This window comes from Bidens hawaiensis, unplaced genomic scaffold, assembly GCF_021521415.1.
Source record: "Bidens hawaiensis isolate Kalapana, Puna unplaced genomic scaffold, B.hawaiensis_p1.1 tig00001087_1, whole genome shotgun sequence".
Lineage (NCBI taxonomy): Eukaryota > Viridiplantae > Streptophyta > Magnoliopsida > Asterales > Asteraceae > Bidens > Bidens hawaiensis.
The window spans coordinates 387,357-459,445 of NW_027491062.1; the positions used below are offsets into that span (position 1 = coordinate 387,357).

The 72,089-nt window shown below is 37.1% G+C and overlaps 2 protein-coding genes, 2 long non-coding RNA genes and 1 pseudogene across 6 annotated transcripts; 2 read left to right on the plus strand and 3 right to left on the minus strand.

Annotated features, from left to right (window-relative positions):
- The first annotated feature begins 2,907 nt into the window (after nucleotides 1-2,907).
- On the plus strand, nucleotides 2,908-5,567 carry LOC143556948 (U-box domain-containing protein 33-like). The gene is made up of 4 exons (XM_077046154.1): nucleotides 2,908-3,276; nucleotides 4,852-4,970; nucleotides 5,047-5,165; nucleotides 5,252-5,567. Exons 1-4 carry the CDS (start codon nucleotides 2,988-2,990, stop codon nucleotides 5,478-5,480), a joined length of 756 nt encoding a protein of 251 aa, XP_076902269.1. The 5' UTR covers nucleotides 2,908-2,987; the 3' UTR covers nucleotides 5,481-5,567.
- A 6,476-nt stretch (nucleotides 5,568-12,043) lies between these two features.
- Nucleotides 12,044-13,204, plus strand: LOC143556959 (large ribosomal subunit protein uL15x pseudogene; annotated as a pseudogene). Of its 2 annotated transcripts, none has more exons than XR_013139476.1 (2): nucleotides 12,044-12,135; nucleotides 12,636-13,204. The product of XR_013139476.1 is annotated as a large ribosomal subunit protein uL15x pseudogene, transcript variant X1 (transcript). The 2 variants fall into 2 exon arrangements; XR_013139477.1 differs by having other exon boundaries at nucleotides 12,105-12,135; nucleotides 12,640-13,204.
- Nucleotides 13,205-27,288: 14,084 nt separating this feature from the next.
- Nucleotides 27,289-28,092, minus strand: LOC143556974 (uncharacterized). The gene is made up of 3 exons (XR_013139484.1): nucleotides 27,800-28,092; nucleotides 27,589-27,706; nucleotides 27,289-27,402 (listed from the first exon to the last, which is right to left on the minus strand). It is a non-coding gene; the product is annotated as an uncharacterized LOC143556974 (long non-coding RNA).
- Nucleotides 28,093-37,663: 9,571 nt separating this feature from the next.
- LOC143556982 (uncharacterized) lies at nucleotides 37,664-39,375 on the minus strand. The gene is made up of 3 exons (XM_077046166.1): nucleotides 39,194-39,375; nucleotides 38,677-38,806; nucleotides 37,664-38,595 (listed from the first exon to the last, which is right to left on the minus strand). The coding sequence occupies exons 1-3, from the start codon at nucleotides 39,324-39,326 to the stop codon at nucleotides 37,866-37,868; spliced, it is 993 nt and encodes a 330-aa protein (XP_076902281.1). The 5' UTR covers nucleotides 39,327-39,375; the 3' UTR covers nucleotides 37,664-37,865.
- A 12,819-nt stretch (nucleotides 39,376-52,194) lies between these two features.
- LOC143556993 (uncharacterized) lies at nucleotides 52,195-52,831 on the minus strand. The gene is made up of 2 exons (XR_013139491.1): nucleotides 52,573-52,831; nucleotides 52,195-52,533 (listed from the first exon to the last, which is right to left on the minus strand). It is a non-coding gene; the product is annotated as an uncharacterized LOC143556993 (long non-coding RNA).
- Between the last annotated feature and the right edge of the window lie 19,258 nt (nucleotides 52,832-72,089).

Sequence of the window (72,089 nt, forward strand, 5' to 3'; positions counted from 1 at the left end):
TAAAGTCCTAACTTGTTTTCACTGGCCTACGGGCTGGCCCTGCGTAAGAACAACCTTCCATAACATCATGGATCATTGAAGGCAAGACTTCAATGTGGATTATGTTTGTGACTTTCTGACTCATTGGCTATCACCGATAGACATTGCTTGTCAGAGATACACATGTGTACAATGATGGATTAAGGTTTATACTATACACTAGTTGAAAAATCAAACCAAACCAAACCAAACTGTAGGATTTTAGGCTATATGTAACTTTTCTATCTTACTTTGACCATTAGTTATTTAAAGTTAAACTATATGCATGATTGAGCTTTACTTAATAATATAATACATGTGGTTGATCTATAAATGATATATTGTTATTTTTACTTTGAACGTATTTATGGTTTCTTATTATGTGGACCCAATAAGCCCAATCCTCAAAACTAAATCGTTAGTAAATGCTTAGTTTGTTGGAAATTAGTCTCAAGAATACGAATACGGAGTTTGATCTTAACATAGATTGACTCTATCTGTTTATTATAATCCTTGACACTATAATTATATGCCATAACCTTCTATATATATTAAATAACTTCCTAAACATACTATGACTTAAACTCGTAAAATTAAAAATTCAATGGTATGGATCATGGTTTGACTCAGTAAGCGTCTTAATTATAAAAATCCGGTACTAATGGTATGGATCGTGGTTTGACTCAATAAGCGACTAGATCAAACTGTAACTTGTGAAAAACGCACTTCGCCTTTTGAAATCAATAAACTGATGAAAAACGCACTTCGCCTTTTGAAATCAATAAACTGAGCATGTGGAAGTGGAACGTGATATACAAGTTCAGTTATCACAGTAAAATGTTTTCAAAAAGTATATGTTGCTTAAATCGAAACAGTTATAGATGTTGAGTGACTTCAAGAAGATAATATGATTCATGTGTAAAAGTAAGTTATTATAACATATATAATCCCTTATAATTAATCAGAAAGTGATGAACATGTGATTCATTGTTGATATGTTGTTAGTTATCTTATAGCACAATGTTGTATTTGGGCCTCTAATATATATAGCAGACTTTTAGTGCTCATTTACAAGGATAGCACAATACTTGTGTTAATGCTCCTATGGTGGGTTTTATCAAACTGAAGACCAAAATAATTGTGAGGTGCACTATCATAATTTGCTACTTCCTAATTAAGGGGAATCAAATCTATGGCAATATTCATGCATATCAATACTTGTTGGAGCTTCCATCATTTCAAAAACCCTAATTTATAATTGCAAATCACTTTGATTTGAAAATTTTTTTAAACAATCATGCCATTTTAGAAAATTAGGGACACGTAATCTGATCCGACCAACACGCTTTAACCTCATGTGAACTTTATCACACACTCAACTATGCAAGACTATGGTGTCAAATACGCCACTCTGTCGATATGATAGATATGAGACGGAGATGATTTATATGTGTTTTTGTTGATATTTTAGGATGACTATTTTCTCACACGTCTAGTTGAATTTTAAAAAATTCGTAAAAAGCTAAAGATATTAATTAAATATTGAATATTTGAATAATGTAAAACAAGTTAACTCAAATCACAAATCATGTACAAAATCAATTGAGAGATATCATCACTTTAGACATCTTACATGTGCACAAACCTAACATAAAATGGTCTATAATTGACTACCCTTTTAATACAAACAAGAGGTACGATTAAATCACAAGATGCTCACTTTTCAAACCCATAAGTCACATTACTCCAAGAGTTCAAGCAATCGCTACAACATATCTTGCCAGGTTTGGTGAGAAGAAGATCGTATCACGAGTAGAGACCACTAGTATACCAAATTTTCAACACACGTCAATAATAATCCAATGAAGATCTAGGTAGAATCTTATCTATTTCATAATATTATCAACCAAATTATATTTATATATATAAAAGAGAAGTTTGGTGCCGCTAACTAGATTACGGCACCAAAATTGTCCATACAATTTTGATTTTCTTTTTTAGCATTGGTAGCATTTTGATTTTCTTTTTTAGTATTGGTAGCATAACGAACGAACGAGACCGAGCTAACGTCAAATTTTGTTTACGTAACGAAAACAGACTGAATTCGTGTAATTCATGCATCAACGTCCGGGACTGGCAATGCTAGGGTCTTGATGCCATTTGTTTTAGTTCCGGTACCATAACGAACGTAACAAAAACCGACCGGATGCCAATTTTCTTTTTTTATTTTTGTTTTAGTTCCGGGTTCATAATGAAAGAGAAAGAAACCGACCAAACTCACGTAAAGTCACTGCCTTTTGTTTTAGTTCCCGTACCACTGTAACGAAAACCGACCAATTGTCATTTTTGTTTTAGTTTTGGCATTGTAAAAAACCAACTGAATTCACGTCGACTTGTCATCTCAACACTCGAGACCGACAACGTTTGACTTTTACCACCACCCAAATTTTACCGACCTGCACGTCGCAACGCGCTGAGTAAATTCCTAGTTTAAACTCAATGCTAATAAAAGAGTCGTGTGCAATACTAACCCAATAATATTTAAAAAAAACTATAAAAACTATAATACACTTGTACATACTGTTTTAATGAAATAATAATAATAATAATATTAAAATTATTCCGTATTCAACTCAAGATGAAGCTAGATTGTAGAAATAATAATACTTTTATAATGTCCAAATAGAATAAAGAAAATAAAAAATGTTGTATGTATGTATGTATACGTGTGACAAAGTGTATAAAATATGAAGAAAGAAAAAATGAAGATAGAAAGAAAGATTATTAAAGCCATTTAATTATTTATATGAAAAAAAGGCTTTGAAAGCAACGAGACAGATTCATATTTCACAAGAAGCCACCGCCACCGCCACCGCCACCACCGCCACCACCACCACCACCACACTCACACACACACACCTTTGTTTTCATCTCCAAACACAACACAACCTTAATCTAATAATCTTGTTATGTCAGAACACACAAACGGTGATCATAATGATCATGAACAAACTCCAGAAATCATTGAAGAAGGGTCACGACACACGTGGCGGCGAGTCATGTCACCGGAGATTGTGGAGGTTGAAGAACAAGACAACAAGAGTGATCATGTTACTAGAGAAGTTGTTGATGTTTTTGTTGCTGTCGGGAAGAATGATCTAGATGTTGTCAAATGGGCTGTTGATCATGTTGTGGTTCCCGGAGCTCGTGTTTATTTGGTTCATGTCTACCCTACGGTTACACATATTCAGACTCCAGGTACGCTATTATTTGTTCAAATAACCTATATGTGGGAATAACATATACCTTTCTTCTTTCTTATGACTTTGTCTAAAGTTTATGAATTAGGCTTTAGTTAAGAGTTTACAATTGTGTTAATAACTTTAAGTTTTGAAGTGACTATTGATGGTGGTTAAATAATGTTTTTAACTTTTAATTAGTACTTTAAAGAGGCACTTTTGCCCTTTTCTTATATTTTGTTACCAAACACTACAAACACAACAAATCATACTATTCATGACAAGATTAGTTTTTTAAATTTATTAATGAAAAATATATAAATTTGAATATTCGGCTGATGTGCGCTTATTTTATCTATGTTATGTTATAAGATTTAAAGATAAGTTAAGTTTAATATATAATGAGTTATAGTTAAAATATTTAGGGACAAATACGAAGCTTTAAAAATTAAAATTTAACTTAATTAATTTAGAAAATAATTGAGTTCATTAAACAATTATTATTCATTTAAATAGCTAATGTGCTTGACAACTTCAAAATTAGCTAACATTACCATAACTTTTTTATATTTAAAAACCGACATTTAATATTATATTAAGGACTTTCCTATATGAGTCAAATTACATATTTCGGTTTGTTTTTAATGTATTTAAATAATCAAAAGTTAACATTAAAATAATAATGAATTACAATAACTTTGTCATAATATTCTCTCTGAAATTATGAATCAGTTATAGTTCATACTTTTTTTTTCATAGCAAATTTGAGTCCCTAGTGTGTATTTCGTTAGAATCTAATTGTTTAATACCGTCACATATGCCTCCCTCACGGTGGATATTTTCATGTCTTTTTCATCGTTTCATCAAAACCAAAGATGATACGTTTCTATACACGAATTTAATTATGTACAACAATTAAAAGTTAAAACAGAAACGTATAAAACTGAAATTCAAATATTCTTTTCTTTCTACTAAAAACCATATAATACGTATTCCACCGACCAAATTAAATACATTCATCCATGTTTAGATAGGTATTTTCTTCCTTTACCTAAAGCATCTAAAAAGAGAAAAATAATATTAGAAAAGCTTTTCATAACCCTTCTTGTTTCGACTTTGACCACTTTCTCTAAGAGCATGGGCAATGTATAGTATGTAGCTCCACGAACTTCGCGAGAACCCGCAAAACATCGGTTCGTGAAGTCTTGAGGAATTGGGATGTTACATATAGGGTATGATGATCATAGTTGTGGCTTTGTCCATATTCACGATCCTTTGTAAGCCAATGGCCATTGTGGAGAGGCCATAGGGCACGATGATCGATCTTTGTGGACGTAGTGGTTCACAAATGGTTGCCTCGACCTCGATAACATTGAAGACATGTTTTTGAGAGTTAAATGTTCAAAAGATCGTCATCTGCAAGGCATATGTAAACATTTATTGACTATTTTCTAACGTCGTCCTTGTGGTAGACATATTATTAAAAATGACTCAACAATAGAGACTAAATGCACTTAATAAAAGGATCTAGTTATATTACTTCATCTTGTATATGGTAACACTATCTGACATATATGTTTTGATGTCATAAAAGTTGGGAAGCTATCTAGGAGCCAATTAAGCAAAGAGCAAGTCCAGATATACATTAATGAAGAGAATAACAAAAGAAGGAGCCTCTTACAAAAGTATATACGTCTATGCAAAGATGCCAAGGTACGTTTCATTAGTATTTCACACAAAGAGAACATTATTTTGTATATGTAATAATATTTTGGGGTCGGGTGAACAGATAGGCGTTGAGACAATGCTTCTCGAGAGCAATACCACAACCAAGGCTATTTTGGATCTTATTCAAGTCGTCAACATTACCAACCTTGTCATCGGAACTAAAAGAACACCTTCGCTAAGGTAACTTTTTGATAAAACGTTTGGAACTTTTTTCTATAAATGAAAATGAAAAATGGTAAAGGTAAGGCATTCGACTTGTTATGTAGGCGGTTGAGAAAGGGGCCGGGCAAAGGAGAGTTCATTAAGAAGAACGCACCTAACTTTTGTAAAGTTACCATAGTTTGTAACGGAAAACAAGTTATGGATGATCAACAACTACAAGTTACGGAAGTTACTCCTAAAATTCCCACAAGTCAAAATGGGTTGAGAGTCGCTCATTTACAAGTGGAACGAAAATTTTTTGAGTGTGCTTGTTTCTCAAGTAAAATTGATTGATTTTTTTTCTACATGTACGGTATATACATGACTAATAAAATTACTCGTATCCCTAGTATAATACGATTCATTTGAAGTATTTTTATTTCACATTTGTATTCACTCAAGAGTTGTGAAATCATACCACTTTACAAATGGATATGACAATGATATAGGTTATAGGACACCATCACTCCTTGTCGCTTTTACTTGTCTACAATATTAAAACTTGTTCAGTATATTATTGAATACTTGATTCCACTAATGATCAACTTCAAATTCAACCACAAATATGTTAAATCCATGAAAGTATTGATATGCACTATTATAGTGCCCCAAAAATAGTGAATAAAAATTTGTTGGTCTAGGGATGTCGATTGGATATGAGTTAGTAATTCCAGTTCCATACTCGATTATAAACCATGTCTTATATCTGCTGGATGTATTTTGGGAGGGTAATTACATGTCATATCAGGTATACGTACCCATAGTTTTTTAGAAGTTACTCATTAGAATTCACTCACGCATTCTTGCTATTTTTAAATTTATATAACATGATTACCAAAAAGAATTGAACCATAACTACTAAAAGTTAGTGAATTTGTAAATGGCTAGATGGATATGTATGATTAGGTAATCGAGCTGAGTATCAACATATACTTTATTCATTCTATAGCACAAAAATTTAAAAACCAATCTCATACGCGATCAGCGATCCCTCCACGTATCCATCACATACCTATACTCCCATATGTAGGTGCACAAAAACATGAACCCGAAACCAAACTCGAAAAAATCCCGAAATACCCGGCTTTTACTAACAAACCATAGGGTGCGGATAAGACATGCATTTTAGTACCAAAACCAGATCCCGGAACTGCACCCGATATGTACCCGAAAACCAAAACCGGTTCCATACCTAGAGCTGGGTTTTTCCAATATCTGAAACTGGGCTTTTCGAATACTCGATCTATACTCGAAAATACATGAAAAATACCCGAAAAATAGTCTAAAAACGTTCAGCCCTTTAAAAAACCCAATCTATATCTGGAAAATGTCTGAAAAAAGGGATTTTTTTACACTCGGAAATAAGAAATAAGGTATTTAAATACCCAATTTTAGAATACCCGGTTAGATACCCAATCCGAACCCGGTGCATACGGTATGGTTTTTAGAGAATATATCTGGATCCGAGCCCGACTCAGGTATTTCCAATACTCTATCATACCCAAACCCGATTCCATACCCGAAATCGGGTATTGAAAAAAACCCGATTTATGCACCTCTACGGCTCTACTACCATCAGTGTAAAAACTAGAGATGATCATTCAAACCGGTTCCTGGAACCGAACCGGTAGACCCGAACCGGAACCGAACCGGTTCATACCCTTTTTTGTAGGAACCGGACCCTATCTGATTCAACCCGATGATCCGTGACCGGTTCTTGCGTTTCTGAGTCGGGGCGGGTAGGAACCGGAACCGAACCGGAACCGGTTCCTAACCGGTTCCATCCGGAACCGGTTCTAGCCGTTGGATCGAGTATAGCCGTTGGAAATCGTTTTTTTGGCCGTTTTTTGACCGTTGGGGTCAAAAATAGCCGTTTTTTGGCTCCCCCAAGCACCCCACTACTAGTATAAATAGGTATTTGGTGTCATGGGTTCATCACATGTAACATCCTAAAATTTATAATGTTAAATGAAGAAAGTTACGTTTAGTGATTTCGCGTTATTAATTATTTAATATCTAGTAAGGAGCGGATCATGGACTTAGATTAATTGAGATGGGTTAAATGAGAATGGGCCTTAGGTCCATGGGCTTTAAGAGATATAAATATCTCCTAAACCCTAAACTATCATTCATTCCATCTTATCCTCTAACACTCCAAAACACACACACCACACGCCACACGCATCGCCGGCGGCCGAGGGAGAGGAACGAACAAGATCCGAGAGAGAGTGAGCGATTAGTTGTGACTAACAAGTTAAACGAGATCCAGGCGAGCACAAAAATGTATGATTCTTGATCTTTAAAGTTTAAAGATCCAAGCTTTATAGTATATATATACGACCGAAAACGGTTGGGGAACGTAGTGGGTGATGTCGAACCATAACAAGGGTGTTAAAATCGCCAAAATGGTTGATAGAAACCAAACAGTGGCTGAACTGGGCAACTTCGCCGCGAACTGGGTAACTTCGCCTTCAAAGCGATAACCTCGCCTGAGGCCAAGTTCGCCTAATTGATAACTTCGCTTACGGCCAAGTTCGCCTAACTGGTAACTTCGCCTGAGGCCAAGTTCGCCTAATTGATAACTTCGCTTACGGCTAAGTTCGCCTGATGACAACTTCGCCTGCAAAGCTAAGTTCGCCTAAGGTTTAACTTCGCCTAAAGCTAAGTTCGCCTGATGACTGCCCCCGGACCCCCGTTCGTTGTGGGTAGTAATTAAGATTAGAAAGATGATATAAGTAGTGATAGTTAATTGATATGTATACTTGTTATACAGTCAGCCGTGCACAACTGAGGAAATGGATTACGATTAACGGTGAACGTAACCGTGTTCAGGTGAGTTTCTAGCCCCATTTATGTGTTGTGTTTTCGGGGCTGTGTGCATACTCGATGTGTTGTTAATACATTTATCCTAAGTGATAAGTGTATGCCATATGTGATATATGTGATGGATATGAATGATTGTTTGTCGGTACGCGAACGATCTTCGGATATTGCGCGTACTGTCACGTTAAAAATAAAGGTACGAATATTATGTATCGAAGATGTATGAATATTACAAATGAATACTTGTCGGGGCGTGAACGATCTTCGGATATTGCACGTAACGACAAGGGGTATGGTTGTTAAATGAAGGATGTAAAGAACGCCTAGAGTGTTCTTATGTTATAATGTAATTATTGTATATGAAGTATGTGTATACAGGTACACGAATGGTATGTGAGTTCTACGTTCGACATAATAAGTTAGGATGGCAAATCCCTCTAGCTTCTGTCGGGCATAGACTCGGCTGGTGATGGCGTAGTTAAGGACTGCGGGCCTTATACGTAATGTAGATGATAGATGTAAACGTAGATAGGGACGGTGGGCCTTATACGTGTTACAGATAATAGACGACAACGTAGTTAAGGACTGCGGACCTTATACGTATTATAGATAGGCATCAGCATAGGGAAGGATTGTGGACCTTATACGTGCTGTGGTAGCATAGGGGAGGACTGCGGACCTCGTACGTGCTATGAATTAGGTTGCAACATAGGGAAGGACTGTGGACCTTGTACGTGTTGTGGAAGTGGGATGGTGTAGGGAAGGACCGCGGACCTTGCACGTACCATGAATGGTGAACAGAGGTAAGGACTGCGGACCTTTTACGTGTTCACGACCTTGAGTACAGGTATAGACGGCGGACTATGAACGTACTCTCGGTGGACTGAGGTTAGGGATTGTAGATATGTATGTATGGTAGTAAGCATGTATGTAGAACAGAAGGGTAACTAGTTAAGTATGGATATGTATCTTCGGATATGTACGTGTGTGTATGTATTGTATGGCGTTCGATTAACTAGAACTCACTCAGCGTAGCTGACTTTTAGTATGCACGCAGGTGATCAGACCAAAGGACTAGCATGAGGATGGCACATGGCATGGATTGAACGGCTGGCATCTTAAGATGGAAGAAAAGATGTTTTAAATATAATGATTTGTTTTATAATATCAAAGAAGAGATTGAATGTTTTGTAACGAATGCTTCAAGTAAACGTTTCCGCGAAAGTTTTAATGAACTCTGATTTGTAAGAACTGTGTTTATGAGTAAATCCGACGCTAAAGTAAGGCTACCGGGGTCGGGGCCTTACATCACAACACTCAAAACGCAAACCCGAACGCAAAAAAATACAAAAAAAACGCTATTACAACGTTTTGAGTTCTCTAATCTCTTGTTTTCTCTTCTTCTATATTCATATTTGTTGTTATGGCTGCCTCACAATCATCGGTTGGTCAAGGTTCCAACGCCGAACCAAGTTTCGTTCGTATTGTACCTCATAATCGTAATCAAGAGATTTGGTGCAATTGGGATTTGGTTGAATTGAGTGACCATTCATTGAAGGCTCGGTGCAAGTTTTGTGGGGTTTATTTAAACCCACTTTCGAATTCAAATTTGAATAAACACATCAAAAAACCGTATTGCAAGGCGTTGAAAAAGAACGTCGATTCGCAACAAACGCAAATGGATAGTGAAGGCGGAATATTTACATACCAAATTGATCGAGTTCAAGATCGTATGGCGAAGTTTGTGATTCAAGAAGCTTTGCCGTTTAGCCACTTCGACAACCCTCGCTTAACCGCCATGATTCGAGATACGCTTCAACCACAATACACTCACGTAAGTCGTCATACTCTTAAACGTTATTGTTTAAAATTGTGGAAGAAGGCCAAAGAGGTACTAATTGCATATTTTGAAAATATAAATACGGGAATAAACTTAACTAGTGATGTTTGGTCGGCTCCACATGGTCTACCCGAATCTTATCTTTGTGTCATCGCTCATTGGGTAGACCCATCATCGTGGGAAATGATGAAACGCACCATTGCTTTCGAACTCTTTGAGTATCCACATACGGGAGATAATTTGTTTGAAATTTTAGAATATGTTATAAAAACTTATAAACTAGAAAATAAAATATTTTCAATGGCATTTGATAACGCGTCGAATAATACATCGGCGGTTGATAAATTAAAATTAAAATATACGCCGATTTGCAATGGTGTATTTTTTCACTCAAGGTGTGTTGCACATATCATTAATTTAATCGTGCAAGACGGACTTGCTTCGGATGAGGTTACATCGGTTATAAACGATTTTAGACTAATGATACATGAAGTTTTTAAGAAAAGTAAAAAAAGACAAATGGATTATAGAAAATTTTGTAAATATACGGGAAGAAAAGCTTTGGGAGCTAATTGGGATGTACCTCATCGATGGAATTCCACTTGCATAATGTTTCAAAGTGCTTTGGAACAAAGAGAAACTTTACAAATGTTTCATTCTAGTCTTGCCGAGAATGATTTGGCAATCCCCTTTTCAAATGAGAAATGGGAAATTATCAATGACTTATCGACTTTTCTTGAAGTTTTTAAAACATCAACTACGAAACTATCGGGAACGTATTATCCGACAAGTCCCTTGGTTCTTTCGGAGTTATTTTTAATGGTTAACAATCTTAAAGAATTTGAATATAAAGGTCCAATGTTTTCAAACATCATATTACCAATGAAGTTTAAATTAAAAAAATACTTTCTTGAATTGCCACCGGTTTTTACTTGCGCCGCCGCTTTAAACCCAATGTTAAATGTTACGGGGGTTGAATGTGTGATAGACGAAATTTTTTCAGCCTTAGATATGCATGAAGTTGACCCAAACTTTTCAACAGAGGCAAAAAATTATTTTAACTTGAAATTTAAATTTATGTATGACTTTTATTTAAATAAATATGCGTCAAACATACACATGCCTATGCCGGGGGGGTCTTCATCAAGTTCAAGTGCTACTAGAGTACGAGATCCCATGATTAGCCTTATGAACACCGTTCGCAACGTAACGGCTAAAAAACAAAGGGGTAACACCCCTTCAAGCGAACTAGGAAGGTATAGTGAAATGATTACTCTACCGGTTTATCCGAAGAGGAATATGGCACTTTTGATGTTTTGGCTTGGTGGAAGGTAAAGGAAACCGAGTTTCCGATTCTTGCCACCATGGCCCGTGATTTACTAACCGTCCAAGCTTCTACGGTAGCTTCGGAATCCGCTTTTTCTCTTAGTGGCAGGGTAATATCGGTGAGAAGAACAAGACTAAATTCGGAGTCGGTTGAGATGTGCATTTGCTTAAAGGATCACTTGGACTCAATCGATCGTATTCAACACGTAACCACTCTCGAAGATGAAACACCACTTGATGTTCGAGTGCACGACGAACAAGAAGTCATTTCTACAAGTAATTCCGAGGAAAAAGTCGCCGCTCAATAATTACGACGAACAAGAAGGCTTTTCTAGAAATAATATGTCACAACTTTATATTTATAAGTTTAATGTTTTGTTAGTTTGTTTTTGAAGATTTTAAAACATGTAACCTTTTTTTTTGAACTTCTTAAAGTAAATAAAATGAATTTTATGTTAATTGTTTTTTTATTTTTCATGTTATACAAATACGAATCGTAGTTTAGAATCCAAATCGCAAACGAAAAACGAAAAAAAAAAAAATTTTGGAACCGGTTACAGTACAGGAACCGGTTTAGGAACCGGTAAGAACCGGTTAGATAGGTTAGGGGTCCGAGGGTGGGAGAACCGGTTCGGTTCCCTAACCGGTTCGAGCCTGGAACCGGTTTATAATGGGGTTTTGAATATAGGAACCGGTTCCGGTTCCTAGTCCCAAACCGTTTTGAACATCTCTAGTAAAAACTTGATAAAAAGTAGTTTAAACTGGGCTTATATATAATATAAAGTAACCAAAAAAACGTTTATTGGGCTGCTCAGTAGTATCATCAAAATCAAAGCCCACATATTCCATCCAGCCCATAGGTTTCCACACACAATTTCCATCATACTTTACTATAAAAACCACCTAGGGTTTCATTTTCTGCCGTCGACTCAACACCAGGGTTTCTGCCGCTATTTTCAGGTATGTATCAATTCCATTCTATCGATTAATATCAAATCTCTTAATCTGCATATCACATTGTATATCAACAACTTATTACATTCACAAATAATTAAACCGCATATATATATATGCTTTGTTTGATTAATTCCTTGAATTTGATATTGAAACCTTAGGTTATTGATGCGTATATATGTATGATTCAATTGATTTAGAGATTCGTATTCAATTGATATATATATATATATATATATATGTGTGTGTGTGTGTGTATGTATGTGTATGTATGTATGATTTGAACGATTTAGAGATTCGTATTCAATTGATATATATATATATATATATTGATGTGTATGCATGTATGATTTGAATGAGTTAGGATTCGTATTCAATTGCTATATATATATATAATCAAATTATACATACATACATACATACATACACATTAATTTATATACATATATATACAAACACACACACACACATATATTGATTTAAAGATTGTTATTCAATTGATATAGGTAGGAAAAAATGACAACCAGTTTGAGAAAGAACCGAAAGAAGCGTGGCCACGTAAGCGCTGGCCACGGTCGTATCGGTAAGCACCGAAAGCATCCGGGAGGTAGAGGTAACGCTGGAGGTATGCACCACCACCGTATCCTCTTCGACAAGTACCATCCCGGGTACTTTGGTAAGGTCGGTATGCGGTACTTCCACAAGCTCCGTAATAAGTTTTACTGCCCGATTGTGAATGTCGACAAGCTTTGGTCGTTAGTTCCGGAGGATGTGAAGGAGAAGGCGACGGGCGATAAGGTGCCGGTGATTGATGTGACTCAGCATGGGTACTTTAAGGTGTTGGGTAAGGGGAATGTGCCGGCGGCGCACCCGTTTGTTGTGAAGGCGAAGCTGGTTTCGAAGGTTGCGGAGAAGAAGATTAAGGAGGCTGGTGGTGCTGTTTTGCTTACTGCTTAGGTTTGTGTTTTGGATTTGAATTATGAGTACTGTTATGACTGTTACTGTTAGTTTTGTTTTAAGGATACTCTGGTTTGTTGAATTTGAACTTATATTTAATCAAAGTTTTGTTTCGAATCGTGTTCTGGTTTTCTTGATTTTATGTTTAATATTTTTGAAAATTGATGTTGCAGTTGTCATGGCTTCAGTTATAGTTTAACTGGGAAATCAAAGTTTTTACTTTTATATAAAGTGTGATCATTTAAAAAGTGACCTTGAATTATGATTTTGTGTTTTAGGTACATTGGTTTAAACTTTAAAGCTCTAAAATACTTGACCAAATAAGTTTTTGGAAAAAGCTGTTTTGTTACAATCTTAAGCCATTTCATGGTTTTGCTTAGGGGGTGTTTGTTTTTTCTTCAAACATCTTCAAGGGAGCTAATGTCTGCAGGCGCGCAGAAATTACCCTTGAAGACTGTTTGTTTTTTTTCTTAAAACAGATCTGAAGTTATCTTCTTTCATCTTAAAAGAAAAGCAAGGAAATCTTGCTTAAAACATCTTCACAAAAAAACCCTACTCTTCTCCCTTTGCAGCCACCCTCTCATCCACTGCTCCTACCACCGTCCGCCAACACCACCACCCACCGTACGCCGCCACCACCACCCCCGTACCCCGCCGCCACCGTCCACCACCATCCACCGCCACCACCACCGTCCACCACCCACCATCCATCACCACCACCGTCCACCACCCACCATCCATCACCACCACCGTCCGCCACCACCACCACCATCCATCACCGCCACCACCACCATCCATCACCCACCACCACCACCATCCATCACCGCCACCACCACCACCACCACCATCCATCACCGCCACCACCACCGTCCACCACCCACCATCCATCACCACCACCGTCCGCCACCACCACCACCATCCATCACCACCACCGTCCACCACCCACCATCCATCACCACCACCATCCATCACCACCACCACCACCACCATCCATCACCGCCACCACCACCATCCATCACCCACCACCACCACCATCCATCACCACCACCGTCCACCACCAACCAAAACCATCCATCACCACCACCCATTGTCCACCACCACCATCCACCGCCACTACCCACCGTCCGCCGCCACTACCACCATCCACCACCACCACCTTCCACCACCCACCAAAACCAAATCGGCATGGCAAGCAAAGACTAAAAACTAGATGTAACTTGAATAAATGACTTCTATCTTGTGAGATAAGTTTGACAGTTATGCAGACAGTATCAGCTTATAAAAACAAACAGTCTTATATTTTCAGCTTGCAGATCTTCAGACCACATCTTCAGTTGCAGACATGAAAACAGATGAAATCAGCTTGCAGACAGTTTATGTCTGCAAAAACAAACAGCACCTTAGTGTCACTTGTTCTGGTGTATTATTTGTTTTAAAATACTTGGAATGTTTGTAATTTACAAACCAGTTGTAACTTGTAGGTTGGTCTAGTTAACACGTACAGACCCTTTAAAAGGGGTGAAGACACACTCTTTTGTTCTCACTCGGGTAGAGGTGCACAAAAACCCGAACCGGAACCGGACCTGAAATAAAAACCCGGAACTGGTTGTTTTAATACCCGAACCCGTATATACACGACCCTACCCGTAGGGTACTGAGAGAGTATGCATTTTGGCACTAAAACCAAAACCCAAACTAGATCGATTTGTACCTGGTAATACCCGAAAACCCGAACCGGTTCCATACTTGGAATCGAGTTTTTCCAATATCCAAAACCGGGTATTTCGAATATCCGATGTTTTCCCAAAAAATATGTTAAACATACCTGAAAAATACCCCTAAAAAGTGCAAACTTTTAAAAAAAATTCAATCTATACCTGAAAAATACCAAAAAAAACCCCGAAAAAACCCGTAAATAGGGTTTTTATAATACCTGATTATAGGGTATTCAAATACCCGGTTTTAGAAAACCTGGTTCTATACCCGACCCGAACCCAATGCATAGAGTATGGTTTTTAGAGACAATACCCGAACCACACCTGACTCGATTATTACCAATACCCGGTCATATCTGAACACGGTTCCATACCCGAACCCGAATATTTAAAAAACCCGATTTGTGCACCTCTACACTCGGGTTGTGTTTTAATTTGCGGCTATACTGCCGTCACCCATTTGGATAGGTTGGGCATGTAGTGCACCTAAGTTATTTAAGTTAATGAATTGCGTGTGCGTGAACTGTGGTACAACGGATCTAATGTCGATATTAAACTATTTTTATAAGTATTTCACTCTTTTAACCATTAAATTCATCAAATACGTATATAATGTGTATCATACACATGCAAGTCTTAAAACTTCTCCAAATTTTCAAAAAAATAAATGTTGGATGTAATTGATGGAAAAAGTGAGATCACATTTTCTTTACTTAAGATCAAGCCAGCAGTAAACATGATCATGGTTTGCCTCTACTATCTCTACTTTTTGCCGGTCGCAGGTGTCACAAATATCGTGTCCACCGTCATTATCATCACACCAATAACGCACCTTGAACGAAACTAACCACTCTACCAATACCAAGACTTTCTATTTCTTATTGTTTCTATTCCGCCTCAAATTGTACGCTTTTGATACCATTATAGTCAAATTGTATTATACCATTCATACTAAATAGTATACCCGTATAACACTTGATTTTGTTTTTAGAACGACTTTCTTTTTTGTGTTTAGGCCACCACATTCTTCTTCTGAAGTTCTCCGTTGACCTACTCTGGTTCGTCATTGCTTTTAAAGGTTCAACCTATAGGTGTTTCTTGGGCTTGTTTGTCCAAGCCCAAAAGGCAGTTGACTGTTTTGTATCAAATTATTCAAATGGGTTGTTTTTAACTGAAAAAATCGGTTTTAAGTGTGGTTTTACATCACAAATAATCCAAAATTAACCATGTTCGGAAAACATTATATTTGAAACATGAAATAAAAAAAACCTCTATTAATGGTTCAGTTCACCTCTCAGCTCCAAAATCTTGCTGAATGATTCAGCATACAGATATACCCTTTACCTTAATAAATACGCTCATCAAAAACATTCCCCCTCCCCTTGTTCACCTCCGTTCACCGCCGCACAACCAACCTTCACATCCTGTACATATACATATACAGAGAGAAGAAGATGGTACATTCTATATCCATCAGTTCCTCCTTGATCACCGGTGAAGAATTTCATCTTGTCACAAGTAAGCCTCTTCCGATCAGTTTTCAGTTCGTCGTCGGTCTCCTCCTCTAGCTGACGGGCCCTCGCCTCCATCCATTGTGTCTATCTTTATCCGGTTCTCATCGCTATAATGCTATAATCTAACTCGCGAATCCAATGCCTTTCTTAATCACCAACTACTACAAACAATTCTAACACAACGAATCTGATGTTTGTACTTAGCACTATCTTCACAATGGGTGATTTGCAAGTAAACAATTATTTTCGATAACTTACGGTTCTGGGCCTAAACTGAATCAAATTTATCATTTCTAAAATGTTTTTAATAAACACACATCAATTGCTCATGAAATGCGTTTGCGAAACTTGCTTATGAAATTGGTTCAATGAAGATAATGTTTGCTCAACTTCTTGTATTAAATTAGGCTGCTAATACTAATAGTGATTCGTTACTAACTAGATTAATGCATTAAACAAATTCGGTCCTGTTTTTAATTATTTGGTCACATTCGGTCCAAACCGAGGATCGAACGAACCCCGATTGGTGGCTAAAATAAGAACTAATGACCAACTTGTCTGCATAATATCGGTTCGGCTTTGGGAAATTATCGGGGTAATATAGTCATTCTACACAACCATTAAGAGGTCCAACCATGCAACAATTACCGATTCAACACTTACTAGCTCAGAGTCTCTTACTCAATCAGACGTCTTACTTATTCAGCAGCACCTATTGATACAGAGGTTGTCAAACAGCCCCTAGGCCATTAATGTAGAAAATCACTTGGTTGTATTACATTATTGTTGACTTGACACTAAGAGCATCCACAATGCTAAAACAAAGCGGATGACTCTCCATCAGTTTCTCTCTCCTCTCTCTACTTTTCTCTTTTCTCTCTCTATCTTGTCATCAACTCCTCATTTACAAACTTATATAGTTTTATAAACATCATAAACTCTCTCTCATATATTCTCTCCTCTCTTATCTATGTCATTTGCCTACTAGACTGCATGAGAAACTAAATACATGGCTGGGATGCTCTAAGTTATTTTGCTTGGTTATAATTTCCGGTCTGAACTTTAGGTTAAGATCACAAGGAAAGTGAATAGAGAAAAAAAAAACTGACAGGCTACAAGCTTGCATGAGGTTGAAATTGCTTCCCTCTGGCTTTTTCAAATGTCGAGTTTCTAGGAAGGATTAATTTCTAAAGATATATAGACTTCGGGTTACATGTATCTTATGCACCTCTTAAAAGTTTTCAAGAGGAGAATTCACCAACCAAATTACATGTGTCGACGACGGTGAAGTAGGTGATATGGTGCTTGAAGCTAATGGACTAATACTTGAGACACCAGGCAAAGAAAAACATGAGGCTCCAAATTATAAAGGGCATAAGTTCGCCTACATCTGGGTTCAGAAGTTACGGGGTCATAAGTAATGGAAAGAAATGCCCCTAAGTGAGACCCAAAATCCATTATTCGTAGCTCCTGTTAGAAAATAAAATAACTAATAACACATTCAAGGATCAGCAAATATCATCATTTCCTTTATTGAAAGATAGCACAGCTCATTCACAGCAATACAAGACCGTTAACACCAACAGTCATGGGATTTATCTTTTATTTTATTATTTTTCCATGTTTAAAATGATAAAGAGTCTTTCTATTTATTCGTTTTTCCTTATGTCTCTGTAACAATACAAACAATAAACAATCTTTGAATCCCTTGAATTCCATTGCGACAACATGGTATCAGAGCAGCGTTTATGGTCTTAGGATCAACCTGCTCAAACTGCTTATCATCTACCATTGTTAATCTATATTCAACCTTGTCAAACCATACTTCAGATTCCTTCATTCTCAAACCTTTAGTTGCAGAACAACATCATGTCCGGGAACAACAATAACGAGGATCTCGCATTACAAATCACCAACCTACTCGAGAATGGTCTCAATGGCCAAAACCAACCTCAAAAAAAAAAAATCTTTCCGATAGCTTGAAAATTAGTCTCAAGCTAAACAGTCAAAACTATGCCCTACGGGCTCGAATGATTCAAGTCGCCATAGGGGGAGGGGGGAAACAAAATCACTTTTGAGCCACTTATCAGGAAACCCGGCACCACCGGAACCAACCGATGAAGCGTACGAACAATGGGAACAAAATGACTTAGTCGTGTTCTCATGGTTAATACAGAATATCAAACCCGCTCTAGCAAGTAACCTAACCGAATTTCCCACATCCAAAACTTTGTGGGATGCATTGGCAGTTACTTACAGTAGTGGGAAAGACAAGTTGCAAACGTTTGATTTACACGTAAAAGCAAACGGGTTTAAACAGAATGGAACACCACTAGAAGACTTCTGGATTATGGCAAATTGGGTTACAAGAGTTCAAATGCTTCATCATCCCGGACTGATAAGACAAAACTGAAATGCACTCATTGCGGGATGTCAAAACATACTAGAGAGCAGTTGTTGGCTTCCCCGAATGGTAGAACGACGGGCACAAAATATCGAATAAAGAAGGTGCAAAGACGGCTGCCGCCGTCGGCAACACATAAACTAGTAACACTGGAATTAATAACAGCCATAGTGGCTATGGTGGTGTAGCTTCTTCCATTGAAGGAGGTGCCTTGGAGAAATCAGATTTAGACATCGGTGAAAGAGGTAATGGGTTTGAGAGAATACTCTCAAACCCTTGTATTTGCAATTTTGTTTTTATTTACCCCACAGTTCAAAAACTGCTCAATTTAGCCCCCCTACAGAAAATACATATTCCTTAAAAAATCCTCAAGAACCTGATTTTTTTTAAGAAACAAATCTCAAGAATATGATTTTTTAAATAAACCCCCTAGAGATTCCAAATTTTTTGACGAATATAACTTAAATAGGGGAGAAGTTAATATGGCTGGAATCAATAAAAATTTAAATAAATCATGGATTTTTGACTGCGGTGCTAACGACACAATGACCTTCGAATTATCCGATATAATTTCAAATTCTAAACCAAAAATTAATCACATAAAAACCGTGAATGGGGGAGTGGTTCCCGTAAAAGGGGGATGAAACATTGAAATTTCACCTACTTTAAAACTTTCAAACTGTCTTTATGTTCCTTCTTTATCACATAAGCTTTTGTCTATTAGTCATGTGACAAAAGAATTAAATTGCTCCGTCTTAATGCACCCGACCTTCTGTATATTACAGGATATCCGGACGGGAGCGATTATTGGGCGTGGCACTGAAAACCATGGATTATACTATGTGGAAGGAGTGAATCAACACGGCACTGTGATGCTTGCGCATGGAACTATCAATAGAGAAGCGTGGTTAAGGCATAGGAGATTAGGTCACCCATCTATTGGTTATTTACATATTTTATTCCCAAAGTTATTTCCTTCAAATGAACCATTAAGTTGTAAAACTTGTGCCATGGCCAAAAGCCATAGACATACTTTTAAATTCAATAATACGAGGCTTGATTTACCTTTTTCCCTTGTCCATTCGGATGTATGGGGACCACAAAAGTTCTTGGAGGTTAAAATTTTCGTTTTTTTGTTCTGTTTGTTGATGATTGCACTCGTATGACATGGATTTATTTTTTAAAACATAAATCTGAAGTTTTTGATAAATTTACTATGTTTTATACAATGATACAAACACAATTTAAAACAAATATCCAAATTCTTTGATTTGATAATGGTGGAGAGTTCGTAAACGATTCAATGAAACAGTTTTGTAAACAAAGGAATAATTCACCTATCAACGTGCTCTCACACTCCTGAACAAAATGGCACTTTCGAACGAAAAAATCGTATTCTCCTAGAAATAACTCGTGCCTTAGTAATTGAATCTCAAGTGCCTATGTCGTTTTGGCCCGAAGCCCTTGCTACTGCTACATATCTTCTTAATCAACTGCCTACAAAGGCCCTTTACCTAAAAATCCCTCTTCAGGCTCTTTCAGAATTTACCAAGCTACCACCCACCCTTATACTACAACCGCGTATATTTGGATGCTTTGTCTTTGTCCACATACCCAAAAGCAATCGAACAAAACTCGATCCATGTGCCGAGAAGTGTGTATTTGTAGGCTATGGCGTCAATCAAAAAGGGTACCACTGCTACAACCCAAAAACCCGCCATATGCATACTACCATGAACTGTGACTTCCTTGAAACTGAGTTCTTTTATCCCGCCAAACTCAGTGGTGAGGGGGAGAAGGAACATAACATACTAAGTTGTCTAAAATGGGTTCCAAAATGGACCCCATCTCCAAAGAAGTCAATCATAATACCGAGGATGAGTCACTAACTCCACATCAATCTGGTGGATCAAACATCAGTGCTACAATCCCAGTACCTCCCGACTTAACGTCCGAGGTAAGTAAATCTTATATATCTGAATATTCAATGAATAAAGGATCTCATGAAAATATTGATATAACTAACAACCATGAGGTAGAAGCAGAACAATCAGTGCAGGTGGAACAAGAAGAACATATACAAGAAGAAAAAAGACAAGAAGAAATAGCTAAGATATACGTTCTCCCACCAAGAATCAATAAAGGAATTCCTACAAAGAGATACTCACCAGAAAAACAATCCAAATCCTCCAGCTATCCCATAGCCAACATAGCAGAAGCAAACCTATATGAAGAAGCTAAGGCTTTTAACACTTCTCCATACGTTGAACAAATTCCAAACTTTGTGGAACAAGCTTTAGGATTAAAGAATTGGAAGGATGCTATGGAAACAGAGATGACAACAATAATTAAAAATGATACATGGGAAATATGTGACCGTCCAACATGAAAGAAACCCGTAGGATGTCGATGGGTCTTCACAATTAAACATAAACTAGACGGAACCATTGAAAGATACAAAGCAAGGTTGGTGGCTAAAGGCTACACTCAAACGTATGGAATTGACTACTAAGAAACGTTCTCTCCGGTAGCAAAGATTGACACAATCATGGTTCTTTTCTCGATCGCTGCAAATGAAGGATGGTCTCTTCATCAATTTGATGTTAAGAATGCCTTTCTTCATAGAGAATTAAAAGAAGAAGTGTATATGGAAGCTCCACCCGGGTTCACGGAAAATTTCAAAGCAAAGGAAGTCTGTCGCTTAAAAAAACTATCTACGAGTTGAAACAATCTCCTAGAGCTTGGTTCGACAGATTCACCCTAGCATTGAAGGAATATGGATTCCGTCAAAGTAATTTTGATCATACGATCTTCCTTAAAAACAGAGGTAACCTTGTAACTTGTTTAATCATGTTGATGACATGATCATTACAGGGAATGATGATGAAGAAATGAAGAAGTTGAAAGAAAACTTGTTTAAAGAATTCGAAATGAAGGACCTAGGAAGGCTTAAGTACTTTCTTAGAATTGAAGTACTAAGATCTAAAAAGGGTATTTTCATATGTCAAAAAAAATATTCTTGACCTTTTAGCAGAGACAGGAATGATCGACTGCAAACCGGCTGATACGCCAATTATGGTTAATCACAAACTCCATATGGAAGAAGGAGGCGAACCAACAGACAAAGAAAGATACCAACGTTTGGTATGAAAATTAATATATCTCTCGCATACTCGTCCAGATATTGCATATGCAGTGGGAGTAGTCAGCAAATTTATGCATCAACCTCAAGACACTCACATGGAAACATTGTGAAGAATTATCAGATATCTCAAAGGGACAACTGGCCACGAGGTTCTCTTCCAACCAAATAAACACCTAAAAGTTCAAGTGTATACTGACGCAGACTGGCAGGTGACAAAGATGATGGAAGATCAACATCAGGTTATTTCACTCTACTTGGTGGAAATCTAGTTACATGGAGAAGCAAAAAGCAGAAGGTCGTTGCATTATCTAGTGCTGAAGCGGAATTCCGAGGAATCTCACGAGGCGTGACAGAGGTTCTATGGATACGTAAACTTATGACAGAAATTGGTTTTCTCCAAACCGAAGCTAGTAGAATCATGTGTGACAACAAAGCCGCAATACAAATTTCAAATATTCCTATCCAACACGATCGTACAAAGCATGTGGAAGTCAATAGAAACATCATCAAAGAAAAACTTGAAGCCGGAATTATAGAGTTGCCGTTTGTCTGATCAGAAGACCAATTAACAGATATATTAACAAAGGCCGTCAATGGGAGAATATTCAGCAATTGTCTTAGCAAGTTGAGCATCGGAAACCCTACTACTCAACTTGAGGGGGAATGTTAGAAAATAAAATAACTAATAACACATTCAAGGATCAGCAAATATCATCATTTTCTTTATTGGAAGATAGCACAGCTCATTCACAGCAATACAAGACCGTTAACACCAACAATCATGGGATTCATCATTTATTTTATTATTTTTTCCATGTTTAAGATGAGAGTCTTTCTATTTATTTATTTTTCCTTCTGTCTCTGTAACATAACAATACAAACAATAAACAATCTTTGAATCCCTTGAATTCCATTGTGACAGCATCAAATTAATATGAATGGGTTTTCAAAATTTTATTTGTAAATTTGATTTTTTTTTTCAATCTCTATTTTTTATTTGTTAAAACGTGTGAATGTTTGATTGAACTAATTCACACATTTATTATGTACTTGTTTTTTTGGTTGACAGCTTCTTGCTGGTGAACCTTTCACTTATACATTTATAATCCAATATTTTCCTTAAAAACGTAATTCACACAATTTTTATAAAGTGAATTTAAATATCTAGTAATCAGTTAAATTTTCTAAAATTTAGCTCAAACTTTTTATACTACCTCCGTCCCTAAAAAATGTTAATATATCCTTTTTTATTTGTTCTATTACAAATGCTCACTTTCAAAATTTATTAATCAATTTCCAAGTTTATCCTTAAATACACACAACTAGCAATTATAAACAATACTGATTGACTCAATTTTTAAGGGTATTATTGTAATTTGATAAGCAAAAAAAGTAATCATTCAATCTATACTTTGTGTTTTTCAAACATGACACTTAAAAAGGGACGAATGAAGTATATTTAGATTTACCATATAAAATATTTGATGTATTAATCAATCAATCATACCCAGTAAAGTCTCACCGACAGCAAAGCTATAAGTAGGGTCTGGGGAGGGTGGGATGTAGGCACACCGTACCTCTATCCAAAGGGATAAAAAGGTGGCTTCCAGAGAGACCCTTGGCTCTAAGCACATATGTATGAAGCAAAACAAAGAAAATCAAAGTTTAACAGTTATATAAAAACTACTACTACTGATAATAATAATAAGATCAAAGTTCAATATTTATATAAAAACTAATAATAATAATAATATATGTAAGGGAAATACCATTATGGTATGTGACCTAAATAAATTAAGTATAAGCCCTAAGGTATTCAATTCTCCCTAAAAATCCTTAACTTTAATTCTACTTCTCCAAGAATTCCTATCCTCAACCATGTCCTCGGAGAGGTTTAGGTCTATCAAAATATGCCTAAAAATCCTTAACTTTAATTCTACTTCTTCAAAAATATTTGATGTAGTATTGTTATTTCTCTTCTACTTATGCAATTGATCAATTTTCTTTCTTTCTTCATTTTTTTTTCCTTTTTATGAACGACGAATTTCCTTTAATCCATATTGTCCGTGAAACTTAGAACAAATACACCCCCTTCCATACCCAGATATTTAAAAGCTTTGGCTTTACCAACAAACCACATCATTGGTTTGCAACTGATCTACTAAAACTGAAAAAGGCTCATATTTGAATTCACACGCATGCAAATAACTCATGTTCCCAGGTTAGAAAATATTGGCTTTATGTAACAGGTAACTTACAATTTCCACTTGTCGATATCCACATAATTTAGAAAGTACATTAAAACTGGCATGATCTATCCTTCGATACGCACATGAGTATACACATGTGAGTATACCCAACTATCAAATTGACTTGACCTACCTCAAATAAATAGTTTCATGTGTACCAATCAAATTTATCATAAACCAAACCGAATCAATTCCAACATATTGTTCACTTTGCGCGTGCATGAAATGTTTGGCATACAAAGGAAGCAAGAAATAAAGAGCACATAATTCTTAAATATGGAAAATTTATCAATTTGTAAATGAAATAAATAATTACAACTAGGCCCTTATAGTTAATTTGGCAGGTTTGTCAAATTTTTGAACCTACAAATCGACATTTAGATAATGAAATTAGGTTGTCCTCTATGGTGAGGGGCTTCGAATCCCCTCCCCAGTGCCACGTCAGCGTCACGTAATCACCGGGGGCTTCGAAGCCCCCAACCAATAATACCCCGCTGTAGTTTAATGCCCATTGGCGCCCATATATATATATATATATATATATATATATACACACACACACTAGTTTTTAGCCCGCGTGTTACGCAGGTTTATTTAGGTTTTTGTTTTTAATCATTTTGTACTTAGTCAAGTCTACATTTCTCATGAATCCTAATCTCTTATTTCATTCATTCTAACTATCCATAGGTCATGGATCAAAACCATTTTGTTAATTGGGATATAACATGCATACTGTGGATTTTATTCGTTATTGAGTTAAGTATTACTCCCTCCGTCGCATTACAGGTGTCAACTTTCAAAATTTATGAGCCAATTTTCAAGTTTACCCTTAAACACACACAACTATTATTAATAAACAATATTGATGGACCCACTTTTCAAAGGAATTATTGTCATTTGGTAAGAAAAAAAAGTAATCATTGAATCCACCTTAAACTTTGTGTTTTTTTCAAACTGGACACTTATAATGGGATGGAGGGAGTATTTTCATACCTAAAGTTTGACCAACTACTCAACTTTAATACATTTTTTAAATTTCTTGCAAATCAACACCTAACGTTTTCAAAATCATGCTATTTAGTACTTGTCATTAAGTTAGAGATAAAATGGTGATTTTTTGTTTCTCATTTACTTAGCACTGTGGTAAAAAATAAATGAGGCGAACTACTTTTTTTAACAAAACTAAACGAACTAAGCTACTTTTTTAACAAAAATAAACGAATCAAACTGTTTTTTTAACAAAAGCAAACGATTCAAACAACCTTTTTAACAAAAAAAAAACCAACTGAACCACATTTTTTAACAAAAATAAACGAACCAAACTACTTTTAAAAAAACAAACCACTTTTTTTAATAAAATAAACAAACCGAGCCACTTTTTTTAGCAAATAGAAACGAACCGAATCATTTTTTTTAACAAAAAACAAACGAATCGAACCGAACCAACCGACATATAATTCATAAGCTTTACTTTGTACATTAAATTATAAGTATTTTTAGAATCACAATTGAAATGATAGACCTTATTTATTTTTATTGTTTGACATATCTATACTATATATAAAGCATGAGTTAGAGACCTTTTAAATTTTATGAGGTATCAAACCCATTGCTTTATATACAACATATAATGCATCAAAAATTTAGAAATTAGGGGTAGCAAGGTCTTTACTCACAAATATGTTATGTAACTTTCATTCTTTCAAAATATATTTAAAACTTTAGTCCCTCAACTTTACTACATTTTTGTAAAGTTTAATAATAGTTACACATATGGCTCCTAATTCAAACTAACTACCCCACAACTTTTTTAACGGTCATAATTTTTTCACACGTTAATATTTTTTAAAATAAAATACATCATAAAAACAAGCATTTTATTCTCTTTAATTTGATTATGATATTGCTATAGTTTTTTTAGTTTTAAAAAGTTAGCATGTTACGCGTTTACCATTTAGAACCGGGTAATAGGTCGAGTTAGGCAAGCTTGGGTCATTTGTAAAAGTACATTAGGGTCGGAATGAGTCGATACAAAAATGGTTAATTTGGTTCGGATTCGAGTAGAAAGGGGCCATGTCAGAACGTTGTCGAATTAGAATAGGTTTGGGGCAAAACAGTCGGGTTGGTTTAAAAAAATGATTTATTCCAAATTACTGTATATTTGAGGTTTTCCTTGTTATTTTCGTTACAAGTTACGCAGATACCGTTGTTTACATGTACTGGGGCCAATGAAGTCCAGCACCACGTAACACACATAACCCAATCTTGGTAAACGATCAACCCAACACCCTACACCGTTGATCGCCATGAGTTACACGCGTGGTGTTGGTTAAGCATGTTTTAATGTCGATAACGTGCATTCCCGTCTGGTTACGCGTGTTCAATCTTCGATTACACACAGCTGGCTTTGCATGAGTTACACACCAATTTCAGGCTACGTGCGCACTGTCATCAGGTGACGTATGTACCGACATGGATTATTCGTTCAATGTAAAGTTGCGTATGCGCCCGCTGCATTGCGCGGGCACCCAGCTAGTCTCGTATAATATACGGGTTCAAAAATTAATTATACATAAAACAAAGAGAGAGTGAAACCTTAATTAGTAATATTGTAAAATAACTATAGCCATCAAGTGAATATATTTAAAATCATAACCAACACATATCTATTACTACCTCAAGTCTCCGAGCGAATTCCTTGGCATGCGAAACGTTATCAAGTCATCACATACCCCACAAAAATATGCGGAAGTACATTATTAGTTGATTATAATACTTAATCTTCGTTTTGCTTTTACCTTTTTTATTAATAGTTCAGAACTGACGATGCAAATGTCAACTCAACCACACCTTTGATACAAAATGGATCAAAATGAACCATTTTTTATTACTTAAAACATAAAAGAAAACGTTATAAATGTAAATTTAGTGTTTCTCTTGTTTCGCGAACTCGGAAACAAATAACGATGAAAGATTTTGTTAGTTTTGCATCAAATTTGTAATTCCTTTTGTCACATTCGGCTTATACTGAGCTGCAGATGTATAGTAGCTCTCCTCTATGGGTGAACATTTCATCCAATATCTCCGTGGAAGTCACATCAAAGAAGTCACAAATCAAGGAACATTAACAAAAACAACCATTTAAACCGCCATATCTTGTTCGGTCTCACCAGATAAAAAAGGGCACTAAATTGAGCCCTAAATTTAGAAATTGGTCACCATATGGAGAGATCAGAGACTGGAAACACAGTGGGATTGCTGATGTTTCTAGCACTTCTCCTTGCATAATCTAGACCTTTAACAAAACTTACCAATTAGATATAAAATACAACATAAGCTGTTCTGATTATGCCTTACTACAGCATATATTAGTCAAAAACTAAAAAAATTATATGATGAACACCATGGTCCCTTTCAGAAAAACACCAACCAATTAATTACATCCAATTGAAAGAACAAAAACATCCCTAATTACCTGATGAGCAGCTCGCTTCTACACTTTCGTTGATCGCCCCCTTGACCAACTCTTGCTTCATGACATTTAGTTCCTCTTGTAAATTAGTATGGATACGTTCTCGACGGTAATTTGCGACCTACACCAAGAAACTATTAAAATGCATATCTAAATATGCTTGAATAAATGAAATCTAATAACTAAAGACAGTTAAAAGGGTATCAAGAAACACCTGTGATCCTCCATGCCCGCCAGTTAAAAGGGTAGCAGTTAAATGACTCAAATTATGGTTGACCCATGATCTGCAACACACATCATAATTGGTATTTTTATAAACTGAGGAACAACAATAACATACTCCATTTCAGCCCTTTTAAATGCATACTCGTTTCTTCCAAACTAATTACTTTTGCAACTATTTGGCCATCATGTATATCCTCAATAGCCATAGCAGATGCTTGTAAATTACCTAAATTTGCATTCATGGGTAACAGTTCACTGTTTATTTTAATTGGTCATCACCAACTGACATATTTTCATCAACATCAGTTTTTTGAATAGTAATTTATCACCAACTCCATTTCTTTGTTAATTTGTCACAATTTCCAATAAGATTCGCTTAGTGAAATTAACATAATCATTTTGAAGCATAGAGCTTTCAGAAATTTGGATTGGCTAAACTAATTGTAACGGAAACTTAAGGTGAGTTTGATTTCATTTGGTCAACATTTAGTTTACACATTTATAATCGAAATAACTGAAACCAAACCGAAACTTAATATTTATTTTTGTTAAAATTTAAACAGTTATGGAAGTCTATTAACACTTACATTCATCATGCATGAACTGTAAATGGAAATCCAGAAAGCAAACTTTTCTTAATCGACCAATGCAAGTTTCCCAAGTAGGAGGCTAACACAAAATTCACTACCCTCAATGCTTCAATTGCATCTTCAAATAACAATTAGCTTAAAATAACACTTCTCGAATTACTCATAATATTTGTTGTAAGTATTAAAATTTAGAAAGCTAAGACTAACCTTCGTGCTATCAAGAGCTGACCAATTAAGAGACCACATTTTGTTATGTCTTGTGACATCTTTTGTGACAGCACCATATTCCAACGCCATCTTGCTTGCTAATGAATTCATATATAACCAAAGTGTAAGAAGTTAAATAACCTGGTCATAGTTTTTAGTTACAAGAACAAAATGTTGTGAAATCTATCCTAGTCTCGATCTCAATCTGGTTCAACCAACTAATCGAGTGAAGTCACCAGCTAAAAGTAACCGTGAAACGAAATTAGGGTTTGTAAAATTAACATCCACAACTAAAGTATGTGATTACCTTGCCAGTATTAAGAGAGACGAACTTATCAGCGGTGGGTACGAAGAAAGATTATCCTCGTAATAGAAGAATCGAAAAAACCCTAAATCCATGGAGGTTATAACAGAGATTAGGGTTAAGTTGTGAGAGGCGACGTTGTTTCACAAATAAAGGGTTATTTGAGATGTTATGACCCGTGGAAGGGTTAAACGGGTCAAATCGGGTTAAATCAATGAGAGGCTTCCATTCAGAAATTAAGCAATCTGGTGGCTTAAGATGGGGTGGGGAGCGACGTGAGATCGACACGTAGGATTTTTTAGTAGACAATTATATAGATAGTTAGATATATATATATATCATATATATACATATATATCATATATGTATGTGTGTGAGAGGTTGAGAGAGGAAAGTGAGGGGCCCACCAATTTGATCAACCGCGCCGGCCGTTCAAAGGATCCCACCCTCGCCGCCCACCATCCGTCCGCGCCCCCCTGCGGTGTTCCCCGCCCACGGTGCCCCAAAACCCAACCCAACCCCGTCCCATAGCGACCAACCTTAAGACTAATAAGAACGTATAATATTATAGTATGTGAAAAAGCACGCAAGGCTAATTAAGGACAGATTCAAAGATTGAAAAATTTGGGGAAACAGTCTCTATTGGCTTGTACAAACACCCAAATGGTAGAATTTAGGCCAAGCCGCTAAAGGCCATTTGCTACATGGCTAGGCACTAATTTGGCTCTTCCAACGACTAGTAATAAGTTTTGTAATTCCACTCACAGCCTAATTAAGGTATGCCTTTGTAAAGTTCTCCATGTCTAACTAGTCCATGGAAGATTCTGTTAACTTCTGAATTAACTCCTCATCACATATCTTGATCGATAAAGAAAAGCACAAACAAAATAGATTTGAAATCCAACTATGTTGGGCTCTTTCTCATTAATAACCAAACCCGACACACAAATAATAATACCCTAGATCTATATATATATATATATATAGAGGGAGGTTAACGTACAATAATCAGTTATCATATATTAGGTACGCGAGCTTTTTGAACGTCGATGTTAATTTCGCGCAGTGGCATTTTCGTAAATAACCCAAACAGTAGTTCGCGATCAAATTCATCGACTTAAAATCGATTCTGATCCAAATTCTAAGCTCCTTAATCTATCTCATTAAATTTCTAAACTTTAATCACAACTTACAATATGAAATCTCAAAAGTCAAAAACCAAAATTGAAATAGAACGTCACTAAACATTAAAAATCTTCAAATTGATCAAAAATTGTTGATTTAATCAATCGAATTGATGTGTAAAAGGCTTTAGAATCATCAATCGATTATGAAAATACAGATTAACACACTTAATTGAGCTATGATTAGGGTTCATGTATAACGGTTCTGCTCAAAGTTTAAACGTTCTGACCAAAATAAACACCAAAATGATGATTTAATCAATCGAATTGATGTGTAGAAGTATTTAGATTCATCAATCGATTATGGAATTGCAGAAATAATGCACTCAATCTAGCTCTGATTAGGGTTCAAAATATTATGTTTAAACGTTCTGAAACAAAACTAAAGACCTTTAAACGTTCTAACCAAAAAAGAACATCTTTAAAACGTTCTGACCAAAAATGAACATCTTTAAAACGTTCTGACAAAAAATGAACATCTTTAAACGTTCTAATACATTCAAAAAAGTTCTGGGTGTAAAAAAAATGAACATCTTTAAACGTTCTAAAACGTTCTAAGAAGTTATGGGTGTTTAAAAAAGTTTAGAAGTTTTGATAAAGTTTAGAAGTTCTGGGTTTTCAAAAAAGTTTAGAAGTTCTGATAATGTTTAGAAGTTTTAAGAAGTTCTGGGTGTTCAAAAAAGTTTAGACGTTCTGATAAAAATTTAGAAGTTCTAAGAAGTTCTGGGTGTTCAGAACTTCTAAAACTTACAAAAAAAATTAAACACCTGTAACATGAAATTGAACACTGAAATCACTTCATATAATCACATAATCATCAAACAATCGTCAGTCGACCGTCAATTTGATCATCGATTCGATCACATGAACAAAATATGGAACGTCTGCAACTGGGTTTCTGCAAATAGCGCTTAAAACTTTAAACGTTTAGTTAAAACCCATCACTCAAATTCAAAATTGATCAATTGAAACTTCAAATTAATGATTAATTGGACCAATTTTAAAGTTTAATTAATCAATTAGTTTAACAATTTCAATTTCAATTGGTCAGTTTTATCAACTGACCTGTGAAAAAGGCGTGACGAGAAAGATGGTGTTCACGACGGTACCGTCGACGGTCGCGACGGTGGATCCAATCGTTGGACGATGACGATGAAGGTGGACGAAATCGATGGGAGCAGTGGATCAGAGTTGATGGAGCAGAGGATCGGAGCAGTGTACGGTCGCGTGTTTTTTTTAAATCGATGGTGTAGAAATCGCATACCTATTGTATGATAAAGGATTATTGTATTAGATCTTTTATCTATATATATATATATATATATATATATATATATATATATATATATATATACACCAAACATAAGAACCTAGTTGTAGGCTAACTCAACTCTAATAAATCAATAAACAAACCTAATGACCAGTGGAGAAACTTGGACGAAAACCCCTTAGGCTACCTTTCTTTTCATTTCTTGCTACTCGGTTCTTACTCCTAGCCAACCCCTTAGACTACATTTCTCTCCTTCCGATCAAATCCCACATGTTTTGATCATTGTCATTGTAGTCTTCACGAAACAAGTCTTGCTCGCACCACAAATGTTTTGTTTCGACTACATAGGCCTCAATTTAACCACGCAGGTTCATCTTGCGTTATTTTTCCTTTAACAACATAGGGTCGTCTTCCACATGTGAACTTTCTTCTTCCTGCTCTTTTCATTTAATGTGGGTTAATGACCTTTTGATTTCTTGATTTCATAATTTTCGACTTTTCATTTAGTGTGTGTTAGTGACTCTAGGTAAACAAATTTTTATAATTTTAAACGAACCATCACTATGTGTCAGCATTCAAGTCTTTATGTTGTTTTAAATACACGTTAACTACTTGGAATGGGCTAGTAATTTGGTTGTGTTAGGTTCTTACCTCATAAAGAGGCAGTATACTTGATGCACGAGGACTTGGTTTAACCCGTTTCTACTACTCTTGAAGAGAAAGCACTAAATCAAGAGATACATATTAGTTAGTGGGTTGGATTCCCTATAAACAATTTTTACTTAATACTTTTTTTTATTGTTAACATTTCTTATACATATAAACACAAACCGAGCTACATCTAAATAATGGGTAAGCGAGCAAGAAGCTGCACCACTATCCCCTTTTGAATCGCAAAGCCTATTATACTAAATATCAATCTTTGGTTACTCGGGCTCTGCGAGTCACTGTGGACCACCTTCTGCACCCACTCCAAAAAAAGAACCGTCTCGGGAGCTAGAGATCCAAATGTGTCGAAGATAAATGGAATGAACACGTGCTGATTCTCCAAACACGCTGCCTTATGCTTAACAACCTTCCTAGATTCCGCCCTTAAAACCACCTGTCCCTGAACGGAGCCACTGTCTCTCAGCCCCACCAACGGGGACACCCCAGTGAGGTTGACACACGCATGCTTACCCCTTGCCCATCCAGACACAAGAATGTCCGCAGGACGCAAGGTAGATCTTCCCTCTCGCGGATCAGTCAGAAAGTTAACAGATGCCTCTTTCTTGGCTGAGATCCCGGCACGCCTAAGCACTTTAGGTAAGACATCTCTAACTCAGTCGTGACGATACTTGAATCCCGGCAATTCCTTACAGTGGAGATCATGCTCACCAAATCTATCCAAACAGACTTTTTTACAAATGGGGCATGATTCATCTGGAGGGAAAAGAGGAATCATAAGCCGGTATTCAAGGATGGCTCTGTATTCAACTGCCGACATCCGTTGCCCAAGACCTTCAATGGGCACAACAGTCAAAAAAGTCCTGGGCATGAGCCCACTTGAGACAAGCAAAAACTGTCATTTGTCTCGAGGTCATAGCGAACGCTCCTCCAAATCATGTACATGTTTACCATAAAGAGAACTCCCCAAGATTTGTTAAGGTTTCTTGGGGGCGGTCTCCTTATCAGTATAACTGCCTAGATCAAAGTCAGGGAGAGTTGTTCCAATATTACCAAGTGCAAAAGAGTAGTCGGGATCTACCCTCATAACACCAGCGCTTCGCAAGATGTGGTCCTACAATTTCCACGACCGGGTCCCGGAAGCCACAAAGGCATATGCGAAGACATCCTCCGTCGAGAAAATTCCTAAGCCTGTGCAACACATAGGGAAGGAAGCCAACCTCCAATGGAGGTCCTCAAAATGTGGTCCTCCACACACAACAATATATTCAATTGCACCCGCAGGCCCGCATCAAAGATGGACGCAATTTCTTTGACATGTTCAGGTTGACAGGTCCGGAGCCCAAACACTAACTTAGCAACCCCATGCACAGCGCAACAAAAGGAGCTCACTTTGGGGATCCCTCAGGTCCGGTAGGCGTTTCATAGGTTCAGCCACCCTCAAAGCTCTTGTAGTTGCCAAAGACCGAATAAACCCTGCATCCCGACTAACCGCTCCCCCCCAGGAGTTTAACTCCCCTCACATGCCTGCTAATCTTGCTAGGGAATAAACCCGACACTTTCTTCGAACCATCACATGACGGACAAAAAATCTCCATTTTCCGAATATTAAGCTTAAGCCCCAGAGACGCCCCCTTTGAGCGAATAATGCCCAACGCTCTAGCAACCTTCTCAGCCTTACCGATGATAGTGCCATCGTCTAAATACCAAGCATGGAAGGGCAAGGAACAGGTCCCTGCACCCTAAGAATGAGCAGATGAAGGACCAACGCAAAAAAAAGAGGGTCAAGGAGGTCCCCTTGTTGCACATTGCGGATCAGTTGCCTAATTGCTTGCTTACAATATTGTTTGAGTATTGATGCCCTCAAAAAGGGGCCATGCTACATTTTGCATTAAAACACACATATTTGCTTTGCTTATAGAATGATTTTAGATGGTTGTTATATAAATTTCTCGTGGTAAAACTGCTTGAAGACAAAAATGATTTGCCCACTTTTACATTAAAATAGATTGATTAGAAAAAGTTTTATTATTATTAATATTAATATTATTATTATTATATTTAGGCGGTGGGGTGGGGTGGGGTGGGGTGAGGTGGGGTGGGGTGGGGTATCTTTAATGATGAAATCAAAGCCCTGAGTAATAGAATTCGGGTCCTGCAATTGGGCCTTCACCACGAGATCCGTCGCGTCAAGACCTTAACTTCAATTCGTTGCTCGAGCTCCATAATTCTCACCCGTAGTCCCAGCTATGCCCTTTTTATGTGTAGGGTCTTTTCTTCTATCCCATTTTTTTTCTATCTAGGTAGTTCAAGTAGGAGTTGCTAACTCATGACGTCTATGAGAATCTCTTAAAATTGCTATCACATTTTTAATTTTGTGATAAATAACTTGACAATTTTACCAATTAAGTTGTATTTTCAAAGTCCAATACGGACGAAAGCAAATAATAATAATAATAATAAGTTACTAAAATAGTTTATGTAGCACACAAAGAAAAGGTTTTTTCAATAAAAATAAAACATCAACAATGGGAATTGATCAAGCCGTGACCTTTGTTTCCACAAACTACCAATCTTTTCTTTGCATCAAGGACTCATTTTGTAGATTTACATTTAAAAACAAAATTATATATAAACTATATACAATTTTATTCATACTTATTGGCCTCTCGGTAGAATTGGACTGCGGCTGTCGTCTTCCTCGACCACCCTTTGGGCCGGCTATGTGGTAACTCTTGCGTTTAGTGTATCGGTAGCGGATTTCAATGCCCTAATGGTATTATGGTTTCCATGCAAGAGTTTAGTGTATTGCTTGTGGATGATTTATAATTGCATTAAGAATACTCTATTTAATTGGCTAAATTCTCAATTATTCATACAAGCAGGAAAAATTAGGCCAAACGAGTTTTATTCTACATTTATTAGTTCGCAGTCGTGATCATTAATCTTTAATGTTACCCATCTTATTGATCTTACTCTTTTCACGTTACAGACCAGGCTTGGGGTCCATCCTAATTAGCGTTCGTCACTAAACGGATGTCTCTTTCGCTTTAAACGCCATCCATATTTGGACAATGAACTATATTTTTAATATTTCAAGATTCTGCTTGTTCCAGAAAACTTTCATGTCAAACCCATAATTGGAACAACCTCTTTTTCCCATAGTAGTTGTTTGAAATCCGAAAATGGAAACAAAGAATAAATGCAGTGGTTTTTAGCTGAGTTTTGTTCTTTTGGATGCTTGTGATAGGTTGTCCAAAACATTGCCTATAATTCAGGTGACTTCCATTATTGACCTCTATGTGAATTAGATTATTCAAATAAAATTGTGTTCTTTCATTCTTTGAGTTACTGTAGGTTTTGATTTTTGTGATAGCATCTATTTAATATATACCATTAATGGAAAGTTTAAATTGATTTTAATGTTCTTTAAGGAGACTGGGAATTTGTCAACTCTCATAAGGCTGAGGGGTGTGGGGGGCTCTAATGGGGGCGCGAGTGGGGGCTCCAGCCAATAATATTGTGACGTGTGGCAGAGAGAGAAACTGGATAAGGGGGGTGTTGGAGCCCCCGTTGGAGCCCCTGGCCCTGGTGTGGAGGGGCTCCAGCGGATTTTTTTTTTTATTTTTTTATAAATATATTCAAAAAACGTATTATTAAAAAAACCTATAAATTATTAAAAAAACACACATTTTTTTTAAAATTCAAATTACAAAAAAAACATACTAAAAATTAAACAAACAATAATACTTAATAATAACACTAATCTAATACAAGATCATCGGGTCGCCTCGCCCACAAATGTTCAACCAACTCATGTCGAAGATCCCCGTGTATCTCACGGCTCTTGATATCTAATACAAGAAAAAACTTTTTTTTTTATTAAATAAGAGCCCAACGGCTCAATTTAAATGTCCAACGGCTCTTTCACGTTTTCCCATGCCCCTTTACGCCATATTCGTCCCGCGAAGGTGCTTGCGCCTGCTTTGTTTTTCGTGCTCGCGCCCCTCTCGCGCCCCGGGGGTGTGGTGCTAGCGCCTGGGGGCGCGAGCGGAGGGGCTCTAGCGCCCCCGTTGAAGCCCCACACCCCTCAGCCTAACATTATACAACCAAGTGAGCCCCATTTCATAATTTTAAGTCAGATTTTAATGATGATCATATGAAGTTCTTGAAACTGATGTAAGTTTTGTTCTTTCTAGAAAGACTTTGAGAAACGGATACGAAATAAGAAAACCGTGGGCTAACTTTAAAAGTGCATAACTTGGACTATGAGTGAAGATACGGGGGCCTGTAAGCAGTTGACGGAAATGTCTTTAAATAAACAAAATTTTCTTCCTTTAAGATTATTATTTGTTTTATTGCTTCTATTCTGCGACAAAAACAAAAGATTGTGAAGTTCGTATATAAAACAACCGGAAAGAAAAAAAAGAAACCCTTGGTCCACACTTGGATCCAAATTTCCATAGTTTTCGGTCCCGGTTTCAACTTTCCATATTGACAATACCCCAGTACCCCTCATAATTCCATTGTCCAGGACCTTTGATTATGGTGAAAAAGACTAGACCATTTGAACAAGCCTAGCTATGATTTTTATGAAGCTTCTTTTATGAATATCATTAAGTATCGAATTTAAAGTGGTTACTATTGGCTAGGCTGTCTTGTTACTTTATGAACAATAGTGGAATAATGAAGGGGTGACTTTATTTACTTTGGTTATTATGTTTCCAACAACTTATTGCAAAAGTTTTGATTCTTTTAGGGCTCTTTGCTGGTGAACTTATTAACAGAAACAGGAAAGTTTGGTTTGTTTGGGATCTTGCCATATAAGCTTTTGTATATTTCACATTCTAAGTATGTCCTTATCTTTATTCATGGCGAGACGTTGATCTTGTGTGTGAGTCTGTTTAACCTTAGTTATTAATCGACGACCCCTACATCAAGACCTTTAAACTTTACAAAGCCTTGATCTACATCATGTACAAAGAAAGTACACTTTTTTAATAACTTTATGTAAAACACATGATTATATTTGATGCCTTTTCTTTTGCTATTCAAGAAAATGTAAAAGTGGTGAATTTGAGTTCAATTATTTGAGTTATTACTTCTTTGACTTATTATCAACTAGTATATTTTTTATTAACTTTTGTTACACATAAGGAAACTTAGCCACACCCCATATCTAAAGTGTGTATACTCAAATTGCTCAAAGCTTGGGTCCCATCAAACACTTCTAAACCTTGTTTTCAAAAATCTATGTTCGGTTTTCAGTTTTCTGTCTTGTGCTTACATAATCCTACCAGATTGATCAACATAGTGTAAAACCTTTTTACGCGTTAATAAGACATGCATGCATACAAAATTAACATTTATAGAAGCAGATAGGTAGAGTATGCATGCATGAGTAGAATCGTATAACAGATATAAATACAATGAGGTGAAATTGTTAAGGAATTGCCAAACTTAAGTTACTTCCATCGAAAAATAATAAAAACCAACCATGTTGTAAATATGTAGTTAAAAGAAGGGGGAAACCACAATATTACACATTGACACTTCAATATAAGTCTTATTGGCCAAAATGACATGAAAATATTGTACCCACCCTTTTGCACAATCCAAGAAATATAATAGCAAGAAAACTTTACATTATGCCTTTAGTCATATCTCTATACGCGAAACTGAAAAAAAAATAAAAATATTATACCGTCGAGCAAACCTTATAGAATAAAACTAGCTGCGTACCCGAGCATGTACATGCTTGGATATCTAATCCATCAACCTTTTATTTGTTGATAAGATGAAATAAATGGTGAGCTGATATTTACATGGGTCAATCATATTTGATTGAAGACATGAGTGTATTCCCCAAGTAATGACCCCATTGGGTAGATATTGAAATCTGATGTATTATTAACTTGTACCTCATGCATATGACCATGTCCCCATTGACCTACACACCCTTCTTCAGATTTGACATTAACCCCATTGCTTTGAAACATTTCCCCTTCAAATGTCATTGGTTGAAACCCTCCAGAAAGACTTGTGTTCATGTTTGAGCTATTGGTGGTACTTGAACTTTCTCCAACTTCATTAATCATGAATGAACTTGTAGTCATTTTCAAATCATGATGATCAAAACTTGCTAAATTTGGCAAGGAGGCTTCACAGCTTGTTTGATGGAATTGAGCTAAAAGATTGGAATTGTAGCCGATTGAATCGACACCCGATTGGAATTCAACCAAGAACAATGGATCAGAAACCGATTTACCCAAGAAAGTTTCGCGTGCCAAACCAACACCCATTGATGATGACGATGATGATAGCATTAATCCACCATTGTTGAAATGAAAAGCATGCTCTAGTTCACCTGCCATTGGCATTGATGATGAAGAACTTGGGAAAAACTCAATCTTTTTGTCTTTCAAGTAATCTTTCTCGATAATCGGCTTGTGGGTGTTAGGATCAATCCCTTGTGTTATTAGTTTCTTCTTTAGAGACGAGTTCCAGTAGTTCTTGATCTCATTATCCGTTCTTCCAGGCAACTGAGCAGCAATTTGAGCCCACCTGGATACCAATATAACAAATTGTAATCCGATTTTTTTTAATTGAATTCCCATATACTTTTTTATTTCAAAATTTTTTTACCTATTTCCAAGAACTTGATGAAGATTAAGTATACGATCTTCTTCTTGTTGCGAAAACAACCCTCTTTTTAGATCAGGCCTCAAGTAGTTTATCCATCGAAGCCTGCAACTCTTTCCACATCTTTGTAATCCTGAATTTTGTTCAAGAGTCCAAAATTAGTGAAAACGTATAAAACTATATATCTATAACTATCATATATTCCAAATTCATTGAAACAACTCAAACAAGGCTCGTTTAACCAAATAGAAAAAGAAAGAAACAATCCATAAGTCGAGCTTTCAATGAAGAACGATTAGTTGTAACTTTTTTTGTGAGCAAAATGAGAAAGAATCAATTCAAGAAAGAATAAGAAACATAAATAGAAAATAAAACCCATATAGGTTCTTGTAACTTGCAATGAAAATGACTAGTTTTCTTGTCATATGGAATGATATGACTCATTTTTCATGTAATTTGCAACGAAAATGGAGCGTTTTCTTGTAATTTGGATAAACTAGAGAAGGTAAGAGATGATAACCAGCATGTTTAGGAACAGAACTCCAGCAGCCAACACCAAATCTATTAATGTATTTGAGAAGTTTATCATCCTCTTCAGGAGACCACAATCCTTTTCTAAGCTTCTGCTTCACACAACAAGAATGGCGACCCATGAGTGTACTATGTTTAAAGAAGAAGCTGCTAGCTGTTGTTATCACTACAAATATATAAGCAAGCAAGGGGCTAGGAGATATATGGAATTTAAATAAAAGTATTATTTAGGATGTAATAAGGATTGTGTCTTTTTTTCCATGTGTCAAATCAAGAAAAATGCAAAATATGTTCAAAATTAAAATAAAGAAAATTATTATATATAAGTAATCAAATGTTAATAACAAAAATAAAGAAAATCATACTTAGAAATGAAGTTAAGAGGGAGAAATAAAGAAAGAGAAGAATCAAAATCAAGTGGGATTGGATTACATTCGAAGATGTCTTTGTCTCTCTAATTTTAAATATTTTTAAAACTTATATTTATTTATTTAGAACGGGGACTTAATATTTATGCACAAGAAAACAAATGAGTGAAGAAAATATCTGTTAATGACGTCATCATAATTTATCAACTGCTCAAAGCTTATTGTGATGAAGTATTTTATGAAATTAGAAATTTATATTTAGAAACTCCAAACGACATAGACAAACGCTATTGGATGACTTTGTTATCTTTTTTATTTTGGTATAATAGACACTTAAAATAATAACAAAGTAAATCTACATATGAAAGTGAAAAAATAAATTTCATTCTTTTGTGAATTTACATTATTTTTTATAGTTTTAAGAAAATGAGATTTGTAAACTATTATTAAGCTCGACTTCGGCAGGAACACGGACCAGTATTTAGAGACGGGAATGTGCATGATTTGATTACAAAAGTTCCATTTTTAAGAAATGATAGGCGGCGTGTACGTTCTCGATCAATGATTCTCAGAAGTTGATCAACTCAACTATGTTAGGAGGAAGGGGTGCCCCCTCATATACCTCAAGTTAATGTTGCACTGTTATGTCAATTACATTCTTAACTATTCTAAAACATATTAATTACATACAACGTAAAAAAATAAAAGAATTACAAAGATGATAGATGATTGTATGAAAACGAGTAAACTTTACTATATTGGACAAAAAGGCAAAATGGTGGGGGGGGGGGGGTCACCCTGGGCTAGAGGTGTAAAAAACCGGTTAACCGAAAATCAAACCGAGCTGGTTTGTTTCTCAAACCGGTTTCTACAAACCGTCGGTTCGTATAGTGGTTTGGGTTTTTTCTCAGTAAAACCAGTTTACAACTGACCTAGACCGGTCTGGATCTGGTTGGATAGTTCTATGCTTAAACTGGTTTCTAAACTGTACCGGTTTAACCCAAACCGGTTTGGAATATGCAAAAATCAAACTGGTTTGGTTTGTTAAAAAAACCGGTATTGTACGCCTCTACCTTGAGCCACAACAAATATACGTCCCTGAATGATTAGTTGCAGGCCCATTTACCAACATTATTTTAATTTAAAATTTTACATGAGGAAGAATGGAAGATCATGATGTTATTACATACATGAGGTCTTCAGAATCTTATATCCCAGTAACTACATTAAGACACATTTACTTCAGAAATTTGAAATTAGTTAAAACATTTTATTTGTTATCCTTGTTTTTGTATTATATACAAATCGTTTTTTAGAACGAGTTTAATAAGCCATCAAGGGTGATGAGAATCTCAACACGTAAATATTAATAACTAGATGTTAAATGAGATGCGTGAACGCGTAGAGAAACTTACAAACCCACCATGGTTCGTCGTATTAATAACTACTAAAACCAGTAGTAAAGTCAAGTGAATGGCATCCTAATGAATAATAACAAATAACTATTAGGAAGGACATGCATGGGGCCTATAACATAAATGAGTGAATTGCTAGACGTCCAAATTTCCATGTAAGCTAACTTCCTTTTTGAAAGTTGATACATTTATGTTATCACATAAATGAGTGAATTGCTAGGCGTCCAAATACTAGTTGATCACGTGTTTAACTACATCTACAAATATAGAAAAAACTTCAATGGTAACAAAATTTTTATGTCTTGATGAACGTAGAAATTAAATTTATCTAGTACTATTTGAATATTTTGTTGATCTGAGATCAAAATCGCTAGTTTATTATTATTATTATTATTATTATTATTATTATTATTATTATTTTGTATTGAAAAAAAGATTATTATATATTAATGATGACGGTTAAGAGAATCTGACCAATCATCAGAACACTAAAATTACATAAAAAATTGGGTTTTGAAGCCACTCGGTCCAATGAGAATTAACTTTTATCATTTCAAGTAACAATCCAAATAAATGAAAAATGTAAGAAGGTATCAAAGATTAGCCATGTATTTAAATCGTTGGGTTTAAAAACTGCTTCATTAATATTTTACCAAATGGCCCACCATATGATTAATTCGACAACTTGTTTCTTCTTTGAAATGAGACACTGATCTAGCCAAGAATTTAATAGAACTCTCTAGCTAGGCTTCATGATATCCGACCCTGATAATTGAAGCCAATAGTAATCAATCTCCAAGTCTTCGAAGTCACATAACAAAAATAGAAAATGATGCATTCTTTCAGTTTCTCTCGAGCAAAATAAATCGCTAGTTTGTTTTACAAGTATTAGTTCAAAAAAAGTGTTGTGAAACTAAACTAGACTTGTACAATTGGCTAAGGTTTTTTTTATTGAACTAGAAAAATGCAAACATCAACCAAGCTAACTTTTACAAGTAGCAAAAGTAATCAAATATATGACCACAACCGGAACTGAAGTTGTTGAACTAATGAAACACAAACCAGCAACTAAAAAACGACTGACGCTACCACTACATTTTAAACAACTTACGAACAAACATATACTACTAGAAAAATGTGTATCATCAACAGACAAAATTTGTTAGGAACTAATTCTGAAAATATTCAAGGTTACTTGTCTATGAGATATTCCCAATAAATAAATAAAAACACTCGCTAGTGATCCATCAATTATTACCAATGGATAAATGATCGATAGCCTAAACTAGGAAATATGGATTTTCATCAAAAAAATTACCTAAAGACCACTGATGTGGTTAAGTTCTTTGGGCAATTATTTTGCCAATATTAGGAAGAATAGATTTTCGAAGGGCGATCACTTGGTAATTTTTCGCTAATACTAAAATTAAGATTTCAAATATGATTCATGTCCAAACTTTTCAAGTTTCCTCATTAGTTCGTCATTAGTTATAAATATATGAATTCGGATAAGATTCCCACTTAAGACTTTCAGTCATTTGCCAATGAAGACCAAATTTGCGACCTGTGTATTGTCGGTAATCGATCAAAAAACTCCAATAAATAGAAACCAAAGATCAATTGATTTCAAATAAATTTTTCGTTCGTCGCCTATATATACACTTTTGTTTTCTTCATATGCTCAAACCTCCATGTTTTTTTTTCACATGTATCGTATAAAAGCTTTTGCTAATTTTGTGATTACTATTTTGTTGAAATTCGTGGACTTTTAACTAAATGTGCACAAAATTGGCTAACATGGGCTTGTAGATTTTTTCCAAACTTATACACGTGTCCGTGTGTCCATGCAGTATGAAACTGGTTTCTACATGCGATCGAAGATGTCGAGCATGGCAAAACCAATTAGGTATATATGGGTCATACTTTTGGAACCGATGGTTGATTAACGATGATACATGTGGAGTTGGAATGAACATATAGTGTACATATGTTTTCCAGGTTTCTCATGTATTTTGAAGATGTGTACGTCTTGACATTGTTGTCTTCTAGTTCCTAAATGTTCATTTGTTAACAAGGGCATCTTATGAAACAAAAGGCTCAAACGGAATATCATACGAAAGTAACTTGGCAATACCTTATCATGACACGTGTCTCAACTAGACTAACGTGATGCCGAAACGGCAGTAAATGAACTGCAAAGGTGTGTTGCCTGCCACTTTAGAGGTGCCCAAAATACCTACCACGACACCTTCCTTGCCTAAGCAAGCCAAATACTGAGGTGGCATGGCATAGTTGTTCGGGCACCTCTTTAGCTATGGCAGACAAGTCACCATCATAGCCCTTTTAACGATATTCAGGGTCACGTTATACTAGTTGCAACACATGTCATCATTAGGTGTTGCCAACTTATTTTGCATAAATTTTCGTCTGGACTTATTTGATTCCTAGTGTGTTAATGAGGGCTATATGTCAACATTTCATTGGCTTTGCCTATTTTAACCAAATTTTTATTTTCAAGGTCTATCTGTTAAATTCTTGATCAAACATTCATATTTTGGTGTGATTAGCGACGAGACTTAGTTGCAAATCAAATGCGTGCAAAATATATGTTTGTTACGAATTTGCTATGGATTTAATCATTGCATATACATGTTTTTGTGTAGTTTCACTCGTCATCTTGTATAATGTCTTTGAAAATGGCGGGCAAAGAGTCAAATTAAATCATAAATCATGAAATCGACTAAAAGTAATGTCGGCATGTATAAAGTAGTTTTTAAGTAGCTTATTATTGTCTTTGATAGCTTCTTTATTGTCTTTGATTTGTACACATCAGATTTCAATTCCTTTGATGTTTAATTTTCTGTTACTTTTCTCATTTTTTAAGTAGCTTATTATTTGTGTGCTGTTGGTTATATTGTTATTTAATAAAACCCAATGATGAAACAACTACCAATAATTTTTTTAATTAAATAATGAATTGCCGGGTACTTTTGCAGCATAGCAAACTCATCGAAAGTCGGAGAGTTTGTATGCATAAATATTGTTTTTTATTTGAAAGGATTGTTATAAATAAATATAAATATACGTAAAAGTAGGGAAATATACAATTTGAAAAATAAGTTAAATCACATGCATGAGAAAAGACTTGAATGATCTTATTTTTCAAAATATAATCCAAATAGAGAATTAAAATTTATACAAAGCCATACGGATGCTGTAACAAATCGAACGAACACGAATAAAGCATTATTTATGTTCATTCGTTAAGAAAATAACATGGTCATGAATAGTTTATGTACACTTACTAAACAAGATATGTTTGTATTCGTTCATTAAAGGAATTAACATTTTCACTAGCAGTTTACGAACACATACCAACATAAATAAAATCGGCGAAGCTTAGGGATTGAAGTCAATATATTGATCAATGTGAATAATTAGGGAGGAAAAAGAAAAGTGGAAAAAGAATGTGAGAATAAGCAGGGCCGGCTCAACATCTTTTGTGGCCTAAAGCGACATATCTTACGGGGGCCTTTACCGAAATTAAAAAAAAAACATAGAAATCCAAAGCATAGACAATGATAGTTAATTGTACGAATTAAGGAATGAACTAAAGGAAGATGGCGGAACTTGTTAGTTGCTAATAACTAATCAGTACTTTCTAGTTTATAATTTTGCATAAAAACACAGCAAGATCACACAAAATTCCAGATTGTAGCATCATCTAGTTTTTGCAATCACCCGAAAACCCATAAAAGACAATGGAACATGTTAGCCTACACTTGAATACTATTAACATAAATCTTGATTTTTAGTTCAGTAACTATGTTAGACACCCAATTCATTGGACATACACACACTCAAATGGTTAAGCATGTCCCAATAAGATTCGTGAATAGATTCAAACTCAAACACGTCAAAGATATAATCGTACAAATCACGCATAATAATATCAACACATACAACAAGCATACAAAGAATTTTACATGTACCAAAGCCTTATTGAACAGATTCCATCCGGTCGGGAGAATACACGACAAACACAAAAAGATTTCGACTCGATGATTTGATTCGGAGGCGATTAAAATGTTTAAATAACCAAGAACGGGAATGCCGCCATTACTACCGCTTCATTGTTCAAGGACCGGCTCCAATTTTTGAAACTCAATTCGACGCTTCGTTTTACAAACTGACAGGGAATGGAAAATGGGTTACCCAAGCCTAATTAAAACATAAGCTTATCACATAATTTACCTATAATGTAATTCAAAAATTAGGGGCCTTAATATATGGAGGCCTAATTTTTATGCTTGGGTTGCTTGGCACTAGAGCCGGCCCTGAGAATAAGATTTCCTAATTTATTTTTGGAGGTAATAAATTGAATAATATAAAATTTTTAGAAAAATAAATAAACGTACAAAAAAAAAAACTTTCATGAACAACATATATATACAAACGAATATCAATGAGCGTTCATGAATACATTACCGAACGTTCACAAAAACAACTGAACATATGGCGCTTCTATTCATGTTTGTTCTTTTAACTAATCGAGCTAAATTCCTTGTTCATGTTCATTCATTTTATTGAACGAATGATCTTAAACGAACTTCTGGCCGAATGGTTCATGAGTTGTACGCTAACGTTTGATTACGAAAAAGACCCATTGAAAGGACGTCATGGGAGTAGCAACAACTATAACTAGTATGGATTTCATGTTTGCCAGTTAGACTTTGGTTAAAGATTTTTTTTAACGACCAACTAAGTAACGCCGGGTACTTCGTACGCGGCCTTCATTGGCTAAAGGTAGCCCGAGCTGGCCACTAGTCCGGACGGACGAAGCCCCTAGCGGTCCACCTATTGAGGGATTCACCGGATAAAACCCGACCTCCACGCCCGCCAAATGGCACGACAGCGAGGAGCCGGGTAAAATCGGGTGAGATCAGGACTCGAACCATGGCAAGCCATGGTCATCCCTCATATCTCCCATATAAATTGGTGTTAGTGAGGTTTAAACCCCTACCTCTCACTAGTAAAATGAGTGATGTACCATTAAGCCACAACCAATTTATTAGACTTTGGTTAAAGATAACCTAACATTGAAGTAAATCCTTAATAAATTTTTTATTGACAGCTAGTGAGATACTTAACACGTTACGATTTAACAAATATTAGCAAACATCATTGGTTAAGTAACTCGTAAAGTCACTATAGAAAGGTGACTTTTTTACTTTTAAATTGCCCACACAAACCTTATAGAGTTATAGGAACATGTTATTTTATTTTTTGAATTTTCTTCGACTTTTAAGGGAGTTACTTTTTTTAAAAAAATGGTCCTAATTTTTCTTCACATAAACATCCCCGTAAACTGAATTGGCCATTGTAAATACGTATCCTTTTATAGGGTCAAGTTACTATACAAAAGGGAATAAAATGAGAATAATAAGAAAAAATTTGTAGCCACATAAAAAACCTCTAAAAAGATAAAAACAAAATCATATCTCAAAATTTAATAAAAAACGAAAAAAAGTAAAAACATAAAAATGTTTCCATCGTCTTTCTCGATCTCATTTAAAACAAAAAAAAAAAAAAACAATGGTAAATGAAAAAAACCGTTGTGTCTTTTTGTTTATCTTGTGTTTTGTGTTTATTTACTCGTTGATTGTGTTTTTTTCTTGACATTGCGTCTTTTTTTCTTTATATTATGTTATAGTACTCAATATTGTGTTATATTTTGTTCGACATTGTGTTATGTTTTGCGATTTATTGTGCTCTTTTTTAGTTATAATTGTGTCTTTTGTTCATTTTCGTCATTGTGTCTCTTCGTTAATTCTTTTTTATTTTATTTTTTGTATTTGTTTTGAACGAGAATGATAGCGGAGACATTGTAGGTTTTTGTTTTTTCGTTTTTTATTTATATTTTGAGTTATATTTTTTTATTATTTTTTTGAATTTATTTTTAAGGGTTTTTTGTTTAGTTACATTCTAATTTTAGTCTCCATTTGTATTTTAACTTTACCCTCCTTTTATAATTTTATTATTGCATCGTAAGGAAAGGTCGAAACAAAGGGTAAGTGAAAAATTGGTTGAATCAAAAGGGAAGCATTAACTAACTAAACCAATATATGTATGAAATGGTTTAACCAACTTTTTTATTTTACTTTGAGAGGATGACTATTTTAGTCTATGTGGTTTGTTGATTTTAACTATCTAGGTCCAATCGTTAAACCCTTAACAATTTGAGTCATTAAACTTTTAATTTGTAACAATTTCAATTCAACTGCAAGCATCATCCAACTTCTTCGTTAAAACCCCCCACGTGAGAAGTGTTTTTGTCCACTTTGATTTCAAAATATCTTTTTCACCCACTGCCATAACCATTCGTGCAAACCGAATTGGGAGCCTTATAGCGGGAAAGCTCTCCAGATCGCGGGGAATTGTGAATGAATAACCCAGGTCGTCGAAAAGATATTGGTTCGTCAGAACTCTTCTATGGAAAACGTATGTCGCTGGTAAACGGTCTCTAAACCATAGCAATTGCCAGAATTGTTCGATCCAGTGTCTGGAATATGCCAATCGAATAGGAGTGCAAACGAGCCGAGCTGCTTGCGAGCTACTCGGGATCGGCTCGTTAAAAAGCTCAAACGAGCCGAGCTTCACCTATCGAGCTCGAGCCGGCTCGCGAGCCTAAACGAGCCTGCCATTTATATAATTTTTTAAATTATATATTTAACAATTATTAATTAATATATATATATATATATATATATATATATATATATATTGTTAATATACATTTTTATAAAAAATAAATAAAAATAACTAAATATATATATATATATATATATATATATTATTTTATACAGAAAATTAAAATATAAAATAATATATAAAAATAATTATATTATTTAAAAAATAACAAATAAATGGTAAACGAGCCGAGCCCGAGCCGAGCTCGAGCTTGAAAATCTACTCACGAGTCGAGCTCGAGCTTTGGAGATAGAGCTCGAAACGAGCCGAGCTCGAGCTCTGTGTAAGTTAAACGAGCCGAGCTCGAGCCTGATCGAGCTTGGGCTCGTTTGCACCCCTACAATCGAACCTAGGGAGGAAGGTGCACGATTGTGACAAACCGCTTGTTCATATTCGCTAGAATTCGTGAAACACGACAGCTGAATCGTAGCCGCCACCGCTCTCTAACTTTTCACACTAGCCTCGTCGTCTTCGTTGGAGTATAACCGTTTATTACGCTGAGGTCCTCGAGGTCTTTTCGAAAGCCATCGTTACAGGCCTGTTTTGTAGCACTACCACACAGCTAGCGCCATGGTTGTTTGTACGGGTACCGACTGTAAGGCCCCCAAATAGCTTTCTAACTCGTGACCTATTTTAATGGTGGTTATGATGAAAGGGTTTGGCGGCTCTAGGGTTTTAACAAGACGAGGATAATCACGTGAATAAAAGGGAAATAAGGGTGGGCGAATATACCCCTCACGTGAGGCGCACGCAGAGGTTTTAACGAAGAAGTTGGATGGTGTTTTTTCAGTTAGACTGAAATCGTTAGAAATTGAAACTTTAACGACTCAAATTGTTAAGGGTTTGATGATTTGGCCAAAATAGTTAAGTCAACAAGCTACATGGACCAAAATAGTCATTCTCTCTTTTACTTTTTAATTAAAATATGAATAAAGGAGTGCGACTGGTTGAAAAAAAGTCATAGCCCCACTCGTTACCCCCTTACTCCCCCCTCTCTCGGTGTCATTGCAACAACACCTCCCTCCTTTGAAGCCTCCATGTCCCTACTTGCGTGATGGTGTGTTGTAACACCCCACTTTAGGGCCTAGGCGTGTGACCAATAGTTGGTACCTGTATTGTAAATACATCAGAATTGCGGGTTTTATTTCAGCGGAAGTCTTTAAATAAAATATTATTACTTTGAAAACTTATTAAAAAGTCGGGTTTAAATACCCGTTCATTGTTTACAATACATTTCTTTTAGAAAACATAATTTATAATATTTTCAAATAAAATATCTGAGCCACCAGATAGCATCTAATGACTAAAACTCCAATCTTCTATTCCTCCTTGTTTGTATATTCTAACATTTCTTGTTTCCCTGTAACATGGGGGAAAATACGTCAGCACAAAGCTGGTGAATAACACTGACTCTAAAAATATCTTTCAATACCTTTGTGAAACCAACAATAATACCTTTGTGACTACTCATTAGGCACCCAACTCAATTAGGATTAAATTACCCTAAGTACCATGTATAATTAATTATATACACAATATCATTTTTCTGAACAGTCTCGTAGACCTTCAGAGGCATGTTGATAATATGCATGGCCTCGGGGAAATGCCGAGTCACCATGTATGTTTGGATCCAGACACATGTATACTCTTAATCAGAGTGTCCGTTTCTTATTATTGTACACAAATTTTTAAGGATTCGTAAATCCTATGCAAACATTCAGACTCATTATAAAAGGTTTGGGGCGTATTCACATGTTTAGTTTATAATCAGTTTCTGTTACTGATTCTTGTTTTCTGATTTCCTCTTCTTGTTTTGTTACCTCGGACCTATAGTACGAGAATAACCTTTGTATAAATAACTAGATCAACGATCTAGCTTCAGACCTTTAGTCTGTTTTGTATAGCTTTAACCTTGATAAAAACATTTGTTTATTCAAAACATTTGGACCTTTAGTCCCTTTGTTTATTTATAATTTTCATACTATGTTTCTTCTTCAAGAAGAAACATTAACTTTATATTCTTTCTATATGAATATTATATTTCTTAATAATAAAGAAATATTATTTAATTATAACCTTCGCTTAAGAAAAGTTATATAACTCTTAATCATAATCAAGGTTCGGCTATACTTTCGACTATGGTTTAAGCCATTTATAATAATAAAATAATAACTTAGGCAGAACCCCTTACCTCGCACAGGTATTCGGAGTTAGATATTCCTAAGTTTATACGAGCAGCACTTCTACTCTATGCACGTTTATCGAGGCGTTCTTGATTAACTCTTCTTGGCACGCAAATCGAGACAATGTTTGGTTGTCGGGTCGTGCATGTACTTCGAGACGGAATGTCAGGTTTCTTGAGTGGCACGCACTTCGAGGAAAACACCGGGTATTTAGCACAGATTACGAGGTTATGATTGTCGGGTTGGTGGCACGCAAAACGATGTTCGACACGCAAACCGAGGTAGAGAGAGAGTAAATTCTAGAGAGAGAGTGGCTGTGGTGTGCATGCAAATGAGCCGACCCCTTCCTATTTATAGCCAAATTTGTGTCACATCGCGGTACGCGATGGGCACCTTTTCCAACACCATCGCGTACCGCGACGGGTACCATTCTGAGGTCATGCCACGTGGCCTGAAACGTGTGCCACGTGGTATGACACGTTCTGCCACGTGTCCTGGCCTGCTGCCACGTGTCACCAGAGTGTGACACGTGTCCATGAGTCATCACGGCCCATCGTGGTACGCGATGGTCGTCCTCTTGGACTTATCGCGTAGCGCGATGGGTCCCTGGATATTATTTTTCAGTTTTAGTCCCTCGTCTTTGATAGCTTGCCATTTCTAGTCTAATTCTCGTTGTCCAAAAATACTAAGGCGGCTCTTAAAGCGGCTCGCGGCGATGCGAGCGTGTGAAGTGCAAAGTGCGCCATCAAAGCGCCGCATTGCGTCCAACGCCCTTCGCCGTCGCCATCGCCATCGTCCTCGCCCATGCCGTGCCCGTGTGCGTCGGGTGCTACGCACCCTCCGCTAGGACCACTTGGTGTATGATATTCCAAAAAGAATATTATTATGGAAAATCTCTTCCTTATAAAGAGCTTCCATTTCTTTACCACTTTCCATGTGGGATGGATTCCATTTCCTTATTTATACCTTAGTGGAATGCTTCCACTTTCTTACATCTTCTAATGTGGGATGGAGTTTTCTTTCATATAAGTAAACTTATCTTTAGGAAATATTTTTATTTTCTTATTTTTCTTATATTTCCTTATTTAATATTTTCTCATGACTTGTCTTGATATTATTTTTGATCCCTCAACTTTCCTAAGTTGTCAAATTTAGATCAAAATTTTGGGGATGTTACATCCTCCCCACCTTAAAATGAATCTCGTCCTCGAGATTCGTTGTTTGAAGTGTGAATAGTTCTTACATCTTGATTGATGATTAGATCATATCTAATATGGTTCTTTTGTAACAATCTGTATACATAATAGCTAGGTTCTTCGTTTTGTTGTTAACTTATATCCTTGAATGATGTAACCAGTCAATAATTCAAAATATCATTAGTAATTGAAAATTGATAAACACAGTGATCAGTTGTGTTTAACTATTTACCTTACCGTTTGTATTCTAAACATTTATCGATGTTAACTACATTGTTGTTTGGATTTGGTCTGTCGAATCTTTTCCAGTAGGTTGTTGTTTAGATTCAGTCTATCGAATTCACTCTATCCTTGATCTTGATCAATAACGTCCTTTATATTCTAACAGTACTCTTTCACTTGGCTTAGTTTCATTCGCTATACTTAGCGATTGCATCTCTTGAATATCTTCGAGCTCTTTTTCTTTGACTTTTTGATCAACCTTACTAGGTAGATAGTATAATATTCTTTAATGAGCTCCTTTAGATAATATGCTTGCCCTTGCATATATATTTTCTAACGTTTGGTATATCATCCTCCTAGATGATAATTTTCTCAACGTTTTGTTTGTTATAAGTTCGGATGAACTTTTCAATATGTAAACCTCTTGATTGTTCTTTAGAGGTAACGAATATAAGCATTATCGTGTATTAACACGATCTATATGCTAATATTTCATTTATAACTTAGGGAATTAAATACCCTTCTTTAATTACAAAACTTCTCGTTTAAGAACGAGTTACAATTAATATACAAAAGTTAGCTAATTTATTTTGACATTTCCTTGATGTGATCTTGTCATTAATCTTGACTAGCTTTTCTTTTTGGGCATTCAGTCTTAAAGTGTCCCGTTTCTCCACATGTAAAACATACTCCTATCTTCTTACGACATTCATCTATTGTGTGTCCTGCTCTCTTGCAGTATGCACAATTGTTTGAATTTTCTAGTCGACACTTTCCAGTATGTTTTCTTCCACAAGTCTTACATGCTGACTTGGGAGTACTTTCTTCTTTTTCTAACTTCTCATAATCTTTTGACTTCTTAGTCTCTTTATCTTTCGTCTTTTCTTCTTCTTGATTCCTTATCATACTGTGGATTAAGTATCCGGCCAATTCCATAGCCGAATCAACTGTTTCTGGCATATTGGATCGTACCATATCTCTTATCTCTCTTGGCAGTCCATATATGTAACGAGTTACTTTGTTATATTCTGGAGTTACTAGATGTGGAACCAGTCGGCAGTATTCTAGGAATTTAGTGTTATATTCCCTTATATTTGTGCCAACAACCTTGTGATTCCATAACTCGGTTTGAATCCGATCTATTTCATGAGTTGGGCAAAATTTCTTTAATATTAAACCTTTGAATGTTTCCCAACTTAAGTTATACATCACTTCTCTCCCTTTGCTCATTAACAGAGCATTCCACCACCCATGCGCATCTTCTTTAAACATTAAGGCGGTATACTGAATCTTCTCTTCATTAGTACACTTACTTGTTATCACTATTGTTTCCATCTCCTCAAGCCACCTCACGGTTGTGATGGCTCATTTATCTCCGTGAAACTCCTTTGTTCCATAATACTTGAAGTCCTTGAACGAACATCCACCGATTTTGAGTTTCTTTCGTTTCTTATTCTTTGAATGATTATCAGCCGTAGAGCTATCATAAGTTTCTTCCTTTCTCGAAGGAACAGATTTACTTCGACTTCTTTTGTTAGATTTTGGTTGACTTTGACTCGTTTCCTTTCTCGAAGGAACAGATTTACTTCGACTTCTTTTGTTAGATTTTGGTTGACTTTGACTCGTAGAAAAGTCATTCATAGCTTCCTTAATCATCTTTTTACTTTGACCCGAGCCCGTGCCCGTGTCCGTAGCACCCTCCGCTAGGACCACTTGGTGCATGATATTCATAAAAGAATATTATTATGGAAAATCTCTTCCTTATAAAGAACTTCCATTTCTTTACCACTTTCCATGTGGGATGGATTCCATTTCCTTATTTATACCTTAGTGGAATGCTTCCACTTTCTTACATCTTCTAATGTGGGATGGAGTTTTCTTTCATGTAAGTAAACTTATCTTTAGGAAATATTTTTATTTTCTTATTTTTCTTATATTTCCTTATTTAATATTTTCTCATGACTTGTCTTGATATTATTTTTGATCCCTCAACTCTTCTAAGTTGTCAAATTTAGATCAAAATTTTGGGGATGTTACATGTGTGACTCCCCATGTAGTTGACGTGGCACTAGGTGTCGACCACTAATGAATCGATAGTCAAACTCATTCAATACAGCATCTTTTACTCTATCAAAACGGTGGATTTCTAAATTTTCATAGGGCCCTCCCGGAATCCCTTCTAGGGCCTGTTGAATAATTTTGATGGATTGTGTCATTTCACTTAGTCTAACGGTATATGCATGACTGAAGTTCATAAATGTCATTAATTTGGATAAACTTAAATCACAACTTAATCGATAAAAAAATTATATAACTAGTTTAAAGAAGTGTTATGATTGTATTAATTTGCTATAAGACCATCATTAATATGGGGTTTTTAGAGATTCTTGAAAAAGAGAGAAGATGGGTTGGTAGAAAGAGATGATGAGGTGGATGAGATAATGTAAAGTAAAATTCTTGGTGAAGAATCTTCAAAAACATGCATGTGAGAGAACATGTAGGAAAGAGAAGAGAGAACATAGGAGAGAGTATATTTTGATAGATCATGTGTCCTGTTGGCATTCAATAACACCTTCTAAGAATTTATGTATCGGTGATGCTTCAAATACACAAGTAAATTTAAGAAAATATTATAGTATGCATACAATACCAATATAGTAGCACTCAATACTTCAAATACTCTTCAAAGGAACAGAAGTATTATGGAGTTTGATATATTTTTCTCTTTTTTTAATTTTCTTTAAATGTTTGTTTAATAAGCACAATAACGAATTGTAATTTAAACATTACGCAAAAGCAAGATGTTAAAGCTTTTTAGTAAATTACTTTTCTAGAACATCAAGATGAGATGGGGTGCATATGACTTAAAAGTTATAAAAAGTATGAAAACAAATAATTAACCATTGACCTTCGATCACTTTAATATCGTGTTTATATGATAGATTATAAGTGTGTTTTAGTTAGCCCTTCTAAAACAATTATATAACTTTAATTCAATTTAGGTGGATATAGTTGTGAGAATTCTAATGTGCTATGCCTAATTAAACTCTTTAGATAACTTCAATTTATAAATTATAAATTAGATGAAATTTGAAAATTAGACACAGACTAAATATGTGTAATATGCTTATGACAACTATTTCAGCCTTGTGATGTGTTTTTTTTTCTAACTATAACTTTTATAAACACCACCGAAAAACAAACACCGAACACCCCTCTCCAAAAACAGAGAGAGGCCAAACACACCAAAATTACATCATATTAAAAGAACACCAATCTAACCAAGAGATTGTTCTACATTTTGACCTATACTTGAACCAAAGGAATCCCCACGATTTTACTTCTCCAATAATGCATTCAATCTTGATATCCTTACTGCGAAACCTGTTCTCGTTCATTGCTTTCCAAATACTCCAACAGGTTATAACCACGATCCCTTGGAAAGCCTCTTTCTCGACTGATGGTCGGGTATTTTGTATATATATTAGTGTATTAATTATGTAGTTTTATTGAATATATTGTTAGAACTTTGGTACTTCATACGTGCTTTTGTATTTCAGGTCGTTGATCATTAAAGATGCTAAATTAGAGACCTGTACGAGCATGGAATGATATCTCGGGAAGACCGAAGCATGATTTGATGTATTGGGAAGTGTTACAAGGATTAGGGAAGAGTATGGATAAGAAATCATAAGCCGATGCTAAAACTGAACAAGATGGGTTGACAAAATGCGACCTTGAAGTAAAACGAGCATATCCTGAGCTAGAAATTGAGTTACGGGAGACATAATATATGAATTTTGGGTTTCTCGACGAGAGGAATCTGAAAATGAGGTTTTCTTAGGTCGCGATACGCGATGGGATGGTCATATGGCCATCGCGTATCGCTATGGACATAAAAGACGGGAAAATTAGGTTTTAAGCATATTATTCATGAAAAAGAACGTTAACTCCATTTTAACGACCAAGAGGCGATTCCAGCAGCTACATGAGGCTATTTTCACCACCATGGCTTGTGCCAAGACCCTACATATGATTCATATCATCTGTATTGAAGATCCAATGATGTTAAGGCTCGGCTAATCTCCTAGAATCGCACCCGGGATGTATAGTTTGTAATCTTTACAGTTTTTCTCATGTGACTAAGAATATTGTTGTATTATTATTAATGATTGATATATGATTATTGATGTTTGGTATTTCTGAGTGTTCGGTCGGTTTAGGTTTACGTTAGTCTGAACGATCTGTTACCAGTTGCTAGATAATTGATCATATGACTGTTTGGTTAGATTGAATACAATAAAACATACAGTTACCCTTAACTGAGTCACACTAACAAGGACTGTTTGATAACCAGTGCCGTGTGTAAAGTGATTGTTGATGTCTAAGGTTTTGTCTTATTGATCAGTCTTTAGTTAATCGTTAATAGTTAATCTGTTATGTTGCATGAGATAACTGTAGGTTGCTTACTTGAATTTCCGGGTATGATTTGTTTGTTAATTGCTTGAACTCGTTTACTTGCGTGTTACTTAGTTCTCTAAATTCACTTTAATTTGCTTGTGTGATCAGCACTAAAAACCAGTTACTTCATAATAGTAAATCTGTACACGAATTACATTGACCACATACTCCTGGTGGATACGATACCTTACTTATCCTATCTAGGTAGTTTAATTAGGTTTTTGATTGACTCAAACGACGGTCATCATCGACTTTCCCCAAACCCACTTGATCATCAAGTGTAAGTAAATCTCTAACTGAAGAAGCTGCAAACATCGACACCTTACACCAGTTGCTAACCCACCTCCAAACCTCTGAAGCCGTCGAGCACTCTAAAAAAATATGGTCCACCGATTCAGGAGCCGAGCCACAGAGCCCACACCTACTCGGTTGAATTGAACATTTCTCCTAATTAATGCATCTTGAGTAGGAATTCTGTTCAATTCAGCCCTCCACACATGGATTTGACACTTAAACGGAACCCATTTACACCATTTCATAATAAAAAAAATTTCTCGCGTCTATACACTACAAAAAAGATTAGTACTTGAGACTGAAAAGTTAGTCTCTAATACACACCAATCAGTACCTAATGGTTATCCGGGACTGATTTACCAGTCCCCAGCCAGTGGCAGATGCCTAGTCCTAGATACTAATTTCTTAACCGATTTAACCGAAAGCTCGCTTGACTTATCTCCCAACCACTTCCAAGAATCGGTTCCAGTTTTCCAAACCCCCGCCACTATCCATTTCAGACAATCTTCCCATTCTTTTCTCTCAACATCGGATGTCGGTATATGAGACCAATCCCATTGCCAAACAATCTGGTTGCCAAACCACCAAAATCTCTCCTTAACTTTGCAAGACTTGTTCTTTTCCAACCTATAAATATTAGGAAATTCAACTTGAAATTTAGAGTTACCACACCAGATGTCTGACCAAAAACATATGGCCTCGCCATCCCCAAGTACTCCTCTAACAAAGTTATGAACTTTCAACCCAGCCAGACTATAAATTTTAGCAATAAACGAGCAAACACATCAACTAATAAAAACCTATAAAATCCTAAACCAGACCACTAAAAATAGGCAAGTGTACCTATCGGCTGTAGATTAACTAAGGAAGTCCAGGATATCGAACCCTAGAGGCATTATTGAATGACAAAACTAGAACTAAAAGCTAATTGATTAATAGTGTGGTAGAATTGTTTTTATTTATTTATTTATTTAAAAACTAATTATGACTTAACTTAAACTAATGAACTAGAGAAACGACTACTTAACTTAAAACTTTTAACGAATTCAAAGGCGAGATGAGGTTATCTAGGCAAGGATTATGATATGTGACTGCTCGGACTGATCGGTTACGAGACTTTGCTAATGAAACCAGGATCTAATGATACCACACCCTAGGAAACCCAATGGATCCCTGATCACTCTCCGGGTGTGACCTAAAAGGAAACTTTAAGAGGGCGCTTAAATGTACAGGCTGGTTGGTTCACCTGTCAGTATCAACGATTTGACTAATTATCCTAAAAGACAGATTACCCGTCGGTTTCACTATCTCTATACACCTAAGTGCACGGGGTAGTCTAATAACAATCTACTGGACATGGGTAAACAGTGAAACTAAGGCAAATATAGGTAAATCTATTGTCAGAGAGTTATACCTAACACCCTAACAACACAGACAAACCCAACTACTCATCACCCGTCAGATATTTAAGTAGGTTTGAACATTCACCTCTAATTAAATGCTACAAAGTTGTTTCTATGTTAACGCGCTCAGTAAACCACTAACTAGGCAAAAAAACACACTAATCAACCCTAACATGCAACTATCTATGAAAGAAATTCAACAAGCGATGTGCGAAATAAGATCAAAGCAATAAACCGATAGTATGGATGCAATAATAGCACCCAACAAACTGAAATAGACCTTTAATTAATAAAAACCCTAGAGACAAAACCCGAAAACCTGATATGTCAATAATACATCTATCCAAGCCTAGATAACTAGGGTTTTAGCCAAGAAACATGTTCAACAGTAGCAAAATATGAGATCAGTAACAAACATGTAAGAGAAACACAAGATTTTGCAATAGAAAACCTTAAACCGAACCCGAGACTCACTTAATGATCAAACTCAAGCTCTAGTCTTCAATCTCACAAACCAAAAGCTTCCCCTTCTTCAAAATCGTCCCTAGGCAGTAAGTTTTGCAGCTGGAAGTGGATTATTGCGTCTAGGGCTTGAAAAATAGCTTAAATAGACTTTCCTAAAACTTTAGCTGACATTCAAGTCCCTCGCGCATCGCGGGGGCTTCTTCAAATCCGCCACGAGACATCCCCTAAAAAATAGTCGGGGGCTTTAATTGGTTCATCTTCAAGGTCCCCCGTGTGTCGCGGGGACAAAGCCACACCTCCACATCACACGGAGGGTTATTTTCCCTGATTTTTTTTTATTTTTTTAATTGTTGACTTACTCAAAATCCATGCCGTTCACAGTAGAAGTTGGTTTTCTGTCTTTCAGCCTCGTTTTCCACTCCTTCCATGCACGAGTACCTGAAAATACAAGATTACGTAAATACATTCTAATTCCAACACAAACGTTATAATATAGCACGATTTCTTATTAAAACGAGTGCGAAAACAAATGTGTTTTGTAACTTATCAGGCTGGATAGTAATAACTATTGCTTTTTATGTCATTTTGGGAGAAACAAATTTGAGGGAAAAAGTACTATTATCACTCAAAATGAGCATACATAACCCAATTACAAAAACAAACTAACCACCAACTGAAAACTAACAAATTACGCTAACTTTGTTAAATAACTAACAAAACTGGTATGCAAACTAACATTTTGAGTAGAAGATCATGGTTTAAATGTTTGCATGAGATTGGATTACTCTATCGATATAACTTAGGAGTAGAAAGTAGATAAGTGTATAAAGTATGTTTATGAAATTCTATGAAATTTATGTAAATAAATGATAAATGCATGTATAGTTAAATTGTATTCTTCATAAAAATGATGCCAGTTTACTGATCTTTCTATCTGCTAACCATAAACTAGTAAATTTGGTATAAAATTTAATAAATATTTTGAAAAAAAGAGAAAAAGTAAAAAAGAATCTTCCTTTACCTAAGAATTAAGAACTACTTGTATAACCTTACATGTACGGTGTACCTCAACTCCTCAAGTATCTAAAGACTAAAATAAAAAATAAAGTTGCAACTTTTTAAGGGGCTATTATAGTTATCGTTATTTAACAAAATCAAAAGAAAATAAGTTTTCAACCTTCAAGTGCTAAGTTAAAAGTTTGCGTTTTCTCATAAGTCAAGTTTTGTTATCAATTTGGATAATCTCAACTGTGTTCTTTTGCCAGAAGAAAATAGATAAATAGAAAATTGTAAACATTGAAATTAAAATAATTTCAAAATAATTACGTAGTTAGTCTCTAAAGTTTACTAAAACTAACAAGATTGATACTAAAGTTTACAAGTCACATGTATGCGTATTTAACTTTTAAATTTGTAACAATTTTAGGTATTTGAAGAAACACTAATTGACCCCTGGCAGATTACGGATAATCTGGGGGTTAAATAGATATTTCCCACGAGGGGTTAGGTCCGGCAAAGATGGTTCTTCTGATGACCTGCAAAACAGACACCGTGAGCTCGTCACTGAGAAGGGGGGGGGGTACCTCCTTGTGACCACCCTCCGGCGTGAGAATCAGACTAGATTGCTCTTGAATATAAGTGTATATTAAGAGAATGACTAGAGCAGATATCAGGTAATATATCAAGATATGAGATATGAGATAAGATGATACCATTCTAAGGTGTTGGAGTATTTATAGCCGAAGGTAGGTTTCCAAGCAGGTACAGCCGGCTGAATAGTGTTCATGTTCTGCCAACTGTGGGCTACGCACATGCCATGCTGGTGGTTGGTGGATAGGCAGCGGCTGATAGTGACCAGGCCGGCTGTGTACTGTTCCTGTTCCACCAACTGCAGGCCATGCCATGCACATCCTCCGACAGGTTGGTGAGTAGGCAGCGGCTAATAGTGACCTACAGTATAAGAGCGTGCTGCTCGTCATACTGTTGTCAGTGAGCTGTCGTATCCTTGGTCAGATCTTTTGTCCATACCTCGTCAAGTACAGTACAAAAGATCCTCCAGTATCATACGGACTGGCTCATTTGGGCGGGAGTTCTCCCGGCTTTGCGCGGGAGTGTTCCCGGCTTGCTCATTCCTTCTTCAGGTGACTACTGAATTATTTAAGAGTTAAGTGCCTTGTGCGTGTAGCTTTGCTGCGCAGGTAGCCTTCCCTGATGGCTTGTATCCGCAGCTGCGGGAACAGGCAGAGTACTTCACCATTGGGAGGCTTTTCCTGCGGGAACAGCTTGCGTACTGCGCGTAAGGACGTCACGTCTCTGAGCATGGTGGGTCCTGCGGACCCAGTTGGTTTCTGCGCAGACGTCCCTCTTAAAGGTGAGTCTTGCGGGTCCAACTGGGCTCTGCTGGGACCTACCTCTTCAAGTCCCCCCAGTCCAATGTTCTTCTCATGAATTTAATAAGTGAGGTGAACTTTTGGACTTAAGCAAAGGGTTTTGAAAAGGGTTTAGTTTTAAGGTTTTCCATGGGGATTCTTCCCGCGGAAGTCCTAATGTCACGTGCAGAAATTCCCGACTTTTCTGCTTGATCTTTGGGTATGATGCGGGTAGGTCTGTAACCTCCTCCAAGTCAGGAGCGTTGAGTACCTCTTGTGTAGATTCTCCATGAGGTTTTGGTAGTTTTGAACATAGTGATCAATTATGTTAAACAACCAATTCCATCTTGGAGCTTCAAACAATCTAGTTCTCGACGTTCCCGCTATGCGGGGATGTCATTCCCGTTTCCACAAGCATGGCCCAGAAGATCCTTCTTGGTTTCAATTCCCTGCGGAGTGCTAGGTATGTGAAGGGTTTTGCCTTGACACTGTACCCGCACTCGTCTTATAGTTACTTTACTTCCAATGTATTCCTGGCTTCAATTCCCTGCGGGTGCTTAGTATGTGAAGGGTTTTGCCTTGACACTGTACTCGCACCCGTCTTATGGTTACTTGGTTGCCAAGGTAAGGGGTATATCCCCGCTTACTTTTGAATCTTTTTGAAATTCGAAGAGTTGGTGAAAGGATAAGAACAGTCCAAACTGTTGAAACGTCGTCCGACGGTTTCTTCTGACAGTGTCAGCACGTGCAGGAAGTTATGGCGACGTGACAGTATATGGTCATTCTAGGCGCTTTTTCAGGCGCGTGGGCGCGATTTTTCGGGCGCGTGGGCGCGAAATTAATGGCACGCGTCCTTTCAACAGCTGTTGCCAGCTTGCTCTTTGCCACGTGTCATAGTTTCATTGCACCTGCGATTTCTCTCTCTTCCGCATTAAATTCATCGCATTAATTGCGATGAGTATATAAAGGGCGAGAGGGTGCACCTTAGTCCACACTTTCACTTCTCTCTTCATCTTCTAAACGATTTCCGGCGAATACTCACTATTCCGTCGAGCATTCTTCTGAAATCGTTGTTCTGATACATCCAAAACATGTCTTCTACCCGTGATTTTGAGGCCACTGCCGAGGAGTCTAAGTTGTTCGTCGAGAATCCGTCGTCCACTTCCGATAAGGATGACAAGAGTACTGCTGGCGAGTGCCAGTGTGCTCTTCCGGCCTACCTCTATCAGTACGTCGTCCGGAAGTTCATGCTCGAGCCGTTCGAGCCTGAGTTTCCGGAGCCACACCAAACGGTGTACGATGCCCCCAAGGGCAAGATAGGGGTGTACGCTGCATTCTTCGTCTATGGGAATCTCAGGTTCCCATTGACGAAGTTTGTATACCGTGTTCTGGAGAGACACGGTGTGCATCTGACTGAGGTACACCCGATGGCGATCGCCAAGATCCACCACTTTGAGTGGGTGTGCCTCATTCTGGGCGTGGAGCCCCACGTTGATCGGTTGATGACCTTCTACTCCTGGAGGTGCATCCAGGGGTGGTACATCTTGGTCAATCGGATCAAGGGGTTGAAGATCTGCGCTACCGAGCGCAGTCTTCGGTCGTGGAAGCGGGAGTTTTTTTATATCTCCGCTCGCGTCGTCCCCCTTGCGATGACGTTTAAGAATGGGAGAGCACTCCCCACCCGTCACGCCCTCAACCACCAGGAGGCGGAGTGGTTCGCCAAGATCTCCCGGATCCAGACTCCGGTGTACCGCTTTGCGGAGTCCGGGATGGTGATGCTCGGGATGAGCCGGGTGTGGAAGGAGGCGTCACAGATTCCCATCGTCCTCGAATACGGTTTGAACTCTGTCCCTTACGGTATGCTCTGTCTTCTTTGTTGATATAGGTTTTTCTTCTATTTTTTTATTTCAGAGGGGAACGACTTGCAGTCGCTCCTGCATCCGCGGGAGGCTGATGGTCCCGCTCGGATGGGTACTCGTGCTCTCGATGAGAACGAGTTGCCCATCTTGGAGCAAACGAGGGATCGGTTTGTGGAGGTCTACCCGCCAGGCCACCCCATTCTGAGCGCCACGCGGCCAGGTAAGGAGTTATTCAACCCTCGACCTCTCAATGCTGAAACCTCTGCTGGAATTCTTCTAATCTTGTCATCTTCTGATGAGGAATCCGCAGATGGTCCTCCGTTGGTGCGGAAAAAGAAGGCCACTGGCGCGAAGGGCAAGGCGAAGGTTGCCTCCACCGCCGATCCGGTTGTCCGGTCTGACTCGGAAACCCAGAGCGAGGAGGCGGCGGGGAACCCTGGTGGTAGTGAGACCACTGTTCCGGAGGTTGAGACGGCTGTCACCTCCGGGCAGCCCAGTGTGACGACGGTGAGCGGCGTGAAGAGGCCGGCTCCATCGGGTTCGTCCCCGCCTGTCAGAACCTTTAGGCTCAAGAAAACCCGTAAGTATAATCTTCCTTTACTTTAACTGCATAGCTTTCCACCATTATACTTATATCTTCTTTGTGCAGGCGTGGATGCTACCGCATTCCAGGGTGGAGCGGGGAGGAGCACCTCCGGACCCATGATGGTAGGTTTGGTCAACCTACCTGAGGCGATGACCCAGGCGTCTGCGCCTGCTTTAGTTGTTGGTTCAGTTGCTCACCCGGTTGAGCCAACTGTTCCAACTGTGATGACATCTCCGCCGGCTGTCAGTGCCATATTTACTGATTCCTTCACTGAGCCGGCGGTGAATGTTACTGTGGATTCTTCCGCGCCGCGGCCGCGGTTGTGAGTTCACCTTCGGTGAGTTCACCTCCGCTGGTTTCTACCAAGGCAGCCTCCGCTATGCCTCCTCCGGCGCCGGCGAGTACGGCCGGTCCTTCAGGTATGTCCGGGGTTGGGGCGTCAAGCCAATCTCTGCCTCCTTCCCATCTGCCTGACCTCTTGGATGGATATCCGTTAGGTTCGGGTGATGGGTTTGGCGGCTACAGGCCTGTCGTCGACCCTACAGGTGCGTAGGGTTATTTTGGCCTTTATTTTATATATATATATATATATATATATATATATATATTTATCATCTTTTCCTAACTGCTTTTTGCTTTTCCAGTGTCGGATTCCAATGAAGTGTATGTTCCACGATGGAACATCCGCCGAGGAACAACCCTTCGGACGCCTGTAGAATGCGTCGAATGGGCGCGCCACGCCGCCCCCGCCGGTGCGCTGGGGGAAGCCATGTCCAGCTACCAGGAGGGTAGGCTGTCGAATGAATTGCGGATTCTCCTTGCCCGGATGCAGCCGCGCGTCGAGTTACTTTGTCGTGAAAACGACAAGTTAAAGACGGCGCGTAGCCTGGAAGTGGCTCAGGCGCGGGCCATCCGGGAGGAGAACAAGAGGCTTGCCGCAGTGGCTGCGGAAAAGGAGAAGGCCTTCCAGGCCCTTGAAGTTGAAGTTCAGGCCCGTCTCGAGGCCCGTTCCAAGGCTGCCCAAGCTGTTAATGAACAGCTTCGGCTGGCTAAGGAAACTGCACGGAACGCAACTGAGAGGGCCACCAAGGCTGAAGCTGTTGCTGAGCCTCTACGCATTGAGAATGAGGAGCTTAAAGCCAAGCTAGAGAGGCTCCAGCAGGCTCATGATGCCTTGGCTATGGAAGACGCCAAGAAGCTCCAAGAGATCTTGGACCAGAGGGGCGTGCTTGACCACACTGAGCGGAAGCTAAAGGGCGTTGAAGAGGCTGCTGCTAAGGAAGTGTTGCTCGCCAACCTTAACAAAAGTGAAGCCGAACGCGCCCGTAACCAAGCTCAAGCCGCCCTCCAGGAGGCTCTGGTTGCCAAGGAATGGCTTCTTCAAGAAGCGTTGTCTCAGGTATGCGTAATTTCATAATATCTTTACGCTTTTCTTTGTAAATAGAAAATGTTTTGATACTTATTTTTTCTTGTAGGTTGTGCATCGAGTCTTCACGGACACATCATACGACGATGCCATGAGCACAGCCCTCAACGCTTCTCATGAGGATGGGGAAAAGGCCGGCTTCCTGCTTGGTCTAGGGTTCGTTGAGAAAGGCATCCCGCCTTCCAACTTCCCTTTATATGATGTGGATACTGAAGCTGTATATGACCAAGCAGTGAACCAGTATGCCGCATTCCCGCATCCGGTGGTGGAGAAGGTAAACGAAGTTGCTGCTGCTGATGATGGGCTAGCCATTCTAAAGACCTTCCTTGAACCGCCACAGCCAACTGATGGTGCGGGTACAAGTGGGTTTGGAGGGAGTGGTCCTGAAGCTTGAACCTTAAGATCCCTTCCCACTGTTAGGATAGGTTTACATTGTATAGATTTATATTCATGTAGGCGGGTAGTTACCCGGCCATTCTTGTAATACTTTGAATTATTATGGAATACAAATCTTTGTGCGGGTAGGACCGCTACTTACAGTAGATGACTTGCTTTATAAACGTTATATGACTTGCTCATGCATACTTTAGTTTAAATTAGCAACTTTCCAAGTGTTCTGAATAAGTTAACCTTTGAACGTGGTAGATAATAGGTTAGAGTTTTGCTTCCTCCTTCGTGATTGTGCGGGTAAAACCGTCACTTGCACTTAGTAGGATGGCTAAACTTCACCTATATCTGACCTGCGTGGAGGTTTTCCTCACCTTTTCGTTAGAAATTTTCTAAGTGTTTTATAAGTTAACCGTTCGACGCGCGGTTGTCAATAGGTTAGTTCGGTTTCCTCTATCATGATTTGTGCGGTTAGGACCGGCACTTTCATTTAGTGGGATCACCAAACTTTACCTATAACTGACCTGCGTGAAGGTTGTCTTCATCTGTTTTTTGTGCTTACGCGGGTTTTGCCGCCGCCCACACGCAACGATTTCTTTACACATTTATGCGGTGAAAACCGGCATCAGTGTTTTGAATAAATTGACCGTTCGACGCGCGGTTATCAATAGGTTAGTTCGGTTTCCTCTATCATGATTTGTGCGGCTAAGACCGGCACTTTCATTTAGTGGGATGACCGAACTTTACCTATGACTGACCTGCGTGAAGGTTTGCCGTTTTTTGTGTTTATGCGGGTTTTGCCGCCTTCCACACGCAACGACTTCTTTCCCCACTTATGTATGCGGTGAAGACCGGCATATCAGTGTGGAAAATTCATTAGTATAAATGTAAGACCATCAGCGTCAATGTGATAAGGAGAATCATTTCCATTAGAAGTGGCTCTGGGCCTTTTCTTTTACAAGTTTGGAATTGATTTACATGCAGACTGTGTAATTGAGCTCCCTTCCATGTTCTTGGGAGTGTCATCGAGCCTTTCGAGCCGATATGCACTTGGTTCGGAATCTCGTTGTTTACGCAGTATGTAGTCTCCAACATTGAAGCTGCAGTTTTATTCGTGTTTTCCCCAACTAGGGTTCTACACGCATCAACCTGCTCAGCGTTCGTTACTCCACGAGGTGCGCGAGCGTCCCATCTCTGACAAATGCTTCGACGATGTCCTTCAAGTCTGTGCATTCTTCAGTGTTGTGGCCTTTTGTTCTGTGAAAGTCACAGTATTTGCTCCGATCAGCATTGTGACGATGTCGGATTATTGGAGCCTTTGGCCATGGGAGCTTCTCAGTGGCGAATATCTCGGTGACGCTTTTAGTGAGTGGCGTCCATCTGGAGTTCTAGTTCGACTGTACGTTATCCCTTCCGCCTAACCGATGTTGCAAGCCGGATGAGGTGTCAAAATTTACCCTTGACTGCCAAATGCCTAGCTTCCGCTTTTTGTTTAGTCGGGCGGTAAGGACGTTGTCTTCTCTTGTTTTCTGGGTGTAGAGGTTTGTGCTCTGGGGGAGATCTCTACCCAATTGCTTCTCCGTTTCCGCAAAGCGTTTAGCTGCTGTCATGATGGCATCCCATGTGGATGGCATGCCATCTTTACCCGTTAAGGTGCGGATGAGCTCTGGGTCATTCGCGCCCTGGATGAAAGCAGCGCGAACAAGATCTTCGCTAATACTACCCAGACTTAGCTTCTTTGATTTGAAGCGAGTGATGAAGTCTGGCAAAGATTCATCTTCCTCTCAAATGCAATTGAGAATTTTCCATTGCTCTTCGGTATACTTTCTTTGTTGGCTGAAGTGTTGGCTAAACTTCTGCTGGAAGTCTGCCCAATCGTAGATGTGGTGGACCGGTAGACGATCGAACCACGCTCTAGCTGCCCCAACAAGCGTCATTTGGAACATGTAACACCACGTAGGTTCCGTCCAACTACTGACGGTTGCCCCCGCTATGAACCTGTTCAAATGATCGTCTGGATCAGATATACCATCGTAAGTGCCGATGTTGGACATCTGTTTGGCACTTTTCGGGGCGATTGCTTCCGCAATGTCCCTTGCAAATTTGGACGTTCCCGCCTTTGCAGCAGTTGGTCTAAATGTTTTGGAGAAGTCACGTGGGTTTCCACCCGCGTTTTTTGGTTTGAAGGTTTCTCCAAAATGCCTTCTCGGTTGGGAGTTCGTTTCCTTACGCTTCCCTTTCGCCCTGTGACGAGGGTTTGCGTCACTATCGGATTCCTCCGAATCATCGTCTAAGTACTCTCCGAATTGATCAGCCTGTTGGATTGAACGTAAGCGTTCATCCAACTCAGCTTGGAATTCTTTTTGACGTGCTTCCGCCCACGCTTTAACTTCATCGAGTGTTTGGCGGGGGAGCCTCGTTCGTTGTCTCTCTAACTGGGTATCGGTGAATCCCAGTGAGAGATTATTTACTGCACTTGCCACAGCTCGGGTAACTGGGGTAGTGTTCGTAAAATTTACTGCACTTGCCCCGGTTTGGGTAACCGGGGTAGTGTTCGTAAAAACTGTGTAGTTGCCGGTATTCCCCCCAGTAGCTGGGGTTGTGGTTACCGGGGCCTCTTGGTCACTTGTTGGTTTTGGGACCAGAGTACCTTTAACCATGTTTCCAGAAGTTTTGAGAAAACTGAAAAAGAATTAAGTTCTAGCTTTTATGCACGGATGGCGCCAATGAAGAAACACTAATTGACCCCGGGCAGATTACGGATAATCTGGGGGTTAAATAGATATTTCCCACGAGGGGTTAGGTCCGGCAAAGATGGTTCTTCTGATGACCTGCAAAACAGACACCGTGAGCTCATCACTGAGAAGGGGGGGGGGGTACCTCCTTGTGACCACCCTCCGGCGTGAGAATCAGACTAGATTGCTCTTGAATATAAGTGTATATTAAGAGAATGACTAGAGCAGATATCAGGTAATATATCAAGATATGAGATATGAGATAAGATGATACCATTCCAAGGTGTTGGAGTATTTATAGCCGAAGGTAGGTTTCCAAGCAGGTACAGCCGGCTGAATAGTGTTCCTGTTCTGCTAACTGTGGGCTACGCACATGCCATGCTGGTGGTTGGTGGATAGGCAGCGGCTGATAGTGACCAGGCCGGCTGTGTACTGTTCCTGTTCCACCAACTGCAGGCCATGCCATGCACGTCCTCCGACAGGTTGGTGAGTAGGCAGCGGCTAATAGTGACATACAGTACAAGAGCGTGCTGCTTGTCATACTGTTGTCAGTGAGCTGTCGTATCCTTGGTCAGATCTTTTGTCCATACCTCGTCAGGTACAGTACAAAAGATCCTCCAGTATCATACGGACTGGCTCATTTGGGCGGGAGTTCTCCCGGCTTTGCGCGGGAGTGTTCCCGGCTTGCTCATTCCTTCTTCAGGTGACTACTGAATTATTTAAGAGTTAAGTGCCTTGTGCGTGTAGCTTTGCTGCGCAGGTAGCCTTCCCTGATGGCTTGTATCCGCAGCTGCGGGAACATGCAGAGTACTTCACCATTGGGAGGCTTTTCCTGCGGGAACAGCTTGCGTACTGCGCGTAAGGACGTCACGTCTCTGAGCATGGTGGGTCCTGCGGACCCAGTTGGTTTCTGCGCAGACGTCCCTCTTAAAGGTGAGTCTTGCGGGTCCAACTGGGCTCTGCTGGGACCTACCTCTTCAGTATTAATTGTAACTTTTAACAGAAATAAAGGGCATTTTCAAGAATGGTAAAAATGACATAAACTTTGAAGTTAATAAACTATATGGGTTGAAACAATGTAGGGGTGAGTTAGTTAAGAAAGTATATGTTATTTTGAAAACTACTTATTTTAACCACTAGATGATAATTGATAGATACATTCTTTTTAAGGGCACATATATAGGGAAAGTATATAATAAAAACCCACTCCAGTTAAGAAGACTCTAAAAACTAAATTTATGTGATTAAAAATGTATCTACATATGCATGTGTATTATTTAATCCCAATATATTAAAGAAGGTTATTAAGGTAATTTCACATTCTTTCTTTTATCTATTTTCTAGATTTATTTCTTTATTAGGAAATGAGTAGTGGGGCTATAATTTGGACGAAAAGGGGCGATAAGTTGGAGGAACACCGCCCCCCAGGCGATATTGGGGCGAAAAGGGGCGGGGGCGGGATATATTCTCGCCCAACATGTCTGTTGTTTTGTTTGTTTATATTATTATTATATATATATGTGTGTAAGAGATATATATATGTATATATATATATATTATATTACTATTGTAGCCTCTACACCATTATACCCCAAAAACAAATTCTCACCCCTTGTTGACTGGGCGCCACACGGCGCAAAACGCCCCAATTTGTAGCCCCTCCACTACGCATAGCCTTATAGTCATCTACTACTACCACCAGATTCTTTCTCTCTCTCTCTCTTCAAAACTCAAAACCCCTAACAACAAATCTCAACATCTCTCTACCAAGATCAAGTTCTGGCCCCTCTACGACATCATCCACCGCCGCCACACACCACCAGATCTGCAATTTCTTTCTAACAAGATCAAGATCGACCCCTCTACAACACCATCCACCGCCGCCAAACACCACCTCAGGACCAACACAGCTTGCGGCCGCCACACCACCGGATCTGCAATTTCTCTTTACCAAGATCAAGTTTTGGCCCCTCTCCAACACCATCCACCGCTTCCGCACACCACCGCTTGACGGATCTGTCTTCGGTTGACGGATTTTGTCTCCGATGTGTTTGTTCTCTACCACAGATTTGAACAACCCATAACCCGCCTCTCTCTCCTAAGATGAGTTTGTGTTTTTGTCGGGTATAAATGAGATCTAAGATCTAAGATTAAATGATAGTCATTCCTAAGAGGAGTTTGTTTTTTTGTCATAATCTTCTTGGTATATGGATTTTTTCAATATGTTGTTTACTGATTATGGAGTTTTGATGGTTTATTATAATGATAAAGTATGAGTTTGTTGTGTTGTGAGTCTTGGGATTTAAATGAGATCTAAGATATCTTGAACGGATCGTTTATTATTGACAAAAATTTATATACGTGTAATGATGTGAATTGATATATGTTGAACAAGATCTCATATGCAAGTTTTTTTGTTGATATACGATGAACAATATCTCATATGCAAGTGAAATCTGATGTTTATAAAACCCTAATTTGATAATAAGTTTTTAACAATTAACATATGTTTTTATACAAGTAACATATGTTTTATTTATACAATTAACATATGTTTTTAAACAATAACATATGTTTTTAAACAAGTAAAATATGTTTTTTTATACAATTAACATATGTTTTATATAACTTCCATACCGGAAACCCGATAAGAGATCGGCTTGTGGTGTGACGGATTTTCAAAGAGTGCCGAGAAAACGCAGATTCGTTTAAAACTTGACAGAAGCTTGCAAAAAGAGAGATAGAAAGATAGAGAGGAGAGAGAGAGAGAGAGAGAGAGAGAAGAGAAAAAGTAGAAAATAGAATGTTGATTTGATAGAGGAAAGAGAAAAGTAAAAAGTGGTTATGTGTTAATTTACTAGATTGCCTTTTTGTATTTATTTAAATGTTTATTAAAATTGATTTTAGTTTTTTATAAACTTTTAATATGAACCACACAAATCAACTGAATTATTTGAATATGTGGTCTAATTGAGAACTTTGAATATGGAACACACAAATCAACTGAATTATATATATAGGGTAAGGATCCTAAGAGAACCCTTTGCAAATTGAGAACTTTGAGAACCATTTTGAACCACTAAAAAAACCTTTAAAAAAATATTTAAAAAAATCATAAAACAAAAAATAATAAAAAAATTAAAAAAACCAAAATTTTTATATTTCATTCCGGTTTCATTAAAAAAAATAAACAATAAAAAAATAATAAAAAAACGTCGTATTATACACATATGTATAATTTTATATAATCTTTAGTTACGTAATATACACATATGTACAGTATCATTTATCTTAAATTATACACATGTGTACAAAAAAACATGTAAATGTACATATATGTATATATTATACATATGTGTATATAATTTAGCTAAACCGAGTTTTTTTTTCTTTTTTTTATGAAACCGGATGATAAAATAAGAATTTTGGTTTTTTTACTTTTTTTTTTATTTTATGATTTTTTTTTATTTTTGGGTTTTTTGTGGTTTAAAATGGTTCTCGTAGTTCTCAATTTCAAAAAAGTTTTCTCATGATCCTGATCCTATATATATATATATATATATATGTATATATATAAATATATATATGTATATATATAAATATATATATGTATATATATAAGATCAGGATCATGAGAACTTTTTTTGAAATTGAGAACTATGAGAACCATTTTAGACCACAAAAACCCAAAAATAAAAAAAAAATCATAAAATAAAAAAACAAAAAAAACCAAAAAAGTAAAAAAACCAAAATTCTTATTTTATCATCCCGGTTTCATAAAAAAAACTCGGTTTAGCTAAATTATATACACATATGTATAATTTAATATAAATGATACTGTACATATGTGTATATTACGTAACTAAATATTAAATAAAATTATATATATGTGTATAATACGACGTTTTATTTATTTATTTTTATTTTTTTAATGAAACCGAATGAAATATAAGAATTTTGATTTTTTCACTTTTTTAAAAATTTTGTTATTTTTTGTTTTATGATTTTTTAAATATTTTTTAAAGGTGTTTTTAGTGGTCTAAAATGGTTCTCAAAGCTCTCAATTTATAAAGGGTTCTTCTAGGATCCTTACCATATATATATATATATATATATATATATATATATTCTATTGTTTTGCATAATGACGAAGACGCCCTTCATTTTCTATTTACATTTACGAAAGTTATAGTTAGTAACTAAAATTGTTACAAATTAAAAGTTGAATATTCATACATTTGACTTTTAAACCTAAATACCTAATCTTGTTATTTTTAATAAACGTTAGAGACCAACTTCGTAATAACGTCAATCATTTCAAAAAAGAATACGTTTTTAGGATAACTTAAAATAAGAACCATTTATGTATTTACTCATGCAAAAGAGAGGCACCAAAACCAGAAATTAGTTAAAAGAAATGATTAGCATTTTACTAAGTATAATTACTATAGTAATTATGAATGATTAGAATGAAGAAGTTGTAATTACACCTTTTGACTTAGTGGCATTTGAGACATATAGCATGAAAAACACCCAAGATAATCATTATTCTCCTCTCAAATCTTGATCTCTTTTATATTTTATTTTTTAGATTTTAAATATTACTTATTTTAAAGTTAATTATTTGTTTATGAAGTTAAGTGATGACAATAATTTGATAAGATGAATCCCACTAAATCGTGGTGTTTATGGGTCCTCTTGTCACATACCTGTTGGAGCATCATATCATAAACAGCCTATAAAATATGTATATTTTTTTCTCTTAA

Coding starts and splice junctions, on each gene's coding strand:
- LOC143556948 (XM_077046154.1), top strand. CDS start 2,988: ATGTCAGAACACACAAACGGTGATCATAATGATCATGAACAAACTCCA. Junction 4,971..5,046: donor GTCTATGCAAAGATGCCAAG/GTACGTTTCATT, acceptor TCGGGTGAACAG/ATAGGCGTTGAGACAATGCT. Junction 5,166..5,251: donor AAAAGAACACCTTCGCTAAG/GTAACTTTTTGA, acceptor CTTGTTATGTAG/GCGGTTGAGAAAGGGGCCGG.
- LOC143556982 (XM_077046166.1), bottom strand. CDS start 39,326: ATGGGTCGCCATTCTTGTTGTGTGAAGCAGAAGCTTAGAAAAGGATTG. Junction 38,807..39,193: donor TTCTGTTCCTAAACATGCTG/GTTATCATCTCT, acceptor AACAAAATTCAG/GATTACAAAGATGTGGAAAG. Junction 38,596..38,676: donor CATCAAGTTCTTGGAAATAG/GTAAAAAAATTT, acceptor ATTGGTATCCAG/GTGGGCTCAAATTGCTGCTC.